At 40.6% G+C, this 66,828-nt stretch overlaps 2 protein-coding genes across 3 annotated transcripts; one reads left to right on the top strand and one right to left on the bottom strand.

Annotated features, from left to right (window-relative positions):
• Positions 1-13,670: 13,670 nt before the first annotated feature.
• On the bottom strand, positions 13,671-29,293 carry TGDS (TDP-glucose 4,6-dehydratase). Of its 2 annotated transcripts, XM_080612368.1 has the most exons (12): positions 29,029-29,293; positions 27,924-27,990; positions 27,456-27,524; positions 25,087-25,177; positions 24,008-24,150; positions 21,703-21,801; positions 20,914-20,973; positions 19,244-19,287; positions 18,284-18,449; positions 17,684-17,742; positions 15,753-15,850; positions 13,671-15,351 (listed from the first exon to the last, which is right to left on the bottom strand). In XM_080612368.1, exons 1-12 carry the CDS (start codon positions 29,088-29,090, stop codon positions 15,251-15,253), a joined length of 1,059 nt encoding a protein of 352 aa, XP_080468494.1. In that variant the 5' UTR covers positions 29,091-29,293; the 3' UTR covers positions 13,671-15,250. The 2 variants fall into 2 exon arrangements, with proteins under 2 accessions (XP_080468494.1, XP_080468495.1); XM_080612369.1 differs by lacking the exons at positions 13,671-15,351; positions 15,753-15,850 and adding an exon at positions 16,567-16,820.
• Positions 29,294-29,572: 279 nt separating this feature from the next.
• GPR180 (G protein-coupled receptor 180) lies at positions 29,573-52,881 on the top strand (the record flags this gene model as incomplete). The annotated part of the gene is made up of 9 exons (XM_080613806.1): positions 29,573-29,711; positions 32,360-32,518; positions 35,746-35,940; positions 39,222-39,402; positions 39,606-39,655; positions 42,931-43,088; positions 49,196-49,387; positions 49,745-49,822; positions 51,512-52,881. The coding sequence occupies 9 exons, from the start codon at positions 29,573-29,575 to the stop codon at positions 51,668-51,670; spliced, it is 1,311 nt and encodes a 436-aa protein (XP_080469932.1). The 3' UTR covers positions 51,671-52,881.
• Positions 52,882-66,828: the final 13,947 nt, after the last annotated feature.

The raw sequence follows: 66,828 nt of genomic DNA, 5'->3' as shown, positions 1-66,828 counted from the left end.
AAACATACTGCCATCATGGCAGCTAAAGAGCTCATCCACATTGCAGACACTGTCATCAGCACTTTCAGGTTCTCCAATCTTTATATCAAAAATTTATTATTTGCCAGACAAACTAAAATGGGATTCTACTTCATTTATAGAAGCACAAAGCCGATCAGCAATACCCTGTAGTCTGAAATGGGTTTCAACTCATCTCTCTTAGGATTCAATTTACCTGGAACTGGTTTTTGCTTGTGCTTCTCAATGCAACATGTGAAAAAGACAGAAAGAACAACTAGTTGCTGGAAAAACATGTTGAGGAAGCTCAGGAGTTATAAACGAAGGCACTCTGAAACAACACACCTCCCTGTACTACTGAGCACCTGAATACACCTTTCTGGTGTGGAAAAGATGAGTCTTTGAATCTAGATTAGACGATGTCTTGAACCAAAGTTACCAACATACCATGTGAAAGCAATTGAAGTGAACACACATTTATTGGCATCACAAAGAAAGGAAATGGTAGGATTCAGTTAGCTGATTAAACCCCTGAACTGAATGGTTTAAACATAAAACATGTCCAAGTAGGCACTATAATCAAAGCTGGCTCACTTTAGACACCCACAGAAAGATTCCTACTGCCATTTGAGATCCTATGTAAGACAGAAAGAATAAGCACAGAGAAAGGCAAAGTGCTGAAGCACACAAGGCAAGGTAAGGCAAGGAAAAGTGCCTCTAATGTAGTATAGGAAAAGGAGAAATCTGTCATGTTCAGAGAAGTCTGTGTGGAGAAAAGGAATAGCAGGTAGATGATAACATGGAGATTACTTAGTGAGCAGGGGAAAGAAAACTGTGAGTAGAAGAGTGGCACATATGTAACTTTTATGATGATTACTTCCCTCCATCACAACCATGTAATTTTACAAAACTAGGAGCATGCTTCAGCATGCAGAACTAGTATAGATGTAGCACTAGCCTCTGGTCCTCAGTAATGCACCAACATTTTAGGAATGCCAGAGAGGGAACAACTAGACAGACAGAAAAAGGACGGACAGATCCCACATCCTGGCGTCACAGTGTCGCTGCCCATTGCAGGTGTGCCAGCACTGCAGCTGCATGCTGCTGCATGACAAACCATGAAGCAAAATTATAAAAGGACAGTTGTCTTCCTGTTAGCCATTGGGAAAACAGGAGTCACTGTCCGTTCCTTAGTGCCTTGCTCTTGAGAAGTTCCTGCAGCTTCCCCGTGGCTATTGTGTTTAAATAAAGGAGCAATTGTCAGTCATTGCTGACAATAACAGCATTATACCGGTTTACAAAATAGGATGCTGAATGACTTCTTATTTACTATGGAGTTTTACTGTGTCCTGAGAAATGAGTAGTACTGTGTGTCAGCACTGCTGCCCAGAACTGCTTTGCAGCAACTATCAAAGGACTTCTCGGTGAATCTGAGCACCTGAGCAGCAGCTAATGCCCCGGTGATCCAAATGTTGACCATGCTGCCTTGTCCACATTTCTAAACTACCGCTTCAAGCTACCACACCTCAGACTGTGTTAAATTTCTTACTTAAGATACATACGCTTTACACTGAAAGTATAAGAAAACAGTATACCAGCTACCTCTTATTCTGGATTCATGTCCATGTTCCCCCCCAATAGAAACCTTTTTAGCCTGTTGACAAAGGGTAGCTAAGAAATATATCACACGGATGCCAAAGCATTTTAGGGGTTAATACACTCACATATTTTTTTTTCCAAGAGTGGGAATAAAGAGAAAGAATACTCAAAGCTACAGGCAACTCAAAGCTACACTGAACACAACTCTCCCAAGCAATACAGAATTCCTGAGCAGTAAGTAGGTAGTGGGCTCACATTTTTTTCTCAATTACAGTATTGTTTCTCAGCTCTTTCTACTGTACTCAAGCACAGATTAGCATCAAGCCAGAGAAATATTTAGCCTTTGGAATTCTGGACATAAAAGGCAAAAACAATGAAGGAAAGGGAAAAGGAAAAGGAAAGGGAAAAGGAAAAGGAAAGGGAAAAGGAAAGTGAAAGGGAAAGGTAAAGGAAAGGTAAAGGAAAGGGAAAGGGAAAGGGAAAGGGAAAGGGAAGGAAAGGAAAGGAAAGGAAAGGAAAGGAAAGGAAAGGAAAGGAAAGGAAAGGAAAGGAAAGGAAAGGAAAGGAAAGGAAAGGAAAGGAAAGGAAAGGAAAGGAAAGGAAAGGAAGAGAACACCATATGATGATAAGAAGGAAAGGGGAAAATGTGCCTGGCAAACTCTTGGAGCAGATTCTCCTGGAAGGCATGCTAAGGCACATGAAAAACAACAAGGTGCTTGGTGACAGCCAGCATGGCTTCACTAAGGGGAAATCCTGCCTGACCAATTTGGTGGCCTTCTATGATGGGGCTACGGAACTGATGGACAGGGGCAGAGCAGTTGACATCATCTACCTGGACTTGTGCAAAGCCTTTGACACTGTCCCACACGACATCTTTGTCTCTAAATTGGAGAGACATCAATTTGATGGGTGGATCACTCGGTGGGTAAAGAACTGGCTGGATGGCCGCACGCAAAGAGTTGTGGTCAACGGATCAATGTTCAGTTGGAGACCACTAATGAGTGGTGTCCCTCAGGGATCGGTGTTGGGACCAGTCTTGTTCAACATCTTTGCTGGTGACATGGACAGTGGGATTGAGTGCACCCTCAGCAAGTTTGCTGATGACACCAAGCTGTGTGGTTCGGTTGATACTCTGGGGGGAAGGGATGCCATCCAGAGGGACCTCGACACACTTGTGAGGTGGGCTGATGCCAACCTGATGAAGTTTAACCATGCCAAGTGCAAGGTCCTACACCTGAGTCAGAGCAATCCCAGGCACAGCTACAGGTTGGGCAGAGAAGAGATTCAGAGCAGCCCTGCAGAGAAGGACTTGGGGGTGTTGGTCGATGAGAAAATGAACATGAGCTGGCTTCAGTGTGCGCTCACAGCCCAGAAAGCCAACCGTATCCTGGGCTGTATCAAGTGGAGCGTGACCAGCAGGTCGAAGGAGGTGATCCTGCCCCTCTACTCTGCTCTCCTGAGACCTCACTTGGAGTATTGTGTGCAGCTCTGGTGTCCTCAACATAAAAAGGACATGGAACTGTTGGAACAAGTCCAGAGGAGGGCCACGAGGATGATCAGGGGACTGGAGCACCTCCCATATGGAGACAGGCTGAGAAAGTTGGGGCTGTTCAGCCTGGAGAAGAGAAGGCTGTGTGGAGACCTCATAGCAGCTAATAGCTCATAGCATGCTAATTTTCACTTAAAGTTTGCATCAAATTCGCTTATTTCTTTGCATTTTAAGTGGCAGGTAAGTATTCTGGATGCTAATTTTAACTACTGTGAATTTATGTGCTCCAGAGCTCACAAAGTAAGAAACATGATCTAAGGCATGATTTTGCAGCAGTGCCACCAGAAATGTGTTACTTGAACACTCATGAAGGTTTCTCACTGAAAAATGTGTGAAGCAAAGCTATCATACAAGATGAAAGTCAGTTCAAGACTACGGTACCTTTACCATGCATTTAATATGTATGCATTTATCTAGAAGTTACACATCTTTAAGTTCCCATTATAGACAATAGACATCTTAATCATTACAGTTGATGGATCCTAAAGAGTAATTCACCCAGAAGAGAGAGATCTCAAAGACATACATTTCCTGTGAGATTCAGGAAGCCTGGCAACTAGAAGAGAGAGCTGTTAAGCTGTTAAGCGTCCCACTAGCCAAAGGAGGTGATCCTGCCCCTCTACTCTGCTCTCATGAGACCTCACTTGGAGTATTGTGTGCAGTTCTGGTGTCCTCAACATAGAAAGGACATGGAACTGTTGGAACAAGTCCAGAGGAGGGCCACGAGGATGATCAGGGGACTGGAGCACCTCCCGTATGAAGACAGGCTGAGAAAGTTGGGGCTGTTCAGCCTGGAGAAGAGAAGGCTGCGTGGAGACCTCATAGCAGCCTTCCAGTATCTGAAGGGGGCCTACAAGGATGCTGGGGAGGGGCTATTCATTAGGGACTGTAGTGACAGGACAAGGGGTAACAGGTTCAAACTTAAACAGGGGAAGTTTAGATTGGATATAAGGAAGAAATGCTTTACTGAGAGGGTGGTGAGGCACTGGAATGGGTTGCCCAGGGAGGTTGCGAATGCTCCATCCTTGGCAGTGTTCAAGGCCAGGTTGGATGAGGCCTTGGGTGGCATGGTTTAGTGTGAGGTGTCCCTGCCCATGGCAGGGGGGTTGGAACTAGATGATCTTAAGGTCCTTTCCAACCCTAACTATTCTATGATTCTATGATTATTGTTTTGTTATATTGTTATATGTGTTAATATTGTTATATTGCTATATATGCTATATTGTTGTATCCTATTCCTTCACTTAACCTATCTGAGAAACCTCTTCAGAGATCATGAAGCAGTACCATGATTTGGCTAATGAGACTCAGTTCCATGTGACTTTCTACCTAAACAAGCATACTTTTTCCACTGTACGTAGTATGTAGGAACATGGATGAAACCTTAACCTATTTATAGTTTAGACAAATACAACACTGACTGGCAGATGAAACCATCCTGAGTAAGCAACACCACTTATCTCATCATCTTCAGCTGGCAAGAGATGTGTAAATAATGTCAAAGATATCTGCTACTCAAGACCCTCTCTGCATCTGCCTCTGCACCACCTGCCCAAAGGCTGTCCAAAGACAACTTCATCTCTAGTGTTATTTCATCAGCTTTTAGCTTGGGTTAACTATAAAGGTACTCACAGAACGTAAAGTATGATTTGCCTAAGGAACCTAGGCAGCTAGAACGTAAGAGAGCTAAATCTCAGTTAGCCTGTGGTTCCCCAATAGTCTGTGAAGGAAAAGTCTGTAAATGGAACAACTTATCCCATTCTCAGACAGGCATCTCGGCAAGGTCAGATGACCTCTCTCTGTCCTCATTTCTCTGCCTAGACCTAAAAAGGAGGTGAGGGTGACTAGTTTGAACTGACACTGAACTATTAAATGTCTAAAGTGAAGTGAGATGAATGTCACTGTAAATGGCTGTGGCAGGAGAGGACCTGATTTATACAGAGTAAAATCATGATGGTTGACAAAGAAGTTAAGTAAAATGCAATCTGGTTTAATATCCTGTTTTCAGCACATATGAAGTTTTGCAGATGTTGTGCAAAAGCTGTAGTGAGCCTGCAGGCCAGCTAGCACACAGACTGCCTTTGAGGCTCATCGTTCAGGACATGGTCAGGAAAGCATGAGCCTAAGGCCTTATGTTCAGCATGGAAGAGTAGGACAGAGGGTCACATCCCTACAATTCAGAAATGCAACAAATTGTCCCAGTCACAGGCAAAGAAATATGAAGGAAATATAGATCTGGCTCTGTACCACATTAAAAAAATAAAAATAAATCTGAAAGACCGTACAAATACAGCATTTAAAATAACATCATAAATTCTCTAAAGCCTTGACCTTAGATTAATCTTTCAAGGGCCAATTCCAGAAGATACTCTTCTCTCACAATTTTTATTCAAAAAACTAACTCTACTCCTTATCCCAAAGGAAAATATAAAATGGAACAAAAGATATTCATCCCTCATGTCATGTGGGCTAAATCCCAAGAACATTGTTGGGCAAAGTAATGAATGCTCCCTTGCTTTAAGCAAGTAGATGTATGTACATCCAAAAAACTATAATGTTTCCCCTGAGGTTCACTGAGGATAAAGATAGCATTGATAACCACAGCAGGATTGGAAGTAAAAATTTCACTTAACTGCCCCAAATCTGTCTTATTCTACTATGAAATATGAGTTCTATGCTTCTACAAAAGCCAAAACAGGAACCCTGGAATATATTGCTGGGGGGAGGAAGGGGGAGGAAAGCCCCCAAACTCCCAAGTAACTGGATCAGAAAAAAGCCTCCTTACCTGTGGTTCCTGAGCTGAACTCAAACAGAATAAACCTCTCTTAACTTGGTCACTCACAGGGAACAAAATAAAAAGACTTGAACGTAGAGTGCTAGATTCTATAACTGCATCATCAGCTGAAAAATTTGTTTTTCTTTTTAAATGCATTTCTTTCTGAGAAAGTTAAAACCACAGTTCTAGCTCTCCAACAGAAACTGGATAGAAATAACTAAGACTTGCTATTAAAAATACACAAAAATCATAAAAACTAAATGAGAGTCCTGACTCATGTTTTCTAAATCCTTTGCATCAGTCATATTAACTAAATGAGATTTACTGGATGTCTGTAAACAGTGCAGGAGACAAAGTCAGAGATCTTTTAGTCAAGAGACACAAACAAATCTTTTCTATCAGATAAACCCAGTTTTCCATCCAGAGAGAATGAAATTTTATTACATCTAAGAGTAACATTTATTCACTGCTGAGAGGCAGACAAGACAGTAACAAATATCAGGTGAAGAAATTGCCTGTAGGGACAAGAAGGTGGATTTTTAAATCAGGTAAATGTGCAAGTCTGGGGACATAGAGGTGGAGGAGGAGCATCTCATCTGAGGAACACCTGAACATGAACCTTCAGAAAGCCTATGGAAAATGCCAGGCACTGCAAGTTAGTCCCACCACTGTCAGAAATACCAAACAATGGTATTTCAAGGAAAAGCTTTAAGTTTCTTCCTTACTTGTCATGTTCTGTGGCTGCAGAGCTAAGATGTGGGTTACACTTCTTGCTGAGCTGCTCTTTCTGCCCCAGTTTTCATTCACTTAAAATGGTAACCAAGGATGATCATGGAAGAAAAAGCATGTGAACAACTTCCACCAGATTCTGAATATTTGAGGGAGGCTGAAACAACATTTTAAAATGTGATTTTTCCTCTGAGTTCCTGTGAGGTATCAACTTCAGCATGTGATGGTCATTTAAAAAAACCATATGCAACCATATCTGTAGCGGCAGGGAAGTTTCCTAGCTGCAGAGAAAGAACCTTGTGACTGAAACGTAAAGGCTTAGTTAGACAGACATGAAAACAGTCTGGATTTGCTCCCTGGCAGAGGGTTCATCTTGAGGGAAAAATCTAATAGTGTCCTGGGTTCAGCTGTAGCAGTCATTTTTCTCCTTCCTGGTAGCTGGTGCAGTGCTGTGTTCCGGCTTTAGTCTGAGAACAATGCTCCTAACACACTGCTGTTTTAGGTGTTGCTAAGTAGCACTTACCCTGACCACGTACTTTTCAGTTTCCTACACTCTGCCAGTCAGAAGGGGCACAAGAAGCCAGGAAGAAGCAGAGACAGGACACCTGACCCAAACTAGCCGAAAGGGTATTCCATACCACAGCACATCATGCCCAGGATATAAACTGGGGGCAGTTACCCAGAAGGGCTAGATCACTGCTCGGTAGGGCTGGGTATCGGTCTGCAGGTGGTGAGCGGTTGTATTCTCTTCCCTTGCTATTTCCCTTATCATTATTATTATTATTGGTGGTAGCAGCAGTGATTTGTGTTATACCTTAGTTACTGGACTGTTCTTATCTCAACCCATGGGAGTTACATTCTTTCCATTCTCCTCCCCGTCCCTTTGGGAGCGGGGGGATGAAGAAGGGGGGAGAAGTGAGTGAGCGGCTCCGTGGTTCTGAATTACCAGCTGGGCTCAAACCATGACAAGTAGAAGAATAAATGCAAATAGAAATGATTGCTGGCAAGAAGAAACCTAGAAAGCAGCATTGCTAGCAAAAAGATGGTGTAAAGAAGATATAGCTGAATGAAATATGCCTGAATATTCTGTGACATAAAAGCAATAAAGCAACAACACTTGGGGTTATTTTCCCAGAACCTGCCAAATCACATTAGAAACCTGCATCAAGCCTACAAAATCAAACAGACAGAAGTTATTAAATATCAGAATTAAGGTTATCTCTTAATTTTATCTTCTTCTTCCACATAAGACCTGAAGCCTTATTCAGCACATGCTATCCAAATTCTATACCAAGCAAAAATGAGATTTTCTTCTCAGTGTCCCCATGGCTATCACCCTCAATATTTCAGTGCTCCATAAAATTTCTGTTTAACATCACAAAACCTCTGGGAATGGAATTGCTATTACAGGGAATATTTTCCTTAGCTTAAAAATAGACATTTCCGACACTACCACACCACTGTCATACATTCATGTGCCTGGGTATTCCCACTGAAAATCAGACCCTTTGAAACGGCAAGAGTGACCCACACTGTCCCTGGCCCTCACGGAATTCAGTGGCAGAGGGGACCCAACCTCTGGTGTAGCACTGATGGGGTATGCCCAGACAACTTGGGGCCACACTCTGCCCCGCGAGGTGAGTGGCACCAGCCAGCTGGTGTCTGCACTACATGAGGCTGGTCCCTCCATACCAAATGTACCTTGGAAAGAGCTGGCTACCAGGGTGCTGGTGCAAAAGCCAAGCAGAGAGAGGTGTAACGTCCAAGCTTGCTCTTTTATTCAGCAGTATGGAAAGGGTCAAAAAGCAAACTGTCATTCTCTCATTTGCCTCTTTGATTACACATCAGCAAGAAATCAATACCTTTCTAATTAATTCCCAAAGTTAAAGTCTTTGATGAATAATTAACACTTTTTGCAGAAAAAAAGTATTTATTTCTAATATCACATGCACAAGAGTACAGATCAGAAATCACAAGTAACCTTCATTTTAACATTCCCATCTGTCACCGAGTACTCAATTGTGCAGTCTCAATATTCTTTCAAAGGCTAAAGAAATTTTTAGGAAAAGTAGTAATATAAGCAGTTGTACTATCCCTTATCTGTCTTACTAGTAGGAGTCCCAGTAACACTTCTGCTTGTGCTAATAGGATATTCATCAGCAGTGAGAGCTCCTTGTATCAGACAAGCAACTCAACAGCAGTGTTTGATGGGATGCTGTGATTAAAAAGGACCAGCGATACCTTCTCATGAATAGATGAAAGACGCTAAATAAAGGTAAGGGGCTGATTTACTGCTGTATTTTGAAATGGTGATGCCAATAGTGGAAGATCCTTTTCTGTCTACTGCTCTGGTGTCAGTATATTACACAGGTTACAAAAATTCACTTGAAAGCAGGAGAAAGTGTTTTAAAATGAGGGACTCGAAGAGTTCCAAAAAAGGCACCGTTTCCCTCAGTCTCACCACTAGGAATGCCTCCACCGCGTTTTATTGGTTTTAAATGATCCACCTGAGGAACGCAACAGAAAATTTCAGGCTCTGTTGGAGCACCCCGTGTGTGCCACTGACTCCAGCGCTGCCACCGGCTCGACGGAATCGGCCGGGAATAACACGTACGGCGCGCTCACAAACGAGGTGTCACAAGCCGCACGTTTGCCGGCACCTCTACCAAGCGGCCCCGGAGCCTGGCGCCCTGCACAGGCGGCCCAACAGCCGCCGGGATCGGCTAGAGCCCGCGGGAGAGCGGCAGCCGCCCACCGCCTTCCGCGCAGCCGCGGGAAAAGGAAGAAAATGTTACTGCCGAAACCCGGGATCGAACCAGGGACCTTTAGATCTTCAGTCTAACGCTCTCCCAACTGAGCTATTTCGGCCCCAATAAGAGGGGGGCCGAAGCGATATCACTAATTTCTTCTTCTCCACCCACTTCTGACACACATCTGTGTATGATGGATTAAACGAGACAGTCGTCACTCGTCCCACATTGACGATCCATGAATACTGCGAACTAATTGATGACGTGTCTTTGTAAACAAAACGTCTTTAAGGCAAAGACAAACGTAACAATAGCATTAAACTACATCAATACATCTATGCACAATACACAACCTACATGCATTTGGTATCAGGTTTATAAAGGTTTTTCAGCTGTGGCTCCCTGGATTATTTGGGTATTCAGGAGTGTTAAATCGGCAGTGCTTTTGCTTCAGTTTTCAGGGACTTTATTTTGAAGTCTGACAGACTGCAGAGAGATGATGTACCACAAACAGACAAGAACAGCAAGGGCATCTCCATCCTCATTTTTTCAGGTCTTGCTCAGATCTGTGTGTCTGCACAACTCACAAATCCTAACTAAGCACAGTTATAAGGAAAAACAGTTCATCCTCACACTGCCAGGTAGGCATGTGTTGCAACGAGGAACTGTTACCACACTCCTACAGTGTGGTATGTATGGCTACAGGTCAAATGCAAAGGATGCACCCAAGTGTGCACATTGACACATGTGGTGCTGGTGCTGGACACTCACATCTCAAGTTTGTGCATATTTGCACATCCCATGGATCTAGACAAAGCTCCCTGTGAGAACATCCCCTATCCATGCTTCCTGCATGCTGTGTGTGGAGAAACGCTGCTTTGAAAGCTTGTCCACTGCTGCTCCCTCGTGTCAGTCAAAAAAAAAAAAAGCCAAACAAACCTCTGCCTCTTCCACAGCAATAGAAGGGTTTAACAAATCCCTCCTTTTCGAGTGTGGAAGCAGCCTTTTCCCAAACTACCCCCGTGAGTATCTGGAGACACACACACACCCCCCCCCGTATTTCCTTCTGCTTTCAGAGTGCATTTTTCCTCAAGTTACGCCATTTTTGGAAAATCTTCTGTGAACAACCACTGTTCTTCATGAGCTGACATTTTCGAAAGTCAAAATGCTGATGCCTAGGCCAGCAGTTCAGTGTCTGGGACCAAAACCCCTATAACAAAAAAAAAAATCAGTTAGGAAGAGGTTAAAAAAACAAACCCAACCCCCACAGCATTGTGCTAAAGAGGTGTGCTAACAACACACAGATACAAAATCTCGTACTCTCATGATTTTCCATTGCCACTGGCAGTGATTGTTTCACTCAGAAATGATGAATGTAATCACTTAATGAGCGTGTCTCCTACTGATGCAGTTAACATAATCTTGTGACCTCTGGTGCAGATGAACTCCAGATGTGCAATGACAGGCGTAGAAGTCAAAAAAATACTATTCACTTTAGCATCTTCATACGTTACCACAGAAATTGAGCTAAAAACTAAAGGTAATGCAAAACAAAACAAAAAACCAAGAAGGAATTCAGCCTCAGATATAACATATTTAATAAAACACTTTCCCGAACAAAAGTTGGAGGTTTGCATGAAAGTTCCTTTTACTGAAAAGTAGCAACATAGCAGCATTTCATGGTCTTTTGAAGAGTGGAAGAACAGTGTTTTAGCAAAATGGAGCATCCCGAGTCCAGACGAAGCTATTCAGAACTTTCTCATAATGGGAAAACAGATTCGTACTATTTTGTACCCTTCCAGAATAGGTATTGGAGTAGGGAACAAAATTAAAACCCAGCAACACCACCACTTTTTTCACCCACAACCACTCTCCTGTATCTAGTAACAGGCAGGCTGGACAAAAAAAAGCTGTTTTCTAGTCCATCCCCTTATGACAACATACACCAGCCTCAACCACAGCTGGCACCCCTTCATGCCAAGCAGCATACAAATACAAGCAAGGAACTGGCAAGGTCAGACCAGAGAGAGCCTTGGGGACAGCAAGGGTTACACCCATCATAAAACAGGAACAGATACAGACATACAGGCCGCACAGGCCATGCATTGCAGGACAGGTGGGCTCCAGGCAGCCCTGCATCAGCTATAAGCTTCACCATCCTCCCAATCCCTTCACTTGCTGCTTCAAGGAATGTACTGATCAGCAGGAGTAGTACACCAAGATAACGGGGTAGCACTGCTGGTTTTCCCCAAGGCAGAAGGAATTTCAGGAGCTGCTTCCTGAAGATCTGATCCAAACAACAACAGTAACTCCAAAAAAAGAGGTGCAGACCTGACAGCTATCCCCAAATAATTTCCCATATGTGAGCCACTTGTGCATGACAGAACCTGGATAGAAACCCTTCAGCAAAGACCAGCCCTTCTCCATTATAAAGTTTTAACAAGTTAAGTAACATACATGTTTACTCCATTTATTTTTCTTACTGATGTAGCCTCACATTGTTCTGCAGGGCAAACCTTGAGAAAAGTAGACTGAAAGATTCCTATGTTCACAATGTTGTTGTAATCACTGCCTTCGCTTTCTGCAGAACTGCTTCTTCTGACCTTCCAAGTGAAAACAGTGAGAAATAAAAACTAAAACCATTAAACTCCTCCACATGAACAGTTCACTAGCTGATCCTTTGTCCTTTTCTTCCTATAAAAGCCAGAACTTTAATGGCAAAAAAAGCTGTTTTCTCTAACAGTAAAAAGACTTTTCCCTGTGAAAAGAACACTCCTATCAGAGCACTCACCTGCTAATGCAATCTGATTTACAGTACACTACTGAGCACAGTAGCTCAAAGCAAAAGCCTCCTAGATTATTTTTTATACATATTTTTTAATGTACATGTATATATTCATATAAATTTAAGTTTAAACATCAAACAAAAAATCTCAAACACTTTGAAGGATTAAATCTTCAAAAACATTTAAATACTCTAGAACAGCCTCTGCTAAAAATTAATCCTTTTTGAATCCTTTTGATCCTTTTACTGCTCCTAGTAATATTACTTGTTTGGATAGCCCCACGAAAGTCAAGGCTTGCACCTTCAGCATCTAAACATTCAAAACTTTCAAAAGATCTATTCAGTAAACCAAACACACACTATTGCTTTCTTCTATGTAGTTCTAATCTGATAACACTATCACAAGTTAATTGATTTTTAATGTTCCAAAGACACTGTACCTATTTGTAAGGTTTAAATAATTTAATAATCTATACTTTAGAATTAAAGGCAAATCACATAACCAGTATGCCATCATAAGCAGATATGAAACAAACATACTTTCATGCAGTCCACCCAAAGCAGCTGCCACAGCTAAAGCAGACCTTTGCAGTACTTCAGCTATTTCTGGTATTGACTTTTGTAAAATACAAAACAGTAAGATGGGTAAGTAACTTTCTGCATTTTGCAAGGAAGGTGCATATGAAGACAGGCTGAGAAAGTTGGGGCTGTTCAGCCTGGGGAAGAGAAGGCTGCGTGGAGACCTCATAGCAGCCTTCCAGTATCTGAAAGGGGCCAAGGATGTTGGGGAGGGACTAGTCATCAGGGACTGTAGTGACAGGACAAGGAGTAATGGGTTAAAACTTAAACAGGGGAAGTTTAGATCGGATATAAGGAAGAAGTTCTTTACTGTGAGGGTAGTGAGGCACTGGAACATGCTGCACAAAGAAGCTCCATCCCTGGCAGTGTTCACAGCCAGGTTGGACAGAGCCTTAGGTGACACAGTCTAGGGTGAGGTGACCCTGCCCATCAGCAGGGGGGTTGGAACTAGATGATCTTAAGGTCCTTTCCAACCCTAACTATTCTATAATTCTATGAGCTCAAGAGAATATGAAAATTAAGAAAATATTTGAATGTTACCAGCAATGCATGTTTGACACTGAAATTGAAGCGATTCAGCTTAAACTTAACTATCTGGTAAGCCACGTATTCTAATCATCTCAGATATACGAAATCCTGTAACTTTCATCCTTCCCAAATTGAGGTTTCAGCTACCAAACCAAGTATTAGAAACCCCCCAAAAATACAAGCGCAATGCAATTCTAGTACAGTATTATCCTACTTTGTCCTAAAAAACTCACCTTCAGTAACACATTCCTGGACTTTAGAATACATAGTTGGTGTCAAGGTAAGCCTGCAAGCTTTACTGTTCAGCCTTAAGATGACTCTTGACAAGCAAGTGCCATTTTATCAACAGCACCATACAATACATAGAATCATAGAACACTTAGGGTTGGGAAACACCTGAAGATCACCTAGTTCCAATCCCCAACACATAAGAGGTGTTATGAAGCTGGGAGCAGCATGGGTCCAAAGGCAGTACTATTTGTAGACTACCTGGATCAGTACTATTAAGTTCTATGTTCAGTTACTACTGAAACTCTAGCAGGTATTTGCTAAGGCAAATGCCCCAAGTTCCATCCTTCCTGCACTTTGGGTGATGAGGGAAGAACTGCACATACTTCTGTTTTGAGTCTTCAAAAGTTTCAGCAATTTCCAAGCACACCATAGCATCTTAGTCCTATGCTTCTGCAGCTCTACCCAGGAGCAAAAGAAGGGTCTGAAACTGTGCCAAGTACAGAAGCTAAAGTGGTAAGAGCAGGAAGAGATGTCCCTTATGTACCTTTCACATAAAAGTCAAAAAAGTGAAGATAGCTCTTCCTGTATGCTGAAAAAAAGTAAGAAAAACTAAAAAAAAAAAAGAAAACAAAACACAAAACCCACCATCTGCTTTTTCAACATGTTTACTTAATTATGCGAAAACAGTTACACTGTAACTTTTATTACTCAAATCAACTTTGAAAAATATTCATCAACATATTCCTAGAATTGAATTTTCTTTCCAAACTTTACATTAAAACTCAGATCTTTAAAATGTTTGTCACCAGAAAAAAAATAAAAAATTGTGAAACATGACATTTAAGGTCTTCCAACCCACAAGGAAGTGTTGAAAATTTTTCTCCATAAATATCCTTCATATCATATGAAATAACATCACTGGAATGTTAACCATGTTACAGTATTTCAATTTGGTTACAATTAGTTAAGAAAGGGAAATTAACATGTAAAAGACAGTAACACAGGTAAAAAACAAAAACAAACAAAACCAACATCTAAAACAGAGCAGTTTAAGAAAACGCTTCTGGAAATCTCAGTGAGAACACCTGCCATGTTCTGATACTGTTTTTAACCTGCCTCTCTTAAAAAAGGGTGCTTAAAGTTATGGAATAGGTAACAGTTTAATCAGTCAGAAGGGAACACCACAACAACAGAGAAAAGGACTGAACCATTTGGGTGCTGTATCTAGCTTTTGTTGACTGATTCATACTCTCCAGAAAAATACAGCATTCTTCCCCCTGATTAAAACCAAAATGCAACTCTTTAAAGTGACAAAAATAATATATTACAGTGTAAAAACAAATTAATACAGATCAATGATTCCAGAACTAAAAGAATTTTCACTGAATGTACCAAAAGGTGTAACCACAAATTATTCTTATTAAGGCCGATTCGACTTCAGGTACACTAATTTATAGCATTATAAATATTCTTCACCCTGCAAACATCTTTAAAATCAATACCTAGTGATTTTAAACAAACAACACCTATTGCACCAAAAGCTGAAATTAACAGATTCAATTTATAAAGTGCTGCAACCCTTCCAAATTTGTGCCATACTGTAGTTCTGTATTCATCTTGGTTCCTGTATCTTGAATATATTAAGAGTTCAGTGAGGCCACTTGATTGCAGGCTTTGAAGGAAAGGATGTATGAGGTAGAATAAACTCCTTCAGGTTCTCTGCCACCCTAGGGACCACTGAGCTGTGCAAATGGCTCTGCCACAGGAAAGGGCTCCAAAGCTTTCTCCGAGTTCTTCCAGTTGTGAAAGTTTTCTTTGTACCATTCAACTAGTATGAAGAGAATGCTAATGAGTCAAGTTGACCAGCAATAACAGGGAAATTAAAATACTCTACACATATCATAGGACTACCAACATGTTAATAGTTCATTATGCAAACGCTTAACGTACAATATTTAAAGAAATCTAGTGTAGGTTTTGTAAAGTCTTCATGCAAGACTTAATCTAGCATTAAAAAGTAATTCTAGTAGCTCATCCTTTATTGTGATTAACCTTTTTTTATTTTTAAACAGGTAAATTCCCTACTTAAAGAACAGCCCATTTACGGAAAATTAAAATGCTAAATTCATTCTCTTTAGCTTCTCATTAACAAACCTATATGCCCATTTTCCACCCTTTCCCTCCTCCCATCGCTTCTAAATCAATTAGTGTAAAAGCCATCAGTCCTACTTGTTTTCTTTATTCCTTCTTTCCAAGGCACTTTAGGTCTCCATCCTAAGCTGTGCATTTTTTCTGAATTCATGGAGTATCTCAGGTCATTGGTAGGTCTGATGGAGTATAAAATGCAGATGGAAAACAATTTGATTAAATTACTTCATTAATTAGAGATGCAGTACCTCACACTGTCTTCAACATTACATATGCTTCAATTCTGAAAGTTCCCATCAACATGAACAGATTTATACTGCCTTCAAAAACTATGTGGCACGGAGTACAGCTTCCACACCACAGTTCAGTTTATACAGTTAACTTCTTGGTATTGAGTAGTATAAATACGAATTATCTTATTGGTACAGAAATGAATGCAAAACTTAAATTACTGCCAATGCAATTGTGCAAAACAGTGCCTTTGCAATGCTTTAGACAGTCACTATCCAAGCGTTTTCTAGTATCTGCATTCACATTTTTCATCCTGAAAGCCTAAAATTTTTCACATACTTCAGATTTGAAATACATAGACTTCCAAAGCACTGTCATTACAGTCCTTCAGTAGCTATGCAAACTTAGTAATACTCAATATGTAGAATCGCAGGCTGCAAGATTCAACACAGAAAGAGATTTCCTACATTTAAGCATGACACAAATTTTCCCTTTCACAGTCCGGCAGTTAGGCATTCTCATCTAGCACTCCTGCACTAGCATACTGAATCTCCACGTGCAGAGAGAAACCAACGACTTATTAAAACATGCTGATCTCAAGCAGAAGCAGAAATAATTTTTCCATGGCAAATAACCCCATGACCCTTAAATTGCTCATTCGAGAATTAAATAACTACTAGTTAGGTATCTTAAGAATCGTTTGTAAGACCTCAACATTCTTTGAAAGATGTATACCTATGGGGTTAGTTTTCTCAATCCCATTTATGTTTAAGCATCAGCAGACAGGACCCAGTACACATGAAGAAACATCTCAAGCTGAATTATGCTGAGACCTACTGAACACCCAAATCATGTGAGCCAAAGACAATTTGCTCAAAGTCCTGCAATACGCCCAGAAAGGATTCTGAAAAACACTTCCTTTTAAAAACAAAAATTAGTATATTTAAAGACATTTCAGTTTGATAACAACTGACACACATTTGGGTAACAAGCCAAATGTAAACAGAAAGTGAGAATTCTAATGGACATAATACTTAACCACTATCAGCATGTATGTTATTTCTAATCACTAGTGAGAGTACAATATCTAAGGTAAGCAGAGACTCATTGTTGCAGAAAAAAAAAAAAAAAAAAAGGAGATAAAAGAACAGAGCCAAACCAAGCCTGAAATTAAGGACAAAAACACAGAGCAAAAGCATACTTATAAAAGCTATCAATTTCTGCCACCACCCTAAGTTTGGCACCTCAGAATTTTACATCTACTTTTGAGATAGCAGTTTCAGCTTGAGCTGGGAATCTAAAACTAACTACACTCCATAGGTGCATATTTCTGCCTGTGGAAAGCGGGTCTTATCTACAAAGCACATTTAAGTCTGAACTAGTTACCTTACTGTCAAAATACTAATGCTACATGAGAGATGATACAATTCACCTCACTCAAGTGATGTTGAAGAGAAAGTACTGAATAAATTAAACTATTCTTAATAAAATATTTAGCTACTGTGTAAAACCAGCCCTTTTCCCAAAGCACACTTCAGTAGTGAGAAGTCTGAGTAAAGTTAAGACAGACAGATTAGCAATACACACACTCCTATATATGTATCCAGATATCTACTCTGACCTAAAGATCCAAATAATAAATGGAAATATTGTTTTTCTATACTATATAGTTTTTCTATACTTTTTCTAAACTGCTCTCACTCCACAAAATAACTATTTGGCAAGAGTCCCAGAATTCCTCAGGACAGAGCTATTCTGCATGTCTTTCACGATTTCCTTACCTGTCTTTGACATAATCCATCCAGTGCTCCATTTCAGATTCTGAACTGGTCTTCTTTATCTGTCAAGAAGAGAAACAAAAGTCACCCCCACACATTCTGCACTATCTTAACATAAATTTTAAAATAGATTTTTTAGCAAGATTTAAGTTGGTTTAAAAAGAATCCACACATACAAAACAGAAATGGTCTTTGTCTAAACAGAGTTTTTAAACTACTGAAATTATTAAAACCATCCAGAACAATTTCAGTGCTGCTGCTTCATTTGAGCACTGCCCAACCATTCATCAAATCGTTAGATTTTAACAGTGCCACATTCTCAAATCAAAACTCAAGCAGCTAGCATGAAAAACCCCTAACAATTGGTATTTAACCATTAATGTCCCAGATGAGATAACTGATGCAGTAGTGCAACGCATGATAGCTTGTACTGAAAACTTACATAGTACACCTGCCACAGAAATAGTAGCACATTGTTCTGCAACAATTACCTTCTAAGACCCACCACAAGCCTAATTTCTCTCAGAGCTACAAAAGGTTTATAGTAGAATTGTTTATATGTGCAGTGACTGGTAAAGGAAAGCATCATAACTGTTTACTCACTAAATGGATTAACTCCTTAGCAAGCTGGGCAATGGACATCTCAAAGTTCGTTCCAATGTTATAAATTTCACCTGGCTTCCCTTCCTTCAGGACAGTGAGGAATGCTTCTACCACATCAGCTGCATAAAGGAAATTCCTTCTCTGAAGTCCAGAACCATGGATACAGCTTAAAACCAAGAGACAAAAATTTTTTGTTAATCTGTTGTGGTTTAAGCCCAGGCCGTAAATCAGAACCACGAAGTCCACTTCCCTCCCCCACCTTTCTTCCCCCCGCTTCTGGAGGGACGGGGAGGAGAATCGAAAGAATGCAACTCCCACGGGTTGAGATAAGAACAGTTTAATAACTAAGGTATAACACAAACCACTACTGCTACCACTAATAGTAATAATGATAAAGGAAATAACAAGGAAGAGAATACAACCGCTCACCAACTGGTACCTCGCCCCCACCCTGCCGTGTTCCAGCCCTTCCGGGCCACTCTCAGTTCTACCTCATGGGCATGACGTGCTGTGGTATGGAATACCTCTTTGGCTAGTTTGGGTCAGGTGTCCTGTCCCTGCTTCCTCCCGGCTTCTCCTCCTCCCTGGCAGAGCAGGAGACTCACAAAGTCCTTGGTCAGGGTAAACATTCTGACCCACAACTGAAAACATCAGCTTTATCATATTATTCTCAGGTCGAAAGTCAAAACACAGCACTGCACCAGTAGAAAAACTGACTGCTACTGCTAAACCAGGACATAATCCTTAAACAGAAGTATTCAATTTATTAGTGCGCATTTTAAGCAGTTTTGTCCTTAGCTGTTACCTGAAGGTATCTTAAAGTAGCTGCCATGCAAGCAATCCTTTAGTTTAAGGAAATGGTATTATCAAAATAAGCAATTCATAACTTAGTTGTGAAATATAAGTATGTGGTATAGTTTGTAAGGACAAATGCCACAAACAAAAAAGCAAATTACATACCATTTTCTGTTCTGCTGCAACAAAGATATAAACTTCGGAATAACCTAAGGAATTGAAGAGGAAAATATGAAGAAAAAAAAAAAAAAAAGTCACTATTTTAGAAGCTGTTACTCTACAAAGAACATTGTGCTTCACCAGTAAGTATCATGAAGTATCTTAACAAGATCCTTTAAATACTTGTAAGTTTTCTTAAGTCTAAACAAAAAGTGCATCAAGCCTAGGAACTGTAACAATTTTCAGGGGTGGGGGGTCGGTGTGTCAACAGTATGTGCCTGTTGTAAAGCTTATCTTTCTGGTCAACCATTACAGATCAGTTGTTACAAACCTAACATTTTTATGAGTTACTTTTCACACACAGAACTGCACTAGAGTCTCATTAGGGGTAACTATTGGAAACTGTTTAGAATACAATTTAAACATCCAGCAAATTGCATTAAGTCTATAGTCAAAAAAGTTAGTCATTCAAATAGTTATATTTGGAAGAGAATTTCAAGATAAGTAAACACAGATCAAGCAACAGCCACTAGGTGAGCATGAAGATTTACAGTATTATGTTCAGCTACAAGTTTAGATCCATTCAGAACAGTTGGTCCTGCTATTAAAGTTATTAAACTGAAGCCATTAGAAAGATATTCCAATTACTAATTTTGTTAACTTACTACTCTAAACACAGGAGCTGACATATTCAGTAAAACAAAAGATCCATCTAGCCTAGTAACTTCTTAGCAGTAACTAGAAGTGGATATTTGATGAAGAAATTATATAGGCCAAAAGCAATGATGCATCCCCTGAATACATTTCCAACATCATGCAACTTGTAAACAGACATTGCCCAAGCCACACATCAGTGAAAAACATTCTTAAAACCATTGCTTACCCACCTGCAATAACAGAGGGAAAAATAAATATGCAAATATTAAAAAAAAAAAAAAAGCAAACACCCAACACAACACATAAAAAGGATTTCAAATTTTAAGAAATACCTTACTAGAACTGCAAATACAGCTACATTTCACACAAGCTCTGAACTCCAAAGTACACATGATTATCATTTTGTCACTGCATTTCCATTCACTAGCATAGCAGTATTGCATACAAAGGCAACTCCCTCTCACCAATAACCATTTTAAATAGTTACACTGCAAGGTATATGCAAAGAACAAGTTTCTTTGCAAAGCTGCTCACCTCACAGCTGATTGCCATAGCTTCATCTTACCAATTTTCCGTCCAGGCTGGAACATCACTATGTTGGACATACTGCTCTCGATTTATTTCGAGGCACTTATCTCAGTTATTAAACATTCTTTGTTACAGCACAATACGTGAGTTAATTGTAATTTGTAGGGGAACCCTAACAGACACAGGGCAGTTAAATATCCTTCGAAAAATAACAAAATTACAAAACAAAGTCATTGTAGTAAAACTCATGTCAATAACTAGAATCTCTGATGCTTTACTGACAAGCAAAACAACGTGTAATCATTATGTTGATAGTTAAGACACATCAGTGTGCGACCAAAATACATAATCACAGCTAAGTGTGGACATATATACTTGCAAGACAATGCTTTTTTCAAAAATCAATCCATTCTCGTAAGAAAAAAGTAACAACACTGTAACCCTGAATTACAGTATACTGAAGCTCAGAGAAAAGCATAGATGTAACTTACTTTTTCTGGATACTGATGTGGTCCATAGACATTACTGCTCCGTGTGATAACAACTGGGAACTGAAGAGCATGAAACGTGCATACGATTACATAAGAAAATATACACCAGTAAAAATCTGTAGGCTTCTTGCTGATCAGTAATAAACTGACACATCCACAGTGCTTCTGCAAGGCCTTCCAAACATTAATGAACTAAGCTATCCACCAAATAGGCAAAGGCCTCCAGCCTTCCCAGTTGGTTAGAAGCATCGCAGGTGACAAATATTTGCAATCTCAGTCCTGCTACAGATATACATAGTCCACTGGAGACTGGCTTATTACTAACTCATTCCAAGAAAATGTTTCAGTCATTAACATCTTATTCAAGTAAACTATGTCAAGAAGCTTTGCAGAAGGACATGAATCTGAATAATAGGGGGTTTTTGTTCCCTTCTCCCCCCACCTTTTCTTTTTGCTTTCACTATGAGACCAGTCTTAAAACAACTTGAATATTACATATTCTACTTCTCTATGAACTCTTCTTCAATCTTAACACTGTTTCTTCAGTTGCTAATGTTCTCTTTATTTACCATTTTATCCAGGACCATTTTGAGACATTAGAGTTCATATTTGCAAAAATATAAAAATATTTGACCTCTCCCCACTGTCTTGCAATGTATCTCCACCAGTAAGTGGTGGCCATCTCCTAACACATCCAAACAAGAATAACCAAACAAGAAGAATAACAATCAGGAAAGACACGGCAATTAAGGATAGGTTTCACAGTTTTTGAAGGTTACATCAACTTACTTGGTACCTTTCCCAGTAAGACTGAACAAAACATTCTGCAGCTGCTTTAGAGGAGGCATAGGGATTTGTTGGACGTTTTGGTGAGGATTCATCAAATTCCTAAAATGAAAAAAGAAAATTAGCATTACATCATTTCTTTCACCCAGATGAATCTTAAAACATTACAAAAGCTACAGTTGTAATAGAAATAAAAATCCCTAAATAACCAAGCACACCAGGCTGAAAAAGTCCCCCTTCCACTTACTGCAGAAGACCAGTAACAAAAGATAGTCTACTTATCAAATACAGGAGGCGGCCAGCATACTAGCAGTAACGTTCTTATAGCAGAGTACCTCACAGTAGCAGGTCCTCCAATCTTTATCTTGTAAAATAATCACTGTTGACACAGATAGGTTGAATCCTTTTCAGACTCATATTGCTTTAGAGTGCAGTTGTACTAGCACTACCTAACTGACCTTTCAGTCCTAAATAAGAGAGGTCCATTCTCCTTTTTCTATAAACTTTATTTCTATAAGAAAAAATAGAATTGCAACCCTGTCCTGGGTTCAGCAGTAGCAGTCATTTTTTCTCCTTAGTAGCTGGTGCAGTGCTGTGGTTTTGACTTTCAGCCTGGGAACAGCGCTGATAACACCAATGTTTTTAGTTGCTGCTCAGTAATGTTTACTCTGACCAAGGACTCAGAGTCTCATGCTCTGCCAGGGAGGAGAGGAAGCTGGGAGGAACCACAGACAGGTCACCTGACCCAAATTAGCCAAAGAGGTATTCCATACCACAGCACATCATGCCCAGAATGTAAAACTGGGGGCAGTTACCCAGAAGGGCAAGATCACTGCTCGGTTGGGTTGGGTATCGGTCGGTGAGTGGTGAGCGGTTGTATTCTCTTCCCTTGCTATTTCCCTTATCATTATTATTATTGGTGGTAGCAGCAGCGGTTTGTGTTATACCTTAGTTACTGGACTGTTCTTATCGCAACCCATGGGAGTTACATTCTTTGCATTCTCCTCCCCATCCCTTTGGAAGTGGGGGGGGGGGAAGGAAGAGGGGGAGTGAGAGAGAGACTGCGTGGTTCTGAGTTACTGAGTTGAAACCACGACAAACCCAAAGCCCTCCAAAGCAAGGCATTAACAATTCTGACCTATTCCAGAACAGGTAGCTTCACAGCTTTCCTGCCACTTCTATCTACTTTTCATTTGGGTCGGCAGTGAAAGAAGGGAAAGAGACAAAGAAACAAACTAAACCCAGATACAATAATGAATCAAAGGAAGGATGGATGCTACGCTGTCCAAAGTTCAATTCATAACAATTGCCTTAACATGTGATTAAAGGTCAGACAGGAACAGTGAACTGACCCCGATTTAATTTTTGACTTCCCTCCCCCTCAAAAAAAACTCTTCAAGAACTTCTACTATTACCTACAAAAAGAACAAAACCCAGAATAAACGGACGTGTTCTTTTCAAGGCCCAGGGGCAGAAAAAGTTCACTTGAAGTTCTCAGCCAAACCACTGGTTTGCATGCAGGAAAACAACAGCCATGGGTATCGTAAGTGTCTATAGACTGAAGTTGTGTTGTAGGAATTGATAAAGACACTTTAACAGTAAAGAAGTGCACAGAGCTTTTCTGAAATACATTAATATTTTCACAGACTATGGCACAAGAGTCCTTGGTTGTTCCTTATGCATTTAGAAAGACAAGTATGCATAATTGTCTTTATTGAGCTAAATTGTATTTCTTGAATTAACATCAGGCATAAACTGTCAAGTATCAAAAAGATGTTGCTCTATGGACAAGAAACATCTGCATATCTCTTCTAGTAATACCAGAACTGTTTCCTGTTCAAATTGTCAGCACCTACAGTTCTGCTAGTATTTTGGCGAGCGTACAAAACCAGTTCCCTGCCTGGGAAGTTCACAGTCAAGGCAGAGCAGGAAAAAAAAAAAATTAAAAGAAAAAACAAAACCAAAATATGCTGTGCATGTTGCTTGAAGTCTCAAGACTTCAAGGCAAAATTCAAGCAATACATTCATTTGATAGTATCTCTGAGGAGTATTCACATGTCATTAATGACCCCAGACTCACTGCTTTAGGCAATACACATTCAATATAGAACATGCTACAAAAGAATATGGGACAGTTTTGATACTTGGCTTTCTAGAAACAACCAATGCTTGTTTACAAGTTCCAGTGTTAGCAGGAATAGCTCAAAAAGTCATACATTGACAGAGGCCAAGGAAAGTTAAGACAACTTTGTTTTCACTATTGAAAGCAAGTTAAGCTAGAAAAACCCTCACACACTTCCAAACTCACCTCATCAGTGCTACCTCCGTATACTTCATCTGTACTAACATAGACAAACTTCTCCACATTGGCTTCATGTGCAGCAGCAACCAGCACACTAGTGCCATAAACATTCACATAGGCGAATTCCAGGGCATGCCAAAATGAAAGATCTACATTAAAAATATCAGACAATTCTGATCAAATTTAGGCAAGATATGGCTTCCTACTGAACCATAATATTAGAGGTTGCAATGTAGACTGGGATTTTACCACTAGTGCTTTGACTGCCAGATAGCAAGGTCATTATTAAAGATACACTCTACACTTAAAAACAAAATCCTTGCTCTCAACAAGAGGCTGGAATTGGGAGCAAAAGCTTGTTGACTGTGGACAGTTCCATTTGCAATAGCATTATCTAACTTCTAGTGGCAACATAACTACTTCCCCTCTGCACTAGGAAGGGCCAAGCTCAGAAAGAAAAGTATCATTCAAAGACATCAGCAATATGCAGTAATATATACCTATTACTGGTAATTAACTAACAACTGTTTTAATTCCTAGAATTGTCCCGCTGACCTAATGACTTTGTGCATATCAATCTGACAATTTTCAAAAGCATTTTCCTGGAGAATTTTTCAAGTATTTCTGCTCGTGGTGAAAGGCACTTCAAGTGTAATTCATGCTCTGCTTTTTAGAATTCAGGCAGGACTCTGAAGGCAGCTATGCCTACTCCTTCATCTTCCACTGTGGCTTTTCCTGCAAGGTTGGAGCCAATCAAGTAAAAACTCAAGAATGCATACAGACTCTTTTCCCATTGTTTTTATGGCTACACTGCCAGTTGTGTGTGTGTGTAGATGGAATTTAAAAATGTAATGCAAAAAAAGGGAACCACCATTTACACACAATGAAATAAGAAAACAGTCAGATGAAGCACTTTTAAATCAAGGCTGTAAATCCCTTGAAGTTAAAAAGGCCACCAGACACTGAATCATGTAGTTTGTCTCTACAAACTGAATCCTTGTTTTCTGTGAGGGAAAAGATACCAGTATGCATTTCAAACAAACATACTTATTGAAAATAATACCAAAACATGCAACAATGCTCACCTACATGTGTTTGGGCTGCAAAATGAAGGACTATATCTATTTTCTCAGTTTTGAAGAGCTGTTTTATAAAACCAGGTTCACAAATATCTCCCTAAACAGGAAAAAAAAAGAACAAGTTACTTTTGATAGAAAATAGTAAGCTCTCATTTGTATCAAGCATCACATAACAAACCATTACAAAGAAAGCACAGCTTACTATCTATCAACTGAGTTTTGGGCAATTTGTCTCATGTCTTGGATAAATGTCACACATTTTGAGCAACAGCCTCAATTAAACTTATTTCAGGACTTTTATTACTATTAAACATTAGAAACAGCATTGCCTCCAAAACATACACAACATAAGTAAAGCATGTAGTTTGAATTTTGAGATTGGAATGACGAGTTCCCTCACCAAGTAGGAGTCTGGCTAACAGACAGTGACATCTAGTGGCATTATAAAAGGTGAACTGGATTTCCACTTCAGTCAAAATACACACAAACCATTCTTTAGTTTGACACAGGAAAAACAGCAGCTCTTAAAGGTAAACACAAGCTAGGAAACAGTTTTTTGTATTTATCTGTTGACTCAACTTGTTTAAACAAGGAAGTACCTGAGAACAGATGTCTTGGGGACAAAGACTTGTATTTTCAATAACAAGGCAATTAACAGTTCAAATGCATGTACGTTTTACGATGTTCTCAAGCAACAATTCTGAACAACAGCCTCAGATGTCAGACATGGGAGGAAGATGAACTGATTTTCCTGTTTCTCATCCCTGAACAGATCTGAAACACTCCAGTAAATACATTTCAGGTTCATACATTGACTTTCTTTTTTTAAATTAAATTCAAACTCCATACATCTGTGCCGAGCAACCACAGAAACTGTGATAAAACTGAATCTTACATACTGTCCCTTAAGCAAGTTTTGTAAGCTTTTACTTCTCTATCTTCCAAAACAGGCCTCTTTTCTACAGCACCACTACAGCATTTATCCTTCCTGCTCTCTTCTAAAGTCAGCAATAGTGTTACAGTTCTAACTGTAGGGCTTGCCCATCAGAGATTATTTTTCCAGACCATTTTTTCCTATCAGTGTAAACTCTTTGGCTGCATGGCTGCATCACAGCTGCATATTAAGCTCTGACCAACCTTTGTTAAAAAAGAAAACAGTTTATACTATTATAATTATACTGATGTAATTTTTATGAGAATATATTCCTACCCAAGTTCAGAAGCAATATAGCTACATCATTCCTCGTTGCTATTAACCGCTTCACACAGGGATCTATTTACAGGGTGCCTTCCATAAGTCCATGCTATCTCCAGCAATTAAATGTTCATATATATCCAGGTAACAGGGCTTTTCTTCAAGCATTCATACATTTGATACCACATACTAGAAACCATCAAAAACATTAGGAAAAAATAACTAGAAAACCAGTTTGGGCATGCTGAAACTACATTTGCTTAGCAGACATCCCCTTTCTTCTCATGAAACTTTTATCTCAACAGCTTAGAGATAGATAAAGAGGTGCTTTACAAACATGGAAACAGCCATGGGAGTCACCAAACAGGTGAGGACAAATGCAATTCCCCACCCTGCCTGAACCCAAGAGGTACATTTAACTTACATTTACTACCTCCAAAGTTGCCACAAAGTTGCTATTTCGGAAAACTAAATTATATACATTTTTCCCATGTCCTGCAAACTCAGGCAGCCCAGCTAGATAGAGAGATCAGCATTAGTACCAACTTTCATAGAGGGGAAGAACATCAACATACAAACCCAGCCATCAGAACACTTGTCTGAACAATAAAGCAAAACTTACCCCATGTCTGAAGATAAAACTCTGGAAACAGTAAACTAATTTAATTGACAACATTTTTAAAAGAGAAAGCATACTTTGAATGGTCACATAAGACCCTGTTCCAAAACAACCATGAACTACACAGCATCTACAGCAGCAAAAGTAATTAGCCTGATGTCTAATACTAGCAGAAGAAGAAAGTGCATTGCACATGATGGAATGTGACAAGTGGCAGCGTTTGAAGGTGCAAAATCTAAGAGAGCATCAGAGAGGCATGGAGGAGATTAACATGAGTCCATCTTGTCCATACCACCTATCGAAAGTAAAATAATCATCCCTAGAACCACTCATATTCATCACCAGGCTTTAACCAATTCTGTACCTTTATTTGACAATAAAATATATCAATTTCTGAAAGACTACTTCATGTAAGAGCCAGAATTAGTAGAAGTAATTTAAACTTAACCATAAATAGAAAACAGTGGCTTCTAATCTGGGGTGACCTGGAGACATTACCTTGATACAAAGGCATAAAAATCAGTACAAAGTTAAATTTCCGGGAAAGGAAGCCTTTATTACCTGGATAAATTTGTAGTTTTCCTTCTCAGAGACAGTTTCAAGGTTCTTCAAGCTTGCACAGTAGTTGAGCTAAAGAGAAATACACACACAATCCCACTAAGTGAGCTTCATGAAAATAAGCTAACACAAATCTCACCTAACCACTAGTAAGTTTGAGAACAAAATTTACAATAGAAAAGGCTATTTTGCAAGCAGACATGACGAAGTTTTAAAAACACAAAATTCTGAAATATATGCTAACTGAAAAAAAAAAATTAAACTGAAGTTTAGAACTTGAAAAAAGCATCTTGCTTTTTAACTAATTCTTTGTGATGGGCACATGAACAGTAGCTGATTTTTTTCATAGGAACAAATAGATAGTCGAACAAAAACAATAAAGAATTATAACCCACATAAATTTCAACATGCTATAGATTGCCTTAAAGGTAATTTAAAACAGTTTTCCATAGAAAGAAAACAAGCCATTACCTTATCTAGATTTATAATCAGATAGTTTGGATAGGTTTTCACAAGAGAGACAACTACATGTGAAGCACTGTGGAATAGAAGAAAAACATTTTACAAATACATAGATAGCATTAAGGTAACAGACACATGATAAATTATAAGTTTAACAACATTAAAGAGCTTTGGGTTTAGAGGGGCCTGTACTCAAGACAAGCAACAGAAATTCACAAATATATTTTAAGATACATCAACCTTATTCTATTGAGAATGCCCACAACTGCATGCTGTTGAACTAAAAAACAGCTTAAAAGTCCATGCTATGACAAAAGAAAGCCACAATGCTCACAGCACCCACCCCCACAAAAAAAAATCCTACCAAAAAAAAATTCCCACCAGGCTGTTCCATGCTACATTCATTTGCCAGTCTAAAATACCTTTACACCATTAAGTTTATAAATTAGGGAAAACTAAACAGTCAAATCTCCTAACCCACAATACTGACTCTCAACACTCAACCCTCTATCACAACTGCTAGATGTAAGAAGCAACGATTTCCTGGCTGCCAGGTGTCATTTTCTTTGGTACAGTCGTGTATATAAGAAGCTCATCCTGCGCGTTCAGGTTTAGCAGGGCTTATTCACATCATCTCCAGCCTCCCAAGCTGCGGGGTACACAGAGATCTAGTCCTCTCACAGTTTCAGGCTCTGAGCACGCTGATGGACTCAAGCTTAATATGGATTTCTTCCTCCAGCAGAACCCACAGCACTAGAGAATGCAGGTTAAACACAGGAGCTGATTGAAAGCCCTGGTACGCGCTACCCCACCACGGCTGGGGCCGAGCACCGACTCCCACCGCCAGCGGGCGCAGGACATCCCCAGACAACTGATGCACGACACAGGCGAGACAGCCTCTAAGGCAAACCCGGTAGCGAAGAAACCGATGCGCTCCCCGCAGTCCGAGCCTGAGCGAACGCGGCCTGAACCAGCGGCGCCGCGGAACCAGCCCGGGACAGGCTCAAGGGAGGGAGCACAGCGGCGCCGCTCCCACCCCGGCCTAGTCCCGTCCAAACCACGAGAAAGAGAGCCAGCAATCCCCACCCGAGGGGGCACTCAGGGCACCACTCACATGAACCCCGCGCCACCCGTCACCAGCAACCGCTTCTCGAAGACAGACGGCTCCGACATCATCCGAGCTTTACGGCAGCAATCCTCATCCCCCCACACACAGACTGCCTCGCGTCACGGTCTCTCGACTGCGCATGCGCCAAGGAGTCCGAAGCCGCCGTTCCCCCGTAGGTTTCACAGGCAGAGCCGCAGCTGCAGCAAGAGCCTCCGTGCAAAAACGCCTTCCTCTCTCCCGGCGCTTCCGAATAGCAGAACTTGCCGTCTCTGAACCGAGGGGCAGCGGCACGAAAAGACCAAGGCTTTACTTCCGCCTTTAATGGCAACTGTCGCATTTTACGATGCTGGGTCTCAACTTACGGCCGAACCCAGCAACGGACACGTTGTGGTCAGGGAGGGACCCAGGATAAACAGCTCCCATTGGTTTTCGTTCGGCTCCCGCTCGGCTGTCCCGCGGCTGCTTGTAACCCGGGCGGGAGGTGGGGGCTGTCACGTGACGCGCGGCGCGAGCTGGGATTGGGGACGGTGACTGGCGGCAGGTCCCGAGGATGCGGTGGCGGCTGCTGTGGTTTCTCTGCGCCGCCGCCCGCTGGTGGGGCGCCGGCGGCAAGACGCTGCGGGGCGGCTTCGCCAGCGCCGCCGCACGGCTGGACCCGTGGCGGCCGGTGGCGCGGTTCCAGTTCCACGGTGGGTGCTCGAGGGAAGGGCCGGGGGGAGCTACTGGTGGGAGCCGTTAGGGTGGGACGCCTCAGGCGGGATGTGCAACACGTCTGATAAGCGCCGCGGGCCGGCATCGGAGGGGCAGCTGTGTCAGGAGCGGGATCCCGCGTTTCGAAGCAGTGGAAGAGTTGCTGGTAGGAGCCCGGCAGCGCCGCTATTTACCAGAGAAGGGAAAAGTGCCGCTGTGGGCGCTGGGCGGCGCGGCGCTCTTCGTGTGCCGCGGCCTGACGTGGCGGGAGTAGCTGGGAGCGCTCGGGCGTTTCAACTTTGACATGCATCCCTGATTCTTCCCTCCTGGAATTCCACCAAGCGAGAGCTGTACTGGACTCTGCACGTGGCTGTTTAACGTCACTGGGAGTTTCTAGTGTCACTGTGCACCAGGACGTAAATTCTCGCCTGATCCCTTCCAGATGGGTTTTCTTCTCTGTGTTATTAACTCTTCATTAGTAACAATTCTTGACTGTTAGTTCTGAGAGGCCTAGCAGTGGGCTAGAATCCTGTTAGAATAGCCTGTGCACAAATACAGGTTGGAATTGGCACTGTGCTACACCGAAGTTTTACTTTGCCGGATAGATGCAAGCTTAGTGAGTGCCATATACAACAAGGCTGTGCTGGTCAGCATGCCTTTCCTGCAGGCTCAGTATTTCAGTAGCTTAAGACTATTAGTTAGCTTCATGGCAAAGGAAGCTCATGAAGGGTCTGGAGAATAAGTACTATGAGGAACAGCTGAAGGAAGGTGTTTCATTTGGAGAAGAGAAGGCTCAGGTGGGATCTTATCCCTCTCTACAGCAACCTGAAAGGAGGTTGTAGTGAGGTGGGGGTTGGTCTCTTTTCCTAAGTGATAAATGACAGGATAAGAGGTAACAGCCTCAAGCTGTGCCAGGGGAGGTTTAGATTGGATATTAGGAACAGTTTCTTCGGAGAGAGGGTGGTCAGGTATTGGAACAAGCTGCCTAGGGCAGTGGTGGGATCATCGTCCCTGGAAGTGTTTTCAAAAACATGTAGATGAGGCCCTCAGTGACATGGTTTGGTGCTGGACTTGGCAGTCCTGGGGTAATGGTTGGACTTGATCTTAAAGGTCTTTTCCAACCTAGTTGATTCTGTGGTTTTACAAAAAGTCTGTGGGATGCTTCAGAAGGCGAACATGAAGATAATACTCAGGCTTCCTCCCAGGCTGGAGGAGTGCTGTGAGAGGAAAACAAAAATGTTTGCAAGAAACGAAATCTAATGGGATGATGGAAGACATGACATAAGCCCTAAGAGTTGGAATATGACCTTCCAGCACTGAATGAGAGATGATAGATAAGGTGGGGAAGCTTGGGTAGTGACTTGAAAACAGTTAATTATCACTGTCCTTGAAGATAATTGTAGGAGTGCTCTATATAGGTCTGAAGAAAAGAGCATTGCTTAAATCTGAGAAAAGAATGTTAAGGTTCAAGACGAGTGGTTTAGGTATTCAAATATAATTTATTCTACAACTATATGTATTTGGGGTCTTAGTGAAGCCACATGGTCTTTTTTTAAGAAGCCTTATGTTAAGTTTTCAAAATCTTTTATTAGCAGCTTAGATAAACCAGTCCATATAACATTTTACAGATCCCAGAAGATCACCTTTTTTGAGATTTTATTTCAGGACTGCTATCTTGCAGCTGATTCTGAACAAGCAGGTATTCCTCCTCGCAAAGCCTTATTTGAAGCTGGTAGTAGTCCATCAACTCACATTCAGCTGGTGCCTAGGTTGAGTAGGAGAGAAGATTGCTCTGACGGTTTAAAAAGCATACAAAGCTTGCTTAAATTTGAGTAAGTTTGTGCTCTTGCAGTACTAATTGTTTTTTCTTCATTAAATCCTCTTCTAATTGAGGATACTGTTACATTAAAGAAGTATATGGCAATATATAATGAAAGAACTTATCAAAGTAAGTTTGAGGATTGTGGAATTACCCAGACAGGATAATTGTGTCAAATAAGCTAATACTAAAATGGTTAAAGTATTTCTCTAGGCCAAGATGCAGCCTATAGGTAGACTGACACACTAGAGAACACTTTTGAAGTTTGATTTTCTTTGTGTCGATTTGATGTCTGTCATCTACAATTAAGTATTTTAGCTCTAATCACTCCATAATATGAAGGCCAATTTACATAACTTCTTCTGGTAGTAGATTCAAGAGCTATTTCATGATGCTCATAATCATGCTACTAAGATCATAAAACACTAGACTTTGAGCCAGTTACTGAAACTGGTTGAGGCACTGTCTTTACTTGAACTTGGGAAAATAAAATTTGGGGTGAAAGTAAATAAAATGTCTCAAATTCTGTATTAAAAAAGAGGGGGTAGGGAAGGCTGTAGTAGAGAAGGCTAATGACATTTGGGTTAGGGCAAAGGTTTGTTTAAGTATCATCACAGGAAATTGTGCATGCGGTATTGTGTTAGAGATATGTAGAAATTGTTTTCTGAAAGAGTTTGAAGAATTTTATGGGAAGTAGAGGTAAAAGTTTAGGAAATAAAGCGAAGCTTTAGTGCTGCTACTGATAAAAAAAACCCCTATGCCACACTAACTTTTTGTCTGTAACTGACATCAAAGCAGATTAGTTGATTTTATTTTTTAAATATCAAGGTGACCATGCTGTTCTGTGTGTCAGAATCAAGAACGTAGCAGTAGCTGTGACTAAAGCAGCTAGACTTCACCTGTTTCAAGCACAGGAATGGCAGAAGCTGCAGAATGGCATCGAAGATCAGAGCTGTACAGAGAAATTCTCCAAAGCTCAGCTGACAAGTGAGTTGCTACTTTTTTCCTCTTCCTAATTAAATTTTCTGTGTATTTAGAACTCTGTGAAGTTACCTGTGCATATTTACTTCAGTGAATTTGGACTTTGCTTCAACTGAAGTAAAAGCATGACTTCGTCCTTCTGTAATTAAGAATTATTACAAGGAAGTAAAATTGCTTTGTTTGCATCACTCCAGAAGACTTTGTATGCAAGTTACGATTTATTTTACTGCTGCAAAATGAACAATCCTTGACTAGTAATGGCTTCAGTTCAAACAGCCAAACTTTATGAGCAGTTCTAGCCTTATGCTCTCACTTGTATGCAGCTCAGAAAGGGTACATGTTTGGCTGAAGTTTCATTACTCATTCAGTACAGAGATCTTCTTTGACTTTGCTTGGAATAAAAGGTTTTTTTTGTTTGGTTGTTTGGTTTTTTTTACCTCAAAACTTTACCATAAAAATGGTGATGTTGAGTACTTGAAAGAATTTTCAAAGAATACTGTTGTAATATGAAACTGAAGAACTTAAGAATCTAAATGCTTGGGTCAGTCAAATGTACAGTTTGAGTTGCATCTACAAATGTACAGTTTGAGTTTCATTGCAGTGGAATGAAAAAAATTAGAGGCAGCCTGCTGCAGTTACCTCTAAACTTCTGAAGTGAATGCTTGTAAGGTGGGAGTGTGTAGCCCAAGAACACAGTGTAATTTTGTACCTGCAGAGATTTTCTTTTACGACCTTATAATCATTACTTTTCTGGAGATTCTTTTTATTTCCTCTATGGAATGTTATCTGCAAAAATTAATCTGGGTTTTGCTGCCTTACTTTGTATCTTGCCTGTGTTATCATTTAATGTTCTTCTACCCTTTAATTTTATAATTTGGTGTTCATCACTGAATCTCATATTCATGTTTTTAATATTTGAGGTGGGAATTATACCAGAATAGAATAGGTAAGTTATCTTGTTACTCTGTTGTTTATGAAGGAACATTTCTCATTTGTCAGGAGGGTCTTGTTCCCCAGTTCCATGGAAATGGCATTTTTCAAAGATGAGAAAGCAAAAATTAAACTGTATTTTCATTTCCATGAAGGCACAAACCTGTCATGCTTTGATGTACAAAACATGTTAGAAAGTTTTTAATACAGTAACAAAGATGAGCTAATCAGATAAAGCTTAACTTGAGTATCCATCTAAATGTAAAAGAACAGTAAAAAACTGAAGCATGCCGTTATGTACCTGGAAGACAAACATACTGAAATAATTTTTTTACCACTTATTGATCATAATGTTGTGAAACCCACTTAGAGCATAAATTTTCCTCTAAGAACTTAAATTAACATTAGAAACTTCATTCAAATGTATCTGAAATGAATACAGCTTCTTTTAAAAATACGTTTCTTCTGTGCGGCCAAAATCCCTAGAGTAACAAATTGATCTCCTGGAATGCTGTCAAAGTGAAATCTTGCACAGATGTCACTTCTAAGGATGTAGCTCCCTTACTCTTGATCTGAGCTGAACATGAAGTGCTAGCAGTTGGTCCGTCACTCCTGTTTGTCCCAGTGTTGTATCTCTGTTTTCTACTGTGTTTAAGAATGATGTGACCACAGAGTGAGTTGGATCTGTTTGTGGATCTTGGGCAAAATCAGTTACGTTTTTATCTTCATTTCCTGTGCGTTTGCTTGCAGATTTAATGGAGAACTGATAAAATACACTCTGTGTGATCTTTAGGCTTGATGCAAATAACAGGGTGTTAGAACTCAGCTGAGAATTGAGGTGAAGAGTAAACCTAACCCTGTCAGCTGCAGTTTGCCTTTCATTTGGATTAAGCATCATATGAAATCTAAAATCTGTGTGTTTAAATCTGTGGTTATTTTGAAGGGAACTGGTTCACTTTGTATAATCTGATTGATAAGATATGTAGCTCCAGAATGGAATGCGTTCTTATTGTTACCTGAACAAGACAAGTCGCCTGTGTTAGAACACTCTTTTCTGGTTCTTGTTGTGTCCAAATTTGTGCTTCATGACAATTGCTACAAAGAAATGTATAATATAGTTTTCTTACTGGATCATAATGTTGATCAATTTGCACCTTTAGATAACAGAAAATAATGAAGTTGAAACAAGTGTATTTAAATTACGTAAATGTTTTTCAAGGTAGGCTTCAAGTTAGGAATTAGTTCTAAATTTGCCTACAAAATGTTTAGGGATAATGAGTTTGCTAAGGGTTGTTTTGTGAATATGTTTTCACTTGGAAAGGCCTTTGTGTAAAAAGCAGAAATAGCTTGTTTTGTAGATTTTAAATGAAAATTTTTTCTCAGCCTTGGCCATTGTCGTCTTCAAACTATTAAGCTTAAATAATTGCAGTCCAGTCATTATATTGTTGCTTCTTCTACAGAGGTGGCTTTCATTTATGGTTGAACTTATCAACACTCGAGTTCAGTAATCGTGTAAGAGTATTTGCAGTTCTTGCAGTTTCACTCCAACATACATTGCTGAAAATGAAATCTGTAGCTAACGTTTATTTTGGAGAGACTGTGCTTGGTTAGTAGTTACTTTTAGGGAAAACAGTGGTAAGATTGGTGAGGAGATGAAACTTCAGACTCTTACATAGTTGATTTTAAATGTGATCTGATTTGAAATATGCAGTTTTATTAGACACTGGTCTCAGCCCTTAGCTGTTAACTGAAATTCAGTCTATTATGGTCTTGGGAAGATGCTGTAAAATAATGCTAATTTGCACCTTTACTGCGTGCATGCTGTTGTTTACTGAGCTCACACATGGCTGTTCCTGTTTGGTGCTCTAAATATCTTTGAAAACAGAACAGAATAAATTTCACAAAGTTATTTTTCATACTGCAGAAGTATCTGCAGAATAGCTAGTCCTGTTGGTACTGTACCAGGGGATGGAAATGTGCTAAGCGTAGGAAACAGTTTGCAGTTACTGGCTTGTGGCAGAAGGGAGCCCTGACAGTGAACCTAAAAGCTGAGAGATGGAATGAAGCACGTATCCTCACCAACTCTTGTCTCCACCCATTTGAAACAAAAGATGAAGTTGGAAATCTGATCTCTGGTGTTACGGCTAGCTTTGAAAGACAAGACTGTTTAGTACTGTTTGTTGTTTATAACCTGTATATCATGATGTAGATTTAAATTTTATCTTTGTTCAAAGATTACTTTTCTAAAAAAAAAAAAAAAAACTAATCGAATATTTAATCCTATTTTTGTTTTTCTTCCAAAGTGACTGTGAACCACACAGAGCAAAATCTGACAGTGTCCCAGATTCCTTATCCGGAAACATGGTATGTGTTTTATGTAGACAAGTTTACCTGCGAAGAGAATTATTCTGAATCCGAGGATATTCAGTTTGAAATGGTCTTACTAAACCCAGATGCAGAAGGCAATCCATTAGATCACTTTAGCGCAGGGGAATCTGGTAAGATTTTTTTTCTTAAAATTAGATTTGTAAGTTAAGGATTTGATCACCCAAACAAATCAGTACTTAACTGTGCTTGCAGAAGTATGGGGAATAGATGGTAGAGTCTCTTATATTCTGCTTTCTCATGGAGAGTAAACTTTGTTTTCGGGCATTACAGAAAACTCTTTAGACTGACTTTCCAAAACTTGCCTAACTGGAAGTACAGATGCACAAGGAAAGTTAGTGTTAGCTATCTTTGGTGATAGGTATTTTTCCTGTGTTGAAAGTGTAAATTTGCACTTGAATGTGAATTTAATCCTTGATTTTTATTGAACTCATTAAATGCTTTAGCTGTGTAAAGTTTTATTCTGTGCAACATGCACAATAAAAAATTTTGCCAGTTCAGTGTTTAGTTGAGTATCTTTGTCACAGACTGCAGATTAAATATTTGTCAGTCCTGATTTTATTTTATTTAAGAAATGCAATTTTAAATCTTTATGCATGCAAGGAAAAACTTCTAGAAGTGGCTCAAGACAGCAGTGAGAGAAATGCCTATAAATTGTATGTTTTGGACAGTCTGAAGCAACCTAATGTCTGCTTCGCTACAGTGCTTAGTTGCACTGCTCTGGGAGGCCTCATCAACCTGTCACTAACCTAGGTCTGTAGTAAGGGAAGAGTCCCATAGGTTTAGTCTGCCTTCATATGCAGATTTAGCCTACATACCCAGAATGAGCATAATTGCTATACTCAAAATCATATGCCCTGCTCTTATTCTTGGTCAAAGGCAGCTCCCTTTCTGGAGGGAAGAAAATATTCCCTGAAACATTTAGCAGAATCTGTAAGAAATTAGCACTGTTAATCATTCATTTTTCAAGGCTTATAAATTGACTTACCTGTCTCTTTAATTTCTTAACTGTGCTTCTTAATCTACAGACCTAGTTGGCAGGTTTTATTTGGTGAATCCATATCCAGAACTGATATGGTTAGTTTACTAATTCTCAAAAAACAGTAGTAGCATTCTTTTGCTAAATCAAGAGGCAGAGCAGCTATAAGACATTGTGTGGCTACTAAAAGTGGTGTACAGACCTGCTAGAGAGGTATCTCAGCTCTTTTTTATAGGCAGATTTTAAGCTCTTTGTAGCAGAACTCTGAACAGCTTGCATGCGGAGTAAATGCATTAGATGCACATATTTAGATATAACAAGTAAGAAACGGGATGAGTTGTACATAATTTTTCTTCCACAGTTGCAGAGGAACACCTCTGTTTATTTAGAATTAAAACTTGCATTGGGGCCATAAATCCTGAGGTTATGTGCTTGTGTCTACTTACAAAGAACTGAAGAGAATTTCATGTCTCCTTTGCTCTCTCTTTGCATGTTTGTTTTTTTTGGGGTTTTTGTTTGGTTATTTTTGCTTGGTTGGGTTTTGGTGGTTTTTTGGTATTGGATTTTTTCTGTTTGTTTGTTTTGTTTTGGGGTTTAGTTTGGTTTTGTTTTTCTTTAATGCATTTCTGGGGAATAATATTTGTCATTTTTCCAGAGGGGTGTGCAGCTTAGAACATTAAGGTATCAGAGAGAAGGTCCAGCTTCATTTCTTGGTTCTTTCATTAAGGCAACTAAAAAATGCGTAGTTACAGCTGGTTCTAGTTAGGTCATGTTCCACTGAAGATGTGTGGCCTGACACAGGAGAGCTCAAAATTAAATGGACTATAAGGAAAGTATAGGAAAGTATTTGAGACTGTAACATAGTGAGTTGTTTGCCTTGAGAGAGAGGAACCCTGGCGAGTAATCTTTTATCATTTTACATGTTAGCGGGTTTTTTACATAAGACATGGTACCAGTGGAAGCTGGGATTTCTAAGGGAAGTTGACAAGGTAGACAGCATTTTGAAGATGAAGTTAGGTGTTTCAGATTAAGGTACATAAGTTTTATTTTCTCTGTCAACTCTAGGTTACTTGAAAGTCAGGAAACTTAAAGACAGGTTCAAAATTACCTTTCTGTGTTTTTTGTATTTCAGTGCAACTTTCTCTTAAATGCTTTTGGTCTCAAGCCAATCATCCACAATCTGTCTTTGATTGGAAGGAACTTTCTATCGTAAATGTTTATTAAAAGCTAGTTCATTTTCCTAAAGAGTTTTCCATGTGTACCCATTCATCATAGTGAGAAATAACTTATCTACAGAATCCCTGCCAACTTCAGTGGGTGTTTTTTGAAGCAGAAAGATAAAAAGTAAGAGAAAGAATAATAGATTTGATCTGAAATGCATATTTTTGTCATTCATAAATCATGCTTTTGGGTAGGTATGCAAGAGAAGCAGAGTGTCCTTTTTTTTTGGGGGGGGGGGGAGTCTATTACCTTACGCTTTTTTTTTCTCTCATTTCACTGTAAGGTTGGTTGGAGGAAAGGTTGGAGAAGGAAAACAAATTTTCTGTGAGAAACATCTGTTTACCTGTATTTGCTTGTAGCTCGCTTGTTTTGACCCTTTGAGAGCTCATATTATGGGTTCCAAAGCTTCCAGACAATAAAAAAGATTGCCAGGATGCAGGTGTTCAGGGAAGCATTTTACCGGACTGCTTCTAGACTAAAATTTAGAGGACTTCTGATTTATAAATAATATCAAAAACTTGGGGCATTTTCCCAAATTGAAAAAAAAAAAAAAAAAATTCTTTCTATGAACTTATTCTGTGTGCTATTTTTCTTCCCGTTTTTCTTTACCTAAAAATTTTCCATCTTGGTCAACAGTGCTACTTGGACTTAACTATTTTCTGTGGAGGAAGAGTGACACCCAGCGGTTAAATAGATTCAACAGAAGTCTTTTCTGGGTTTCTCTCATCTCAGATTATGCCTTTAAAAATTGAAGGGGGGCAGGGGAAAGAGCTAAAAGGGAGTCCTTTAATAAATATGTTTCTGACTTATCAAACGAGCTGCAATTATTTTCTGTTTATCAAGAAGCTGTATGCCACTTCATACTATTTCAGTAATTGCTGCAAACCTCTTCCTATTTGAACAGAATCTCTCCTACATTCAAAAATTTTTTTGTTGAATAAACAGATACTTTATCAGATCAAATAATAGCTCTTTGAAAAAATTCATTGACTTTCTTCGATAAAATAGGCTAGGATTTACTCATTTTATCTGTACTATCACTTTTAGGTGACAGTTACTATGTATTTCCCAGTGGTTTTATAAAAATACCCAACATAGTTTTAGTTATTTACTGCTAGCAGCAAGGTTTCTTTACAAAAATTAACCCCTATTTATTCTTTTCCTTTTTTTTTTTTTTTTTTCTTTTCCCCACAGGGTTGCATGAATTCTTTTTCCTGCTTGTCCTAGCATACTTTCTAACTGCTTGCATATATGCACAGTCCCTATGGCAAACACTTAAGAAGCGTGGACCTATGCATACTGTACTAAGGGTGTTGACAGTTGCGTTATTGTTGCAAGCTGGTTCAGCTCTTGCCAACTACCTGCATTTCTCAAGGTATCTTTGTTTATTTTTACTTTCAGGTCTTGCGGCTTCAAGAACATTGTGTTTTAAAGATCAGTACATGATCTCTTCTGTGTCAATTGTGACAAAACATAGGAGTGACTTTTTAGAACTACATTGTTGCCTAAATGTACTTTTAAGAGAGAACATGCATGTAAGACTCACCTAAGAATATAATCTTTTTATTCTTTCATCAGTTATTCTAAAGATGGAATAGGAGTACCTTTTATGGGAAGTTTGTCAGAATGTGAGTATGGTTGTCTACTGTTTTTTACGTACTTCTACACATTAATCTGTGTAATATATTTCAAATGTCATTGTTGGACTGTACAGTAGCACTGGATTTTTTAATTGAATTTTTAAATATAATTTTATTTTTAAGTACTAGAAGTTGCTCTTCTGAAAAACAGATTTCATTCTGTTTACAGTAACTGCATTTAAAGTTATACAATTCTGATATTGTTTACGATTTTTTAAAGTATTTTCTTGTCTGAAGATTCCTTCCTACGAACACTGAAATAGGTGCCTATCACATGGGTAAATGTTTTGGTACCTTAAAGGGTTTTGTGAAGCTTGCATGATCTAGAATAGTGAAGTTTTTTAGGAAACCTAATCACATTTTATGGGGTGTGTCATTTCACTAGCAAATTTAATATTGGTTATAACAAAAAACGTCAGCCTTTTGCAACACAAGTGATATGACTACTATGATGCAAAAAATGGTTATGTAAAGAATTGACATTAACAAAATATTTTTTACTACTCTGTATAAATATTCTGAGTTCTCGCTGGAACTTAATTCCTATAACATCCCTTCCCAAAATGCACTGATTTACTCCTGCTGTGTTCTTCAGGGTTAAACGCTGTTGGGGCAGGGGGGTTGTTTGGGGTTTTTTTTTTTTGTAGTTCACCTTTGAAGCACTGGGGGGTCTTTCTAAGCCTTTTGATTGGCTTGAAAAACCTCAAGAAAATAGTACTGTGGTAATGTGACAGCATTGGAGAGTTAACAGCCTGAACAGAAAAATATTCCCCTTAGAGTTCATTTAGAAGCTTGCAGTTGGAATTAACAGCCTCTTGATGGCACTTGGCACCACAGTAATTGCCTCTTTCTCGTTTTGACAATTTGAGTTAGCAGCTCCTTGCAGCCTCTCCAGCAACTGTATTATTAACCTTTCAGAAGGAAAAAACCTTTCCTGAAATGAAATTAAATCAAGAATATGGAGGTAGTCATAACTCCTCCACAGTGAGAAAACCAATATTAACTACCCAGCCAGAACTTCAGAAATAGTAGCTGTGAGTGTTGTAGTGAAGAGCCAACTTTTACTTGCTTAAGGCAAAGTTTATTAAGAATAAAATATTTTTTTTTAATCAATAAGCTGAAATTCAGATATTCTTACTGTTTTTAAGGTTTATGGTTCCCAAACAAGTAGAAAAGATGAAGTAATAGAAATGTGGAAAGCTTCAGTGTCAATTACAATTCTAGGTATGTCTGTTAGGAAGAAGTGTAGTTTGAAAGTGGGAGGTGCTACCATTTTTCCTATATCAGAACAGAAATCCAAGTTAAAAATAAATAGTAGAATTTCTGTTCACTGCAGTGGTGCTGGAATTGCTTTCTAGAAACATGTTCAGATACTGTCCTAAACAATTACTCTTTTCATACCATCACTTAGTCTTTACCATATATAAAGACCTGACCCTTAGTCTAATTTATCACTCAAGTTAATTGGGTAAATCACATAAGTAATGCTGATACTCAAAAGCATCACAAATAGTGCTCTATTATTTTTTTGTAAGATTGAAATGTGAGAGTCAAATAATATTATGCCTGCTGAATAGGCAAAAAAGATGAATTTTGATGAAATCAGACAACTATGGCGTCAGTTCAGTAGCATGTGACTTTACACTGACCCTGGATATCACAGGATTATTGTAACTTTAGAAATCTCTTTCAACCTTCTTACTTTCTGACAAGGTGTATGAGATGTCAAAGATGAAAGCTGATGCTGAATTTTTGTCTTATACCATTTTGTCCTGGAATCCACTTGAATTGTTGCCACACTGAAGCTGAGCAATATCTGTATCCAAGATGTGATTGAGAGGTGATGTCTGGCTATATCTTATAGAGCGAGTTATCTTAAGGAGTGACAGAAAATAAAGAGCTCTTTAGAACATCCTGATTTGCTCAGTCATTTCTCTAGCTTGGATTTGTGACACTGTTTTGGCATGCCTTTGCTTCACTTAATAATTTTTTCTAGCGAGTACTATGTCTCCATAGCTAGCATTGTAAAATAATTTTAAGATCATTTTGTCCAAAAATCAGTGCCACTTCATTTTATTAAAGAATGACCAAGCTTGTATTTACTAAAAGCTCTTGACATTTCTTAAACAGCAACGGTGTTGGAATACATTAAGAAGCATTTAAGCATACAGACTGTGAGAATACCAGATATATCCCAGGAACAACATGTTGAATTCTGTTTATATCCATATTTTGCTAGTGTTTGTTGTCAGGGAAATACTGTCTCTGATCTTCATTCAACATACTTCCCTTGTGTGCATATTAATCTCTGTACAGGGACAATATTTTCTGTTCCAGTATTTTTAGTAAATGTCGAAGTACATTGATCTTTAATAATACAGCCCAGCTGATCAGGTCTAAAGCTAACAACCACCTAGAAAGAATCTTCAGTTCTTTCTACCATCAGTAGTACTTCAGCAAGGCTAACAAGTAAAGGCTTTTAATATATTCTAGCTTGAAGTTTTCTGTATTCAGATAGAGCTTCAAATGCAGGTTTGAGACGCTGATTAAGAATGTAACTTTATGGTGTATGTGTTAATTGTTCCCAAACAAAGGGAAAAAATGGATATAGCAAAATGAGGCAAAGGTAGTTTGCATTTAATAAAATGAAATACAGGCAAGATGTCACTCCAAATGAAGTTTGTGTTAGGGCTATTCATTATATTTTCCCCTTTAACTATCTGAGAGTGGAATTTGTCCTGAATATTTGTGCTTTCTATTGCAAGCTACTGCATCCTTAAGATACAGTGCAATTACTTTAAAGTACAGTGCAACTATGTGACTTTTGAACAAAAGGTTTTCAGAGCAAAAAAAGGAGTTAATTTCATCATGTTTTATATTTGCAGTGTGATTAGCATACATATGATTTTAGTTCTTTAGCATTTATAAGTATATTTATGCAGATGGACTCCTGAGCCCAGACGTCTTTGACCCAAGAGTGGGACTTGGAAGGATGTGACACTGTGTCTTTCTTGTTGCAGAACTGCAGCATAACTAGAGCAAAGCTGATAGTGGTCTGTTTTGTCACTGGAAACTACTCAAAATATCCACATTTTGTGGTAAAACAATCTCATCTAGTCAAACTACCATCAAAATTGTGACGAAAGGTGGTAGAGAGGCATAAGTGTCCATCCTTCATTTGTGGGTATATAGAACATTTTTTTTGCTTTAGAAACAAACTTTATTTTTGGTGTGACTTTCTATTTTTCTTTTGTTTTCAATAGTGTGTGACATAGTCTCACAGATACAAATGCTATATTTATTGTTGAGTCTGTGTATGGGTTGGACGATAGGCAGAATGAAGAAATCTCATGGCAGACCTCTTCAGTGGGATTCCACTCCATCATCTACTGGCATTGCTGTAGTAGTTGTCGTTACACAGGTTTGTGTTTTATATTCATTCTTATACTGAAATATACAGCTGCTATTAAGTATGACAGAACCATGAACCAACTAATTTCAATATTTTATGAGGGAGAGAGTATCAAGACTGGAAAAAAACCCACAGCATAATGTGCACCCAGTATGTCTAATAGGTAACAACACCTTCTCTTTACTTGAACAATTTAAGGTGTAGCTCCACAGTATGTTTTTGTTCAGTAGTAAAACCACTTAAGAAGTTCCCACAGTTTTTCAAGCTCCTAGTTGTGCCAATTGTTTTTAGCATTATGCTGTAAACTAGATCAGTGGAATGATCTAGATTTGCACACACTCAAAAAAGAGTGAGAGAGAGAGAATGATTTCAGCACAGTCATTTTGCTGATCTGATTTATAATGTGGTCCTATAAATAGTTGTAATCAGTGCAGCTGAGGGGTTGTGAACTACATTGTGTGGGGTAACAACAAACAGCATGAGAAGAAAGATGAAAAAAGCTGCTGTCAGAAATTCTGTCACAAGAAAATTCGAAGTCCTCAGCGCCCATCTCTTAGAACCACTCAAATAGGATGTTTAATGGTCTTTGCAATCAATATCGGGAATTCTTGAAAGGTTCATGTGCACGATTGGTCTTGCACATATACAAATGGTCTGACACATAATTTCATTCAAATATTTTCCATTAATATGAATTAGAAAGTCAAGTAAACCAGTAACTTCAAAGTAAATTGTAATGGAAATCTTGCAACCCTCGTGGTACCTTTTGTAAACAAATTTTTTTAAATCACAGCATAAAGGCAAGAGAATTTGAAAGCCATTGAGAAAGAGAAGAGCAGGGAGAAGCTGGAGACAGTAATGAGGAAGAGATTATACTGAAGATTTTATGGTATTTGAGTAGTATCTGTAATTAGTGCTGCTTCCAAACTAAATAAGCGGACTGCTAAAACATTAAGAGTAGCTGGGAGCTGATGTTTCTTGCTAATTAAGAATATAAACCAAAGGCTATTAAGGCCAATGGGACTGTTGAATTTTAAAGGTAGGTTCATTCTACCTTACTTTGACACCCGTCTAGCACCAGAAATTTTACATGCTGGTAGTAAAGAAGACTTCTAGAGTGTATAATTTTATTCGTGTCTCTCCACTTGTACATACATGGGTGTGTTAGTAGTTTGTCACTTGAGACTGAAAAGGTTTTTTGTTGTTGTTTCCTTTTTACTATACATGGACACAGTATCATCAGCTTGATCTTTTTTTAGTTGTTACTTGTTGTAAATATTGGGGAAGGTATCGTATGTCTGTGCTGCTTCCTCCAGTGTTGACCCATTACACGTTTGTGTTGGCTTTTTGAGCACTGCTGGAGCATTGGCTATTTTACTTTTCTCCACAAAGCCACAGTTCTACCCCATCTCCTGGTACTGGTGGGAATGTCAGGCTTGGAAGGAGTCCTGTAGGAACAGAATATGGATATTGGAGTATGTCATTGAGCGGTTTTGCACACCCATCTCAGTGTCTGCTGTCTGCAGCAGAAGTTCACTGGCACCAAGAGTATCCTTGCCCCTTCTGGAGAAGATATTCTCCATCTCATGGTTCAGTATATACAAAATACACCTTCCGCTGCATTTCTTCTCCTTAATACAGGATGCAGCTGTTGAGTGCAGGGGTGCAGGTTCCAGACTGCATTGCCGCTATCAAAGATTGTGAGCTCATGACTTCATTCTCTGGATTATTCTGTTGTTCACTGGTCTGTCTAGGTTGATGTGGGTGTTGGATCTGCTATAGCACTTCTAATGACTAAAACCTAGAACAGTCTCCTTTCTATCCTGCTCTTTCCTAGAAATTCTTACAGGAGAGTCAGTTTGCTCCCCTGCCAGAGCTTGGACAGACTCATGTGGATGATCAGAGATGTTCTGAGGACTTGTGGAAGTTGCTGGAAACCACATATATTACCCTAATGCAGCAGATGAAGATTGAACCATGTTAGTTTTATTGCCATTCACTGCCTGTCCTCATCTCAAGCAAGTAGACAGTCTGGGAAAATATGTTATTCTTCAGCTTTACTGCATTTTGACTGGCAAACTATCTGACCCTGTTTCTTTGCTGCTAGATTCAATTACTCAGCAAATTTTCAAGGTTTGTTCATCCTCTTTGTACCAATGCTGTGGATTCTTTCTTTTTGTTCTTTTAGAAACAACAGCAATTTCCCAAGCTGTGTTTACAGGTTACCGGCAGTGTAGGGTGGACACAGCCTACACTGTGGAGGCGTGGAGGATTCCACTTCTACAGGTGGTGTCAGCAAATCTCTTGTGGTCTCTGCAGCTGCAAAAGAGGACAAGTCTGCCATTCAGCATCTCCCTTTGCCTTAACTTGTTCTTTATTTCAGCCTCAAAACGAAAGGTTCCCAGGCTGCTCTGTATTCATTAAAGATTCCACCCTCTGCTGCTGGGACACAGACCTTGTTCAAAATTTTCTTGATGGCAGTCCTTTCCCATCACGTAGACCTGATGGGATGTGTGATGAGCAGTTTCAGCTTTCAGGGCTGATTGGAGTGGAGGCAATGATTCTGGAAAGATGGCTGATCACTTTGTACCTGACCAAAATGACATAGATTCTTGCTGCATTAGACATCACACTTCACAGGGGTTCTTAGGTACACACCAAAGGTGTGCTCAGAATGAGCTCTACCTCTGACCTTACATCTCAACCAATTTTCTGTACTGATATTGCATGACATCAAATACCAAGGACTAGATACGATTAGAAGCAGGTAGTTAATCCACTTTGCTTTGCTGCTACTTTTGATTTCCGTTTTGCTTCCCCCTTCCCCTTGTGTCTCAAAACCGATCCGTCCCATGAGAACCTGCCTTTACTGGAGATTGATATATTATCTTGGTTTGCCATAAAGTCAGTGCTGGCATAGCAAAGGCAAGGAGTTCTGCCGTAATTGTTTACTCATGAAAAAAAGGAAGAGTGTCCGGTTCTTCATTGTATGAACGTGGAGGTTCAACTTGTATATCTGGAACATCATGATGATGTCCGTGGCAAACTTTCTTCTCACATTTGAAGAGGAAGATGGATGCTGGCCAGTGATTGGTGTCCACTGGGAACCACCATAGGTCAGAAGTATGTGCAGGTGAAGCCAGGCATTTTGAACAGTGTGTTACGTAAATAAGGAGATGGTCATTCTCCTTTACAAAGAAGCAGTTGTGACTTTAATGTTGGACATAGCTAGTGTGAGTCATCTCTTCAGCTACCTAGTGCATCCAGTCCTTTTGCCTACAGCCTAAGCAGAGTTGTTCTTCAGGATAACAATTAGAATTCCCCCCTTGATTTCTTCTCAGAGCTCAGACGTAGTTCTGCTCACTGCCAACAAAATAAAATGTCCCTGATATCCACTTCAGCAGGTTGCTGTGTGGGTGTTTTTTCAGCTTGTTCCTGATATTGCATCTAAGTGAGGTGATACATGCGTTTCTGTGATCAAGATAAGGGACTTCAGGACTTACTGACCTTAGTTTCTTAGGCATAGCAAATTAAAGAGATCATGCTTGGCTGTGAAAGTTCTTCCTTCATTGAGAACAGATTGCTTAAGCCATTGTAACTTAGGAGCACTTCATAGCAGAGAATTCTCTTTTATAGGATCCCCCTTTTCCATCCCAGCTCATAATAAGAGCAGTGACACATGTTCACCTTGTCTGAGTTTCTGGTGTCTTGCATGGATGGTTCTGTCTCTGCCTCTAATGTCTCTGCCTTCTGCTTATTGTGGAATAATCTAATGAAACTGAAGGAAGCTGGATTTCTGTGATCTTACATTGCTGTTACTATACACAGTCTTTGATCAGCTGATTCCTGTGTTGTTTACAGAGCTTACAGTCTTTAAACAGCTAGTCCAGAGCATACCCTGCCATCAGACACTATTTTCCCATGAGGATTTGGACTTTGTTCTTGTAATTCCTTTACTCCAGCTCTTTGTCATCTTCTCATGAAAGTGGCTTCCTTCATTGTTGTTACTATTGGTGTTGGTTAAGGAAAATTCAAGCCCTCATGAGCTCTGTTCTTTATTTTCTCAGACTATTTGTGTCCAGTCCAGGGAAGTGTAAACATCAAAAGGGAAAATGCTCTGTACAAGACTGCAGTGTAACACAGCTTACAAAGTTCTTTTGTGTGACTGGTAGAACTCTTGTTTGTTGCCTAAGCATATTCTATCCAGACTGAAATAGATTCTGTGATAGGAATACATCGATTTCGTGCCAAAACTAGTGCTGCAGACACAATTTTACCAAACACTGCACTGTATTTCGGGGTTTTAGGAGCCATTTAGTCTTATTCCAGTTTTACCCCCTGACAGATTTCTCAGTCAAGTAATGTGATCATTTGAAGATGTTTGCTTGGAGTTCCTCAGAAATAGAGAGCTATGGTGGGGACATTTGAAGCCTGTTGATCAGATTGTTTATTAGTGATCAGTGATGTTCAAGACATGCATGCTTCATGTCTGTCCTTCTCCCATCCTTCCATTTTCCATCCAGGTGGTTGAGGAATGACTTGAAATGACAGCAGTCATGCTTGCCCATGTCATGGCCTAGGTAAGGGAAGGGAAAAGTGTGAGAGTACTCTCTGAGGATATTCTAAGCAAAAATTATCCTGTTTTGACTGATGAGACTCAAGGCCACCCACCTTTGGAAGGCACAGGTGGATTTTTTTTTTTTTTTTTAAGTTAATATCAGTAACCTTTTTGTCTTTATGTAGCTAATATAGTGAGAGCACCTTTGTGTTCAGAAAGGAATTTGACTAATTTAGATTTCTAAATTGAGGCACAGAGTGTCTGCTTCTGAAGGCCTTCAGAGCTACCTCACTCATAAATCAAATTTGCCTACCTTTCTTCAGAAAGCCTGCTTCATTAGGCATCTGAAACCTAAGTGCAGGTTAGATGTGTGTAGTAGGTAGACTGGATTACAGTGTATATTCAAGTCGTAAAATGCCATTCAGCTGCTACATGATGCTGGGAGAGTCTAAACTTTATGGGTATTCTAATTTATAACGTTAACATTCCCAAAGTCTTAAAAAGGTATTTTTCAGCAAGACCCATTTTTTATGCAACAAGTAGGCGCCTGCCTCCTACCCAACTAAGATTCATAAGCTTAGGCACTTCTTAGTCTGGTTTTCATTAGAGGATCTATCAATATTCTTTCTCACAATGCTCCTACAAAATTGGGTTCTGCAGCAGATGGATACAGTGCTGAAAGTTAAGAAGGATTACTTTCTTTTGTGTGGTTATCTGTTGGCTAGAGCATTTGTCCAGATGTTGGAACAGTATTTGGAAGCTGTGGTGCTCCCTATCCTGGACCCTCAGAGGTTTCTGAGCTGCTGGCTTGCAGAGTCAGGCTCACTCACCTTTCTGACCTAGCTGATGTTGAATTCTTTTCTCCACAATGGCACAGCTTCAATAGAAGGGGTGGAGAGTGGCCCACCCAAGAACAGCCTATAGCCTGGCAGTTGCGGCACTCTCCAAGGAGGTGGGAGATGTGAGCTGGATATCCTTTAGGCAAAGAAGGGAATTGTGGGAGATCCAAGTTCAACCTGGGTGAATGCTTGAGCCTTTAGGCTATTGTATAAAAGGGGCAGCAGCACCACCCTCTTACTTCCCCATCTTTGAAAAGAAAAGTGAATCCTATTAGGATTTTGAAAGAAAAGGCGTAGTCCCCTGCCTTTGAAACAAGCTTTACAGGTTGTGGATCTGAAGTGGAAGGAGACACCTCCCTGTAGCCCTGTGAAATCATTTCAGTGGGCTTCCTGCTGAGTAGGCCTGCTCCTTAACTAGCTTATTTTTAACTAGGTTATGTTTAACTGGATTATTTGGGATCTTATGCTAAGGTGACACATTCCTTCTGTCCAGATTAAAGGAAACTTTATCTTGTCAAACTTTTAGAAAGTTACAAAGTTCAGGAAGTGAGACTGTTCCTGCCAGTTGCACTTGGAGTAATAATAGATAAGTGACAAACTAAAAGCAGTTCCGGCTAGGGACCAGTTGTGCGAATAACTTAATCTGTGATGGGAAGATTAATTGAGGTTTAGTGTAACGTTGTTTACTCTAAATGTGCTTTGCTGCTGTTCTTTTCCAGAGCTTTTTACTAATCTGGGAGCAGTTTGAAGATACGAATCACCACAGCTACCATTCACACCACGGCTTAGCAAGCGGTCTGCTTATTGGCCTCAGAGTTTGCCTAGCTTTATCACTGGCTGCTGGTCTTTACCAGATCATCACAGTGGAGAGAAGCACGCTGAAAAGGGAGTTCTATATCACCTTTGCCAAAGTATGGGTTGCATCAGGGAAACTGATCCTTTCTGCTGTAAATATAATTGTGGTATGGAGTTGACTGAAGCACTAAACTCTCTTCTTCCATAAGAAAGTTAATGTTAAAGTGTCTGATTTGATTAAATTGCATTCTGTCATCAAGCTCTGAGTAGTCATTTTAATTTGACAAGGAGTATAGAGCTTTTTTAAACAGAAATCCCACCTTTCATTGTGTGGTTTTTGTTCTGTTGATTGAAAATTAAACAATGGGTTCATAAAATAGACAGAAATGTAAATGCAGTTCCTCTAACTGTCATTTCTTTCTTCTAAGCTGGCATGTAGTCATTTTATAACTTAAACTCATCTTCTCTTTCAGGCCTGCATTCTCTGGTTTTTGTGCCACCCATGTCTTGCAACCATTGCTGTAATATTCAGAGAATATCAAAGAGAGAAGGTATGTACAGGCAAGATAAAAGAGATGGAATTTGAATAGTAGTTGTTCTTCATGTTCGGTGTTTGTTAGCAAACTCATGCTCTTAGGCGGTTAATCTTATGACCCCAAAGCAACTTGAAAAGTCTTAGTCACACAGCTCTCATTGATGCTAATGTGAGTCATATTTTACAAAGGCATACAGGGTTTGAATCATCTAAGAGTAGTAATTTCTAGGTTAAGGGAGGGAAAGGGGGGAGATTGTTAAGTCAAAGGAAAATGTGGAGGGATGTTTTGTTTTATTGTTTGCTTGTTTATTTTTAATTAAAAACACCTCGGGGTTTCTTTTAACAAAGCTAGTAGAAAGATAAATCAGTGGATTTTTTCTGTTGTTTGCTTTTTAGTCTTCATCCTTTAAAGGCTTTATGTGGCTAAATAGGTCAGGGAACCTGTAGCTGAACTGTGTTCTTTATATTAAGAAATCTGTCCAACTGTGTAGTTTGGTTTTTAAGCGCTAAACAGTTAAAAACAAAGGTGGACTCACTGGGTTTCTTGGTTGCTTAAACATATTGGGAGCTAGAGAACTAGTGCGTGGAGCCTGCCACGTTCAGATAAAAAGCACTACTATTCTCAGGTGATTGACTGCCTCATTCCAGGGTAGAGTTTGCTTCTTTTCTTTATGGTTATAACCATCTGTGCATTTGTATGCAAATATGTTCAGAAATTGAGCTTTTGTTTGTATAGAGGATATGTAAGGGAAAGAAAAAGGTTCCACTAAAAATATATAGTAAATTAAATACTTTGTTTGATAAAAAAAATACATTGAAGGAGAGAAAGGCTCCTCTAAAGCTACTAATAAGCCTTTTAATTGTTGTTTGATTAAATTATCATCAGGGCAACAGAACATGAGAGATCAGTAAAGGAAACTTTTGCAAAGTTTTGAGATTTTCAGCTTGCTGAAGAGAGAGTGCAGTTGCTCTACTCTTGCATTTGCGCAAGTTTAACCATTGTGTGCAGCTGCAGTTCCTACATGAACTATGATAATTTAGCTGTATTTCCTTCTTTAAATGCACTTTAATACAATAAAGAAATGCACAATCAGTAAATATCATGTTTACATAAGGAAAACGTATTTCAAAAGACTCTGTATACATAAACTTAGACTTTTGCTTTCTCAGAAACAGTAGTTACCTTTATATGTTTGATAAATACCACCTTAGACATCTTTTACACCTGAAGAGACTTGCACTGAAAAGAGGTCTGGTTTAGTGAGACTTACAAATCAGTATCCTCACAGCTTCATGACTGTGTTAGTGCAAAGTGTTTCCAGGCTTTTCCTCCCTCCCCCCCCCAACTCTGTTTGTTGTAAGAATAGAATATCTAAACATCACCTCTGCTTGTGAAACTGCATGGGTGGTGAATTGCAAGTCTGAAATTCCCCAGAACAGAGACTGCCAGAAGGGTTATGTGACTTGCCGAGGGCTACCTACCAAGTTAAAAACACACAGGTGTGAGAGTCTGAATCCTGGACTTGAGACTCGTGTTCAAATCTTTTGTAACTGCAGCAGTATTAAAAGGTTTAAAGTTAGACCTCAAGCACTTACACAGTATGCTGTAGAAATTTATTGTGGGTTATTTGGTGGAGGTTGGGTTGGGGTTTGGTTGGGTTTTAGGGGTTTTTTTCACTTTTTTTCTTTTTTTTTTTTTGTCTAGATTATTACCATGGGTGTTATCCTCTGTCAGTGCATCTCCATGGTTATCCTCTACAGACTTTTTCTATCTCATAGTCTATATTGGGAAGTATCTTCACTGTCATCAGTGACATTGCCACTAACAGTATCCTCTGGACATAAAAATCGACATCACTTCTGAGATGTTTAGGAAGAGTACCTTCTGTAATAAATGTGCAATAATGACTTAAATATACAGGTATTTTTGTCACAGGTGTGTCATACATTGGTTTCACTGGAAAAGAGTAATAATATAAGAGCACTTCACAGATCTTTGGTCTGACAAGGTCCCTAGATTGATCTGTTAAAAGTATTGTGGAGTAGAAAAATCCATAATTTGAATAATTTCATAAATATTATATGCAGCATGTGGTGTTGAGCTGTATCACGGAGAAGTACAATGAATCTTTTCTCTCCCGTTCACAGACATAAAAAAAATGTCCTTGTTTTGTATCCATACCAAGGTTTGAAGGTCTTACAAAATGCAGTTCTTAAAACACGTACAGGCTCAAACAAGTCTGAAATTGGCCAGTTGTGAAACTGGTGTGATGTGTAACAATGAGTAGAAGTTCCTTTATTTTCATGCTTTAGAGAAAATGTATTTTATGTATAAGTATAAAAGAAGGGCAAACAAAAGAAGTGGAGTCCTCTAGAAAACACATGTAAAATGTTCCCAACTGCCTGCGAGAAACTTTGCTTTATTATCGGTGTAAAAGAAAAGACTATTTTGCAACTAGTGTTCATACTGGTTAAAATTTTAAGGGGAAGGAAAATAGGGTTTATCTGCCTTTTTTTTTTCTTCTTTTTTTAATAAATGTAACTACAAATTTAATCCAGTAATGAAGGTCTAAACAGTATTTGAGGCTTAGAAGACATAGCAACATGAAGGTAGTTAAAACAGCAGGCTTGCATCTTTTAAATAAAAAAAAAAAAGGCAAAGAAAATGGAATGGGTGATGTGGTACTAGAATTTTAATCCTGATATAATTCATTTCTGTTACATTGAGGATTCAATCATAATTAAGCCATATACACAGATTAAATTAACAGAAGCATTTCAAATAAATGTTGGTTTCAGTCATCAACTATCCACGAATTCCTGCCCAAGGATACTTAATCAGGATTAAATTTTCTATGAATAATTGAAAAACAAAATACTCACTGGATTTGTTATAATCCATGTTGGCACTGGGTTCTAAGTAGTTGCCATCTTCCATCCATTGTAATAAAGCCATACTACTTTGTGATGCCCTAGCATTCAGAAAGCCAGTGTAAACGTATACTTTATTGAAGTGCCTATTTATTATGATTAAATTATGCTGACATTTTATTTCCTTCATAATAAGAACATACCTGTTACGACTGTGAGTGAAATCTTTCTGTATGGGTTTACTTTAGTATTTGTCAAATGTTAGACTTCTTTTCATACGTGTGTGTCTCTTCACAAAATAGGTTTTATTTTCTAGTAAATGAATGTTTGTTTCTTCTTAACAGCATGTATTTAGTTACGTCTCTATGAAAACGTGAAGACACTGGGGTTCTAGCTTTAAAATAGCCCTAACTTTTCTGTTCATGTTTGCCTCAGTTGTAAGCATAGTTAAGTCTATTCCATTTTAGTTTAAGGGCAAAACTAGACATTTGCCTTTGACTAAGGCAAAATGGCAACATGACAAAGTTGCTCATTAAATCATCTCCTTTCTTATTGTTTGTAATTCAGATCAAGAATGGCAGGTTGAGGCTGGAAAAGATGAGATATTATGATTTCACACAATCTTCAGAATGATTAAAAGATTAATTATTACATTCCTCTGATAACCACACAAAAATATTATTGGTTAAACTTCAGTCTTTATTTCCCTGCTTATCTCTGTACTTTTCATCTTCGCAAGAAAAAAGCATCCTGTTTTTTGATAAGTCTCCAATAATGCAGTGGAAGAGTTCTATCTGTCCTCATGTATAAGACATGAAATTCACACATAAAATAGAATTTTCTGATAGACACAAGAACTGCTTTACAGTTTACGATCCATTATGATAACAGTTTTAACTTATGCAGAAAAAAACTGTGTGTGACTTTCAGAAGAGACGCTCTATTTGTTTTATTCTCCAGAAGTATTTTTTTTTACTTCCTGTAGTCCCTCTGACTTCAGTCGGTCAGTATTAAGGTAAATGATACCTTAATTTCACCTTATAAAGACACTCTACAACAACCCATAAAATGAATTCATAGTTAATCTGATTGTAAATACAAAGCAAAAGATGTTGTCTCTTAATCTTTTCCAGATTGCCCCATAAGTCATCTGGTGACATTATCCTCTTAGTTTTGACATTAATAGCAAAATTAAAATTTTATTTTCAGTGTAACTCTAGCAATTAAATATGGCTTCCCCATGGTAAGCAGTACAAAGGACATGCTTTTCTACCCAGGGTCTGTTAGTGTTCTTTCAATACCAGCACTCCCCAGTTTTATGTTACTAAATCATTAATGTGTGCTGTAGCAGTAGGTCAGTATGACTGCAGTAATATTCAAGATGTTAGTTGATTCAGTACAGGATATCTTGGGGGGAGGCTTCAAGTATGACTAATTTACAAAGCTTCATCCTCACCTGGTCTCTAGCTTGAAGCTTAACTGCCTCTGGATCATGCCTGAAGAGTGGTTTTGAGTATGTGAAAGCCTATCTCTTCTTCCCAACTTACATCTTCTGTGAAACCAGCTGATAAGACTTTGCTTTTTTCATGCTTGTTCACAGTTACCCATTTTATCAATTTGGTTTCATAACCTCATCTTGAAAGAATAGCTTCCAGCCTTTTTTCAGTTGTCTTCAATCAGTGCATCCTGCCTGGAAAACTTTTTCTTTCTCCTTTTCTAAAATGTGCTTTTTGTCACGAAGAAAAAAGTGTGTTTCCTGTTACAAACTGGGGCTTTTGCATACATCTGAGGAATTCGTGATGCACCCTATATCAACTGTGCGTTAGGTGACAGCAGCAGTCAAAAACACTCATGTGGTATGCCTGTACCCCAGTGCATAAGTGGTGTGGATTTGTGCCTGCTGAAAGAATTCAGGGAATTCTCACAGAGACCTAGGGCAGCTCTGGGCTCCTGACACCTCAGCGCTGCAAGGGGCTGAAGTATGTTCCCCCCTAAGGCAGCGTTGAACAGCACTGTTCAGTTGAGGTCAGATGGCGACACCTCACTTGAGAGTTTCTGTGCATTCTGCAGTTACGTTTTGAAGCTGCAGTTATATTAATTCTATTGCCTGCATATTTCAGTGCTCAGAAAAGTGTAAACTGAAGTTGGTTGTGCTCCGAAGAAACCCACTTCTGTGTGTGAGAGGGCATCTTCTTACCAGCCGTCACCTTTCCACTGGTATAGATGCCAGTTTGAGTCAACTGTGATTGATTGGTTTGGGGGGAAGTATCCCAGTTCAGGAGAAATGAGGGTGAGATCATCGACTTGGTCTATGAGACCCCCCACAAGCTGGCAGGAGGGATCATCTTGCATTGCTCTGGACCAGCTGTGTGGAGGATGGAGAAGTTCTAGGGCTCATCACAAGTCTTCTAAGCTATTCAGTCATCTTCTGTGTAGAATGTGGTTATTGTACATTTATTTAAAGTGCTTCAGGTAGGAAAATTAATACTTACAATTAAATATATGTAGATGGAAGTGGGAAGGCTTGATTGGAAAAATATCAAGTTTCTAATACATATTACTATACTAAGACCTCCCACACAAGATAAACATTTATAGTCAGGTCTAATGAATATTCCTCTCTGGTTCCTATGCCAATGGAGAGCCATGGAAGTATCAAAATCTTTTTGTATGCATCTTGATCCTCTACAGAACTGGAAGAATATTTTATTTGATTTGGCTCTAGTTTATTCTGTGCAATGTTATGCCTCTAGTTAATCCAATAAATGTTTATTGGGCTGGCCAAAGGTGATGCTGTACCTTTTAATTCTTCTTGTGTGACTATGCAGTGTACAAAGAGCAGGTGATCCTTGCAAGTGTCAAACATTAAAAGAGAAAGTATTGAGCTGGTTTTCAAAGGATGGTTCTTTTCTAAGCACACTGATACAACTAAGCTGTGATTTTCCAGTGAACAGTAAATCCTAATTCCAGTTTTTCTTAAACCATTATTTTCTGCAAATCTTTTTCCTGTTGTGTGAATTCCATCTCTCCCACCATGCTCTGTCTCTGCCCTCCCCTCTCTCATACATACGACTTAGAGTGTAATGGGTGTCATTTCTCTATCTCTCCATCTGTTCCCACGATCTACGCTCACAGTCCAGCCCCTACTTTGCATCTAGTATGCGTAGTCTCTTTATCCTTGGTCTGTTTTGATTTCGCGCTTTTCCTGCCTCTCCTTCACCCTCTCTATCATGTCTTTAGTCTCTCTAGCCATCAGAGACCTGAGGGCGCGGGTTGACATCGCAGCTAATTTGGGCTGCTAGCTGCCTAAAAAAAAGTGTGTCCCTGTTTCCCTGGCCACACACTGCCCTGGCTTCCCTTGAACTGACACTGGCTGTCACCTATCAGTTTAAGTGAGATAGAGCTGAGAAGTTAAATGGGTAGAAAACTCAGCCATTAGCAACAGAAGAAAAACAAAATGTTCTTGGTGGGTTTAGCTCACCTAACCAGGCCATCAGGATTTGATGAGTACCAGTACTACTGCTTGGGGACAGGATAGGAAGGGCACATTAAAGAGGGGCAAGATCCCCTTTAGGAGAGCAGCTACCGAGGTCAGTCAGTCTCTTGCAGACTATCAGCCTTGAAGCTCCTCCATCGCACTCTCCTGTATGTCTTCTGCTGCATTTTGAGTGCTAAGGATTGGTGTGTCCCTTTGCTGAACAGCTCTTTACAAGCAGCATCAGGAGGGAGGTTTTCCAGCAAGAGGAAAACTGGCTGCTTTAAAGTATTTCAGATTTAACAGGGTCAGTTGTGCCTTTGCAGCCTTACGAAAGGGGTAGGGAGGTGTAAGAAGTAGTGCCTTATTTGAGGAAGAGTTTTGAGTGGAGAAAAGCCAACCACCATGAAAAGCTCCATGACTGGAGTGGGTGCCAGTTTTTTCGACAGATGTCAGCACAATGGTGGAAGGCAACCAGCAATGCCACGTGGCTCCTCACAGGGGTCTGCTTGCAGGTAGTGAGAGACTTAATCTGAACAACCACAACCCAAAGAGCAAAGGTTTCCAGCAGCGGGTGCTCTGTAAGGCTGATGCCTACCAGTTGGTTAATGGGCTGAGACGTCTGACTTAATGAGGCTGTGGTAGGATGGTGGGGATCCTTCTCGCCTTGTGGTCAAGGCCTCATGAGTTTGCCGAGGCTGGCGACTGTGTTTGGTGTTCAGTGCTGCTGCAACACGAATCCCAAAAAAAACTTTATTCATGGAGACTGCAAATGAGCAATCTCAGGAATCTCCCCTTTTGTGATCTTGTACTTAGAGCTGAGAGACCGTACATGTGCCTTGTTAGATGGAAACTTTTTGTATCCTCATTTCTGACCTTTTGAGTCTCTTTTAAAACAATGGCATTGTTTTCAAATTTTATGAATAAGTGAACATCGGAGTTGTGAAGAAGAGATTACAATTTACATAAGACTTCTATTTAACCTATTACCTATGAAAATGCACTTCAGGCTGAAACTTGTTTTCTGAAGTTTAGAGCGTACAAAACAAATGGTTTTTAAAATTTCCTTACTTATGAGCCCCTTAAATTGTGCTTTCTAAAAGGGAAAGGAAGAAAAAATCTTGGAACCTTACCAGTTTAATTTGCATTTTGGCTCTGATGTAACTCAAAATAGATTAGATTAAAAAAGGAAATTTGGCAAGTGATTACTCAATTACATGATTTTACTGCTTTGGTATTTTGAAAATAAAAATGAACAGATCTGTTTTACTTTGAAAAGTGCCTGGTGCACGTGTGCTGTAACCACTTTTCAGAAACCGTATGGAAGTTTCCCTACACTGCGGATGGTGATGCTGCCCAAGGCTCAGATCTGTATTCCTGCGATGGACTGTTCAGGATCCAGTCGGGTCAGGGATTTTAATGTATATGTTCAGGTAATCCTGTGTTGAAGCGATGCAGGGTAATGAGTTTGGTGTGTAAAGCACAGGAAGTTCAGAGTGACAGGGCTGCATTGCTCCTTTTTCACAGAAAGGAACTAAAATTCATTGGAGCTACTGCCAGGTCAAAAAGTTAGGGGGGATTTGGGGAAGGGATACAATTTATATGGGATTTATGTTGTGCAAGGTATAAAGGTGGGCAGCATCAACAGGTATTTCAACATCTAGAACCATGGATATTTGATCTCTGTGCATTCCTCATTACCCTTGATTCCCATGTAGGCATACCTCTACTTAGCCCTCATGAGACTCCACCTGGAATATTGTGTTCAGCTCTGGGCCCCCAATATAGGAAGGAAGTGGACGTGCTTGAGAGAGTCCAGAGGAAGCCATGAAGATGCCCAGAGGGCTCAAGCACCTCTCCTATGAAGACAGGCTGAGAGAGTTGGGCTTGTTCAGCCTTGAGAAGGCTCCAGGGAGACCTCCTAGCAGCCCTCCACTACCTAAAGGTGCCTACAAGAAATCTGGAGAGTGACTTTTTACTGTGTGATAGGACAAGGGATAATGGCCTTAAACTGAAAAGAGGGTAGATACAGATTTGATATTAGGAAGAAATTCTTCCCTGTGAGGGTGGTGGGTGAGGCACTGGCACAGGTTACCAAGAGAAGCTGTGGCTGCCCCATCCCTAGCAGTGTTCAAGGCCAGGTTGAATGGGGCTTTTGGCATCCTGGTCTAGTGGAAGGTGCCCTTGCCTGTGGCAGGGGGTTTGGAACTGGGTGAGCCTTAAGGTCCCTTCTCACCTAAAACTTTCTATGATAAAAATTAAACATACTAATTCTTCTTGAGAAGCAGCAATGATCCTCCTGTGCTTGTGCCATCAGTGGCAATGGCATTTCAGTGGACATGAACATTTCTGAAGGCCATCACTTGGCATTTGAAGAGGAGAAAAATGAAGACATGAAGGAAATTAAGATGGTCTTGAGAGGAGCTTTATTTTGGACAGCAAAGGTTCATCTTACAGACTTCTCAGAACCAGGTCTGCCAAGTATCGGTTGTGTAGTAGCCAAAACCAGGTACTTGTAAGAGGCAGCAAGATGAAACCAATAGGTGCAGATGACAACCAAGTCTCATGTGCCACATAACTCTTAAGACAGTTTGAGGAGTAGGATCTCCCTGCTGCAACAGCAAAACACTCACCTCTCCGCAGCAAGCACTGTGTGAGGGACATCTTGACAGTGACCCCTCTTCAGATAGGGATGGTTTGCTAAAGCTCCACAGGCTCCGTAGTCAAGTGAAATCCCATCTGTCATCTCCATTCCACGTCACTGTTTCAAAAGGCATTATTTTCTAACAACTCCTGGGCATATTCTTCCCTTCCTCCCTTCATCCCCTACATTCTTCCTTTCCTTCTTTATGTTATTCCCTTCCTTCTCTTCCTTCTTTCTGACCTTTATGGGGACAGGGGACAAGCTTAGACCTTAGTCTTCATCCCTCGAAGCAGAAACCTGTGTTGACACTCTGTCAACAGCCCGAGTCACTCTGGGATTGACAAATGGACAAAGCGTAAAGCCTTTCAGTGCCAGGAGAGGAGCTGACAGTTGCCATCAGCCTGATGTATTTTTGCAAGGAGTCAAATTGCCATGCACTTAGCAGAATCGTTGACCACCTTCAAAGGGAAGGGGGGAAACAGGAGAGTTTTCTACCAGAGCCTGTGATGTGCAGACTGTGGGTTTCAATTTCTTATCTCTGAGGTCTGTTGCCACAGATCGGAACACACAGCAGTGTGTATATAGGGATGATGCCGTTGTAAGGGACTTTGTCATGTCATGCGACAACACGTTTCTTTGTCGGGGGAGGCGACAAACCCAGGGCCTCTGTTCTGGAGATGAAAATAGGATGATAGGACCGGGGTGGGGAGAAATTCATGTATTATTCAAAGTCTAGATTTTGCGTCCAAGTCTTAAATTAACCTTGAAGATATCTGAAAAGTCTCCTCTTCGCTATCATGTATGTGGTTGTCCCAAGCCGGTGCCCTTGCCACTTGCGCATCTCACCCCATGGTCATGGCTGTTACACGTGCTAGAGAAAGGAAACACAAGCAGTGTCTTAAGAGGTGGTTTAGGCGTTCATTCGTGTGAATTCCATGAAGAACGACTGTGACAGTGCAGGGCTCCCGAGGAGCTGCACGTCTCTCAGTCGCTGGGTGATAGCTGTGAGGAGGGATGTGTGCCGGGCCCCTCCAGCGGCAGCGCTTTCTTTCCATGGGAGGGAAGTTTCTCTGCCGGGGAAGGCGGCTCATGGAGGGGAGGCTCCCGTTCCCCACGGCGGGGAGGCCGGGACGCCGGGGGCTGCCAAGTGCGGGCGCGGCGGGGCGATGCCGCCAGGGGGGGCCCTTGGGCCGCTCCAGGCCGCCCCGGGTTGGCGGCTGCTGGGGCCAGCGCTCCGGCGAGCCAAGCCTGAGGGAGGAAGGTACGGCCCGGCCCGGCCCGGCCCGCGCTGCCCCGGCTCGGCGCGCAGAGAAGCAGCCGCAGAGGCAGCGCTCTGCCCGGTGCCCGCCTGCCCAAGCGGGGGTTGCCGGAGCGGGCAGGCAGGCAGGCCAAGAGGGGAGTGCGCCCCGTCCCCGTCAGAGCCCGCGTCCCGCCGCCGCCGCCCGGCCTCCCTACCCACCGGTGAGCCGGGCTGTGGAGGTCCATTTTCCCTCTCACTGCTCGGTGTGCCGACAAGGAGAGGGACCGCAGGGGCCACAGCAGCCGCTGCAGCTCCTCCGGCAGCGGCAGTCGGCGGGGGATGAGCCCGCAAAGGCAAGGCAGAGCCCCGCACGGCTCCCCGGGCCGGACCGGTTGGGGAGGGAGCCGGGCACGGCCGGGCTGGGCGCACGGCCGCCTTTCCGGACTCCTTCTCCTTGGTGAATGGGACCAGTTTGGGGTTCGGGGGGGTCTTTCCCCCTCCCTTATTCCCACACCCCCTCCTCCCCAGCTTGTAATTATTTTAACACACCTGACCCGCTATTTCACACGCTCGGGCAAACCCATGGCGCGGCTGATACCGAGTCCCAGCAGCGGATGAGAGGAGGGAGGAGGAAGAAGAAGCCGGCGAAGTTGAGGAGGCAAAGTGTGAAATAAATAAATAAATAAATTGGTAAATAAACAGGAGTCTTTAGAAAAACCCTGAATGTCTGAAAGTGCGCGCGTGTGTGTTTCCCTTCCTGCCAAAGCAGGATGTCAAATACTGTCCTTTTCCCCCTCTTCTTTAAAAGCAGCCTAAAAGGAAAATTCTTCACAGAACCTTAAAGAACTTTTTGACACAACAGCTGCAAAATCTATTTTCTAAACAAAGATTTATACATATTTATACGCGCTTAATCCAGATTTTTTCTTTTTTTTTTTTTTTTTTTTTAATAAATCATTCTCAGAACTGCAGAGGTAAACTATATGTAAATACCTCAAGTAATAGGCTTGTAGTGCAAATCACATCATTTTATCTTCAATTTTGCATTCGTTTTTCTGGCTTAAAGGTGCATCAGAGATATGCATTTTAGCATATTCAGAACACGGGGCGTGAAATTAAATGTTTGACAGAGTGAGAAAAATATACAGACTTTGGAGATGCCTTAAAAATAGTAATTTATGCAGATCTAGAGGAGTGAAATCATTTGCAATGGAGTGACCCTCTCTCCAGGAATTTTTTGCTCAGTGTTCTTCTCTAATCTCCTGCTGTATCTTCATTTTTCATTGAACTAGCCAGTTTTCTGCGAAGCAGTCTTGTAGATAAGGGAAGTGCTAAAAGAAGAAGAAAGAAGAAGCTCAGTGGGTCCGTTTCCATTGCACTTTTACCCAAGGCAATGGGCAGAATTTAACGGATTCCTTCCAACATATGTTTTTGCCAGATAAGTAAACAGTGTGTGTCGGAAATGAAAAAGCATTTGCAATTTAATGACATTACAGCTCTCAGCTTAGGCTGGCGTGCTGCGAGGCGAAAAGCAGAAAGAGAGAGGAGAGTAGAAAGAGAAAAAGAACAAAGTTCATCTTCCTTTTTGTGCATTTTTATCAAGGAAAATATTACTTCTTTCCCCCTCTTGTTCTCTTTTCTTTTTCTCTTTGCTTTTTTGTCTCACTCATCTACATTTTTTTCTTTTCTCTCCTTTTGTCTCCTCTGTTCACTTTTACCTTTTGCTCCCACTGCCACCGACTCGTTTCCTTTCACCACCCCCCCTCCCATTGTGTCGCCTTATTCATCTATTTGCCCCATTCAGTTTTTACCTATAAGGAGCTGTTTATCCAACAATGTATCTTTTTTTTCCCCCCTTTTTTTTTTTTTTTTTTTTCCTTTTTTTATTCACCCTTCCCCCCCACCCCGTGTTGTACTCCGGGCGCTGGAGCTCACAGTCAACAGGATTGTTGGAGGGATTATAACGTTTCATTTCAAAGCGCGACAAATCTGCTCTCCTTCCTTCCCTCCCTCCGTCCCCGCTCTCCCCAACCCCTCGCACATCCCCGGCACCCTCGGGGCCGGGATCACACCCCAAATGTCCCCCTCTAAGTGCCCCCGAACCCCCTGGGCCTCCTCTCCGGGGCGGCGGGGGAGACCCAGGGGAAGGGCGAGGGGGGAGCAGCGAGACCCTCCACTCCGGCCGCCGCCGTCGGACTCGCCTTCGCTTTGTGTGTCCCCCCACACCCTGGTATCCCCAAGTCGTTCGGTGAGGGGAAAAGCGGGAGAGTCCCGGTCATCCCCCCCCAAGGGGCTTCCCCGGAGCTGGGTGTGATTGGGAAATACCTCCAGCCAGCTGCGAGTCCCATCTGAAAAGATGTTTAAAGCAAAAATGTGCTTGTCTAAAGACCCGTGCGTGGGTTATTTTGGGTTGGGGCTCTTTTTGTTTGTTTGTTTGTTTGTTTGTTGTGTTTTGGTTTATTTGTATTTTAACCATGAAATTACATCTTCCACATCTCCCAGCCCCGGTACTTGGTAAGTAAAAAGGGAAATCTGTTTGGACATAAGGAGGTAAAGTAGCTGGAGGTGGTAATTTAATCAACCGAGGATATATTTCAATGTTGGTTGTTTCTTTCTTTCTTTCTTTCTTTTTTTTTTTTTTTTTTTTTTCCCCTGGTCTTCTAGGCATTAGCACTTTAAATTCATTATGTCTGTTTGACAGATATATGCAGCCTTAAGGATCTAAAAATGAAATCCAAGAAGTATAGCCTGCTAGAGGACATATATTGAAGTTAAGAGATTAAAACGCTCTAACCATTGCAAACAGAATGGAACATCTCGCATTTCTCATCCCTTATAAGCATGACTATTTTGCAGATGTTAAATACGGTCTGCTCTAATTATCAACGAGGGGAGGGGGGGGGCTCCGCTCAGGAGCCGAAGCTTGCTAACTTCTACAACGGTGAAGTGGGTATTAGGAAGACAATATGTGCCTTCTCGGGAAGTTTTACAGGGGGCGAATTTTCTCTATCAATAATTTAATAAGGAGGGTGCAGCAGCAGCTGCCTCTCTCCTACGTAGAGACTCCAGAATCCTGCGTGAGGTTCCTATAAGGCAAATAACAAAAAAGCCAAATGAGAAGAGCGGGTCCTTTTTCTTTTTTTCCCGTCTAACTGGGACACTAAGGACTCTGTGTCATTACAGTAATTTAGCCATGTTAATGATCTGTAATATTAATACATCATACTTGAAAACGGGGAAGAGTTGTCATAATTAAACGCATTAAGCCACAATTAAAAAGTCATCTAAGCAGTTGTAAAGATACCAGCGACGATAAGGCTGTTCATTACGCTGCAAACCTCTCTCCCTGCCCGTGGAAGTCAGTCGCTCTCCGGCAGCGCTGACTGCAGCAGCCCCGGCCCGACACACCCGCGCAGCACCTGCGCAAGCACCCGCGCAGGGCCTTATCAGCCCATCGCCAGCTGCTCTGCGGCGCTTCCTACGCAGGGCATGGAGAAGGAGGGAGGTGGAAAGAGGTGGTGTATCAGGAAGCCTTTTGGCAGATCCGCTTTAGTTCTTCGGAGCGGGGGAAGAGGGGGGAAACACAGGCACAATCTCAAATCACGCCTCCGTCGGCGCCGCTATGCACCGTGCGGTATTCTGCCCCAGCGCGGAGACAGTGCGATGTTTAAGCACAAACCCGGCGGCTGAGAGTCCCGCCATCCCCTCCTTGCCTGCCGTGGACTCACGGGGCCGGGCGCGACCCGCGGCCGTCGGCGGTGGCTCCTGGGCGGGTCCCCGGGGTGTCTGGTACACTGCTCCTCCGTCCCAGCATCTTCCCCAAGCTGTCGGGAGACTGAGTCTCTGAGTCAGGAGACTGAGCTACGGGCAGTGGGGATGAGCCCTCTACCCGTGGGGCTGAGCCCCTGGCACGGCTTCTGCCCATGCTCTACTAGGCGCAGCCTGCTTCCTGGGAAGCCAGATGTGCTCCTGGTGGCACTAATGTGGAACCAGGAGATCGGGGTCTGGAGTGCAAGCAGACACAGGCTGGTAGTGCAGGCTGTAAGGCCTTGCTCTCACACTGCCCTGACGCTACCAGCCATCCCACAGGGGCAACAGCCCCATGTGCTTCCTCCTGAAACTCGTGAAAACCTCATCCCCAGCCTAGTTCTGGCAAAATGTCCTGAAACAATTCAGTACAAAGGAATGTCATGCTCAACCAGATCACTGCTTGATAGCCAGAGCACTGCTTCTTCCATCCCTGGCAGATTTTTCTTCCCATGGACTCTCACAGTGATGTCCAGACTGTTTTCCTAATGGGGTAAAGGTTGCACTACCAGGCAGTGTGCTTATGTAGGGCTCTCTGGTGATCCCCTCCTGAAAACTGCTTGCCTCTTTGGCCAAATCCAGTCAAATCAGGCTGAAGGAAGATGGTCTCGCAGCCTTTTATTATGGAAATGGGTAGCTGAGTATAGGAGGAAACTCCAGTCTGGTGATTCCAAAGGGACAGACTCCAACACAAGCTCAAACTGATGAATCAAACACAGAGATGATGAGTGTCCCAACCCAAGCAAAGGTTTCAGGTAGATCTGGAGTATAATTCAAAAAATTGGGGCTATTTCTAGCCCTAGTCCACAACTCCATGCAAATGTAGGCTTGCTTTACCTGGAACTGCCTGGAGAGCTACAGCACATGGACACTGTCACTTGCACAGGGTCCCAAGAGGAGAGCTGTGCATTTCAACTGCTTATACCTTTACAGCTTGTGTTAATAGAATTATATAATAGAATGATAGACTTGTTTAGGTTGGAAAGAGCCTTAAGCTCATCCAGTTCCATTCATTTAATTCATGCCATAGGAAGGAACGCCTTTCGCAAGACCAGGTTGCTCAAAGCCCCATCCAACCTGGCCTTGAACACTGCCAGGGATGGGGCAGTCACAGCTTCTCTGGGCAACCTGTGCCAGCGCCTCACCACCTCACAGTAAAGGACTTCTTTATATCTAACCTGAGTCTCCCTGTATGCCAATTATGATTGTGATTGCTAAAAATAATAGCAGTATGAATAAGAGGGATACAAGTAATGTATATATATGTATATATATGTATATATATGTATATATATGTGTGTATATGTGTATATATATGTATATGTGTATATATATGTGTGTATATATATATGACATATATCTATAATGATCATTGATTCTAAGATTAGATTCTAGATAAGAATCTAATCATTGATTCTGTCTCACTGCTTTTTTGAGTTTGCCTAAAGCCTATGCTTGATCCCAGCTTTTATATCCAAACAGTGGGATGCAGAATAATCTTGGACTTGATCTGGCACTTAGGTCCATGGTCAGAATTCCTTGAAACCACTCCAAATAATCTTGATTTACGTTGGGAAGGAGCTGTCACCTTTTACCCTTGGGAATGGGAATGGACATTTCATGGTCTGTTGCCACACTGCACCTCAGAACCTCATTTCTGGTGCACTTGTCCAAATACAATACAAGCATGTTTCAAACTGTATCTTCATACAAAAGATGAACGGTTGTCCCACAGATGTGGCACAGAACTTACGTGATGTCCTGGAAAAGACTTGTCCTCGGTGTGGAATCCTGGGAGACATTTCTGGTGGACCTTCCCTGCAATTAAGCCCTGAAAACATTGACCTGAACCCAGCCTTCCTAAAAATGGTCTTTCTGAGCTTCCCCACTGGCTGCTGCAAGGCTGGGATTCAGATCCCAAGCTCTAGGGTGATGTCTTAGGGTAATGTCGTAGTCCTGGGCCAGCCTGGGTGCTCGAAATGCCTTACATGTTCAGGGAGCTTCCACAGTTGCCTGGTGACAGTAAAGAACAGGGGTTACTTCAACAACTGCAACATACAGGCATGCATTTTATTCGGAAATGTTACATTTTGGTGTTCTAAGAGGAATTTCCTTCTCTAAAAGTGTCCAGGCTGTGGAAAAACATTTTTTACTGAAATGAAAGCTATATATAAAATGAATTGTGTGCATGTGTGAGGGCATGTTTAAGTCCTGACAAATGAAAACTGTGCTCTTCAGCCAGCTCTGCTGTGCATGCAGGCTGAGATACCTTTCTGGAACTGGAGAGAGAACAAGCCTAGTGTATGATAGCAGACAACTGATAAGCCAACATGCAAACAGGATGAGGAAAAGCTAGAATCATCACTCATATCAGAATAAGCAGCCATCCAACTGCCTTGATTTTGTTGAGCGTTTCACTGGTGCAGTTGCAGAGGTCAATATTAAGGTAAGAATAGGAGGAGTACACTACACACCTAAGCTCACAAAAAGCTGCTTACATGCAGAAGTGGGCAAAGCTGGAGATGCTTGGAAGGGAAGCTGGATCAATGAGCCATGAGGATGGTACCAAAAGCACAAGAAAGGCAGAAGCACATACAGCAACACCGTAGTTCAGGAATAAGATGGGGTAAGACATGCAGTTGTCAATGCTAGCTTAACAGTTGTGTTGAAACAACTGAAAGCTGCATGGAGAAAAGAGGTGCAGAGGAGGAAGGCACAACAGGAGACCCATGCACTGCTATAAAAGAGTAGAGGGAAGATGGACAAATTGTGTTTGTCAAAGGAATCTGCATTAATCAAAATTATGTAAGACTTGACTGGTGGAAAGAATAGTAAGAGAAGGTCAAGGCTCAGAGATGTTGGTAGGAATATTAAGCAAGAGAGGAGAGTAGAAGAAACACTCAAAGCCTGAGAAACTAGGGATTTGCTCTGAAACATGCTGAATTGATGGTGATATGTTAAAAAAAACATGAAGGTAAGACCTTT

Source organism: Psittacula echo, assembly GCF_963264785.1.
Source record: "Psittacula echo genome assembly, chromosome: 3".
Taxonomy (NCBI): Eukaryota; Metazoa; Chordata; class Aves; order Psittaciformes; family Psittacidae; genus Psittacula; species Psittacula echo.
This window is presented reverse-complemented; position numbering and strand designations above follow the sequence as displayed.

Coding starts and splice junctions, on each gene's coding strand:
- TGDS (XM_080612368.1), bottom strand. CDS start 29,090: ATGATGTCGGAGCCGTCTGTCTTCGAGAAGCGGTTGCTGGTGACGGGT. Junction 24,151..25,086: donor TGCAGCCCAAACACATGTAG/GTGAGCATTGTT, acceptor TTTTTAATGTAG/ATCTTTCATTTTGGCATGCC. Junction 15,352..15,752: donor AGAAGGAATAAAGAAAACAA/GTAGGACTGATG, acceptor TCTTCATACTAG/TTGAATGGTACAAAGAAAAC.